Below are 72,089 nucleotides of genomic sequence, written 5' to 3' on the forward strand. Positions count from 1 at the left end.
CGGCAAAGACGACGACGTGCACAATCTGTCACATGAAGCCGGCCGACACGGTGTTTACTACGCGCTGGAACATTGCAGCTGTTGAGTAAAGCACGAACTTCATGGCCTTGCACGCACAGAAGTCGTCTCTCGATATTTCTTGTGTAATTTACTTTGCCAATAACGAGACTTGTGATCCATCGACGAAAATTACTCTACATTGCAGAGTCTGTTTATTGCGTCGTCTACCCATAGTACGAGGCATACTTCGTTTTTACGGAGTTTGGGCGACGCTGATGAACGCACAAACGCAAAGTTTCATCCTTCTTCATTAAGACCACAGGAGACGACCAAGGGCTTTTAGACAGTTGGTGTAATTTTGTCGCGCATAATTTCGCACACGTCTTCCTTCATGGTTTCTATTTCTTGTCTTAAAATACAGTACGCACTCTTGCGGAATGGTCGAGCGCATCCTTTGGCTATTATGCGATGCATCGCAACTGGTGTTTCCTGAATGTTTGAGGACGACGAAAATCAGTACTTGCATTGTTGGAGCAGACTTGGCGCTGTTCCTCTTCCTTCGTGGCATAAGTCGGAATAATATCGAAAGCTGGTTGAGGGACATGGCACAGTCGTTGAATCTTCCGTAGAATCCGATAAGGTAAAGGCCTTGCTGACTGCTGGAACTTCTTGCATGTATGCGATATCCGGGCACTTGTTGAGCTGTTGGTACTCCCGGCTATTGTTTCGCACCATTACTACTTCAGCTATTCCGCGAAGCTGAATGATTCCTATTGCGACGCTGATTTTACGGTCAAGCAGCATGTGTATACTGCTCTCGATGATGAGCTCCATGTCTCCGGCTGATAGGAAAACCATTATGCTGGGTCGGACAGGATGCACACGTGACCGACAAGAAAATTCAAGGCATGGTTACTGCGAATATTATCCAGTGGTGCAGCATGGTCTACAGACAGCGTTATTGTCTCGAACCTTTAAATCAATAATTGCACATTGTTTATCGAAGACGTGCCCACGTAGGATTAGTCCTATGAGCAATACTTTAGAATTGCAACAACCGAAGGCTAAGTCTTACTATGTACCCTGACTCTTGCTGTGCAGATTCCAGTCGGCGTTATTTGGTGCCCTCCAGCTATGCGTATTTCAGGCCTGCTTCATGCAGCCTTACCACTCTTCAACTTGTTGGCGAAGGATACACAGTGCAGTCGGCTTCTGTGGCTACCACAGCGCTGACTTTTTAATCATCGAAGACGTACGTCGAGGTCGTTCATTCTAAGATTTACATTTCAGTTATGTCATTGCGCAGCAGGACGGCTGCGCCTCTTTGTAACGGCTTCTTTAGGCAGTTTTTCCTCATTTCGATGCTTCGTGTCGAGTGATGGCGTGTCTTCGTTATGGTGCAGATGCGTTTCTTGCAGTGCCATCTTTGGCTGGGCAAAACTTTTGGAATATCCAAAGCGTTCAATTTGACGCCTTCAATTTTAGAGATATGGGTAAAAGGACCGGCCACGTGTAGCGTCTCCGCATTGTCGACTCGGCGGCGAGAGGTAGCGGCCTGGTGACTCGAACGTGTAGGTTCTCAATTAGAAGCTGTGATGTAGTTGTCAATGTCACAGAGACGCGTATTCGGGACGCGAGGCATTCGCCGTGAAGCCTCGTAGCTCCATTTCGTGTTATAGGCAGCGGTGGTATACATGGCCCGCTTCTCTACAGTGACAGCAAGGTGGGCGGTGGTCTAGTTTGCGCCATATGTCCTTTATATTTTTAGGAAATTACGTGAGGGAACTGGTGGACACGGTGGCCAGGGCGGCTGACGACGGGACTGCCGCGCTTTCGGACCCTAGCGCAGGCGCGGCAGTGCAAGATGAGGGAGGGTGACGGCGGTGTTGGTTATCGTTTCCGGCTGGGACTGTGGCGGTTGGGAGTGCCCTTCAGGAACTCCCTGTGACTGCTGAAGATCATCTCTAACGATGCCAGTGATCGAGGCTGTGTCAGGCTGCGACCTTGCGTACAATCTCTGTAAGTCCTCACGCACGATTGCTCTGATCGTGTCGCGCGAATCGCCAGCGCCTAGAGCCTGGATTTAGACGTAGTTTCTCGTCAGTGTAAGGCGGTTGTGTTGCTTGGTACCTATGCCAAGCGTCTTGTCGATCATTGTGGCCTCCAAAACAAACCTGGCGAAGGTCGTTTGCGGGTTTTGTATCAAACCGGCCAGCAGCTATAGCTTCACAGAGGACATACAAAACACACACGCTTTTCCTGTATCATCTAGGTGTAATAGGGGCCAAAGAGACGCTCGATTGCTTCTCTAAAGAGAGGGATGTTCTCATTTTGAAGCGGCACATGGGCTTCTTGGCGAGCCCTTGTACACGACGCTCGCAAAGCTCTCCAGAGAGGTGTTTTGAAACAGGTCCCAATTGGTAAAGGGTGGAGACACGATTTACCAACTGTCTATAGGCGGCGTATATTCAAGAAATGTAGACATGCAGTAGCTTCTCATAGCACTTGCAAATGTTGATCGCAATGAGTCTTTCATATGTTGTCTGCCAGTAGTCTGGGTCTTCGCGCGACGATTCATGGAAGTCCGGTGGCTGCGTGGTGTGCTGAAGCGCAATCACTGCAGCTGACACTTGGGCTGTCACTGGGGCTGTTAACTTGGTCACAATTTTCGGTGTCTCTGGTAGAAGTCGGAAAACTCTAGCGGTGTTCTTTGTAGCTTGCGTCTATCTAGCTGGTACGTGGCGACGCCGACGACATCCTCACCGTTTGTGGTTTTCTCAATGCATGCAGGGCGTTTTCGATAAACAACAAAGCAACGTCCCCAGATGTGTTCTTGTCGTGACAGTAAATAATGAGACACTGCCGAGGACGTTGTCTAAAAAAAAGGCAAATTTTTATTGGGAGTACTTGTGCCCAGAAATACACGTAATGCTTGAAGGACAACGAAGCGGCGGAAATTATTGTTGTTCGTCGAAATCTGCTTTGCGGATCAAGCGCGTCAGTCAGTTAAACACGATAGGTACCTACGTCACGTAGTGGTTTTCACGTGTAACGGTGTCGCTGTATCAAAGCCCGGCCACGGCGGCTGAATTTAGATGGGGTGAAATGCAAAAAGACCTTTGCACCGTTTATTGGCTGCACGTTAAAGATTCTCGGGCATTTAAAATGAATTCGAAGTCACCCCCTACGGCATGCCTCATAATCGTAATTTTCTTTTCGCCCGAAAAACGTCAAAATGAAAGTTTTCATTTTTACGTTACTCGTCGTAGACTCTGGTCGCTGGTACTCGCGTGCGTCCGTGCTTGCACTACGCGAATAATTACGGGCATATAATCTTAATTAAGAAGGTTTTCTACTACATTTCAGAGAGTTCCAACAAATGAGCGCGGGTCTTGCGTGGGCGATAGCGTTGTAACTGCAATTCTCCATTGAAAAAAAAAGTGATCACTGAAAACGATCAATAAATAACAAATGTGTCCATATCCGCGCATTTAGAATTGAACTAGCTCCCACGACTAACTGCTGCTCGGTAGGTGAGGCGTCCATATTTAAAGGCCGCATAAGGTGCCCCCACGCTGGCGATAAAATCACGCATGCCGTGCCCCAGGTGGCCGGGAGCGTGACACAAAATCTGCCAAGTGGCAACGCTTTCTTGCCGCGAAGCTCTTTTTCACGGCATGGCTGCTTGTCGCTGACCGGGGAGACAATGAGGAGCAGCCGAAACCTTCACGTTAGCAAACGCTACAGCAAAGTATGCACTCTCCCTCTGAATCACTGATCCAAGCCGCAGTCGATCCAAATGTTAACGAATCACTCGTTCGCCGCGGCGTCAAAGAGCTTCGCAAGTGTTGTCATGCCAATGGTGTAGTGTTCTGCGCCTTGTGCCATTCCGCGTGCGTTTTTGCTGCTAATGTCGACGTTCCTGTGCAATGCTTCTTAAACTTTGTCTATCAAACACAGCATGACTTAGCATATTTTTTTACTTACGTGCACATCGATAAGCGCATAATTGGATACTTCTGAAATTATTGCCATTTCCGCCACATCCGCCGTAGGTAAAATATTTACACGCACCCACTTTATCGTCGTAATAAAGGCGGGATTCGTTTTTATGCGTGCACTTGCCATATTCTGGTCCAAAATAACAGGCCGTTGGTCTGCTGTAACCTACAAACGAGAACAGCAGATCTGATGCCCCGAATATCTCACCAGTAAGTCTTTTGAAATACTTACCTATTTGTTAAAATGATGGCGAGCGATTGAAGGCACTCATAGTCGAATAACAAATTCGTACGAGGTCGATGGAATTGTTACTTACGCCATGAAATAAATCTCTAAATATATTGCTAGCACAACAAAAGTTAGCGTTGTAGTAGAAGTGACAAGAAATCCTTTACATTAAAGCGACAGTCTCGTTAAGTTAAACGCTCTTTCACGAGTGCGTGAGTGCTGATTTCTTGAAAGTCATATTCCGGAGTTAGTTATATAAGAGTTCTAGAGTGAAGACGATGTCCTCAAAGTGCAGTAGCAGTGACGTCATCTCGCCACCATAAGGTACAAACACAAACGTATAGAAGTATTTTTTTCTTATATTCAGCTACTTCAGGATCATTAATTTCACCGTAAAGCTTTTACTCGACGTGTATCCTTTTCTCGCTGGTTTTAGAAGTCCACCAGAACGTCTTAGCAAATGTTCCGGAGATGATGATATGAATTCGCAGATCACTGTAATATTTTAGCAATAAATTATATGCTGATCCAAATACATGTTGGAATCTATGAAGCGATGCTTTAGTAAAATCAGTAATTAAATGTGTGATTAACGGCGATACGCATACACTTTATTTTGCGCAACTTATGATGTAACGATATGATTATCTCTATCAACAACGGTCACTTTATTACTGCATTGCAAAGTTATGGTCTCGTTATTTAGATGATTGAGCATTCAAATGCGATTATGTAGATTTTTAAATAAATCCAACCTATTTTTTGATGAAACGTGAATAAAGATGTGATAGCATAGCCTAATATGTGTCATATAAATATCTTCTCCGTAGGGTGATAATATAATGTGATTTGCAATTTTTCGTGTTTATTTTTATGCAACACACCTTAATACATACACACATGTCGGCCTCGCGTAGGAGCTTTGTTAGAAATGTACCACACTATCTTTGCTCACGGAATATTTATCAAAAATATATGATCAAGAAACAGTCCGTATAAAGACTTTTAAGGAACGAAATTTAACGAGTAAAGATGAAAAGTAGCGATAAAGAGTGCATCAAGGAGGAAACACAAGACTGGAAGTCTACTCACTGCATGCTAAGCAGTATTCAAGCTATTGGACTGGGAAGGATAACGAGTAGCGTTGAATGATGAATACCTAAGGAATCTGAGGTTTGCAGATGACGTTGTCCTGTTCAGCAAATGAATGTGGACTTGCAACAAATGAATGTGGACTTGCAACAAATGAATGTGGACGTTCGTTGCTTGATGTTTGCCGGCTTCCATCTCGGCCAGTGCTTCCTACCGCTTGTAAATGTGCCGTGTAAATAATTTACCTAATGCCCTTCCCTGTAACAATATACTCGGTCTAATGGTAAGTAGTTTACTTCTTCAGATATAGCTTGAAGTCTTGATTTTAAAGTTTAAGGCAGCAATAGTCGCCGAAGTGACATAACAAGCAGAGCTTTGCACAGATGAAATGTCATATAGTATATGATAGCCCCAATACATATAGGATGGATACAAAGGTTCAGAGAGGACCATGAGCGAAATTACTCTGAAAAATAAAATAACATTGTAAATACGCAATAACATAACGCAAAAAATAAACTTTCTGCAAGAAAGGGACCTCCACTGTAAAATAAGATATAAACGCATAGCAAAACTCGCAGTTTATTACGAATAAAGGCTTGTTTTCTTTCACTACGATACCAGCATTTGTCGAGGTACTGAATAATCTGCTTTATTATAGCCATTTAGTTAGCGTTAAAGAATAGTTGAGCGAGAAGAAAACAAATTGTGGCAAAGGCAATTAAACTTACCAAGGGTGCAATGCAGGCAGCAAAGAAAAAACAGGGCAGCAAGTTGCTTGGCTATCGCCTTCATGTGTTTCACACTTGGAAGTTCTGGGGAGTTCTGCGAACAAGCTCTTAAATCGGGGCTAGGGCTTATAATGAATACGTTTCTATTCCATGCATTGTTTGTATTCGATAACAATGGCTCCTATTTTATACGTTCGTTTCTTTATTAAAGAGCTACATATTAAACAAACTGCATAACTTAAAGATTTCTCAACAGATGCACATGCTATCACTTTTGAGCGTCTTCGGCATTGAGGAGGTCGTCGAGTAGGTATTATCTACGCACGTCGTTCCTCAAGTTTTCCGTGCCTGAGCACGTTCATATTTGTGGAATATAGATTATTGATAACTCGTTTGTTTTTGCAGCTGAAGATTTGGTAGTGGATGAAAGTTATTCGATGTAACGACGGTGCGTAGTAAACGTTCACCATATTTCGTACCAATAATAATAATGTCACCCCTCTTCATTCCGTGGCAGGCTAACTTTTGTTTATGTTTACGTTCATTTATTTTACCGATTTACAAAAATCTTCGCTCCTTTGTTATTTCTCAGGAAGAATTTCCTCTAACTGCATTGTGCATTACAAGAGGGACACGACTGAAGCAACAAAGCATATTCAGGCATCCGCACTGATGCTCTGCTTTTTCATCGGTTCTTGCAGTTTTGTGCAGACTCCAGCTAGCATAAAATAAATGCGTAACGTTTTTATAGCACCTAACTGAGACGTCAAAAACGTTGCACTTGTCGTATTGGCTTGTCGTATCTAATTGGCTGCCAAGAGGCGAAGAGCACGCTCAAGTGGAGAGGTATTCGATGGGACGGAGCCAGTGCGCGGAATATTGATAACCGGATGAAGAGGGTGGTGCCGGCCTCTGTGATTGGTCCGCTTTCTTTTACTTGGCTTGTGGTGGCTGGTCGAAAATCGCGGCTGCCTGCAACGGAATGTTAAGGATGCCGTTAAAACGGATTCTTATACAAAGAAGAGTTGGCAGAATGAGGTCATAAACGTGCCGAAAGTGCTCGATAACGTTACACGGCCACGCAAAAAGCTTTATTGTATGCAAATAAACCGATGCTCTCCGGCAGGTGCGCGTAGCCAGTACCTGAGCGATATGGGGGCAGCCATGTTTTGTTACTTTCGAAACGGAGCAGCGTGGAGCTATTCGGAAGAAAATTCAGCTTTGTTCGGCGTATTAATTCATCTTCAACGCGTACACGTCACTTTGACGTGGCGAGTTTTCGTGGTTTTATGACGTCGCACCACAGGCAGGTGAAGTGCGTGTCGCCGGAAATCTTTTGACCGATATCCGAAGGCTAATGACAAAAAGGCGTCGAATAAAAATAAATTCTTCTGTTCTTTCCAAGCATGCATATTCTGTATGTACACGGGGAGATGGCGCGGTTTTCGTGACGTCGCATCACAGACAGGCGAAGTGAGGGTGGTACAAAAAGTATTTGACCAAGCGCGTAGGGCTGATTGAAGAATTGGAATATGAATGTTTGGAATTGCTTTGACATCCTTTGACAACAGCGCCCGCGAAAAACTAGCGCGGCGTTCATTCTGCCAGCTGCTACAACTCATCTTGCGGCCGCCGCTTCGTGCGAGTAAGCGCGAGTATGCAGCCTGCATTGGGAGCATCAAAGCAACAAAGAATGTCAAGCAGAAAGTCGGAGAGGCTGGGATAATCGCATTTTTGCACGAGCGCTCTTATCAAATGATGCTCCAGGGTAAGCGACATGCTTCCCTGGCCTTCTTTATCCTCGGCGCCAGCGAGCGGCGGCGCGCGCCGACGGTGGCAGCGCCGCGATAACGGAGCGCAGCCGCTCCCGAGCAGTTCTTAGCAGTCCTAAGTTTTTTTGATCAAGGTTGTACCTACACTTGGTGACCGCAATTGTTTCTTCGTTCGGCGCACGTACCATCGACCTAAATAAAGTTAACGGACCACGGCTGAGGGGGCCAGAGTGGCTGCAGGGACACGCCACAGCTTTGCCATAGGCGCTGCTGTGTCGCTCCGCACGCTCATGGCGAGAATGATCCCAGTGACGCCAGACATCACCCTCACTCTGACGTGGGGCCTTGTCACACTTGACAAATTTCTAGTGCATTGTTCATAAACTCTGCTGCTGATGGTCGTGACGAAGGGGACCACCCTGGGACCCAGGTATGCGGGAATACGATTAGATAAATAGATAAGTTAATATATAAAAGGATACATAGACCCCGAAAAGTGCGTGAAGTACCCTAAGGGTGCTAATGTAATAAAAACGATTTAAGGAATCCGCGAGTACGTAGCATTCGTTCGTACAACAGACCTATGACGTTGCATATTCTCCTGATTTATTATATATTTGAGAGAAACAAGTACAGGCCTACCAAAGCTTTTCGAAAAGCTGTCTACGAGGAAAAATTTCGGCAGAACGAATCTCCCCATGAGTCGTAACAGAAATAAATTCGAATTGAATCAATAAAGAGACACAGCGTATTGTTACCACCGAAACGAGGTATGTATGAGGCGTGTACTGTAGCGGAACACTGCTTTCGCGCTTTCCTAGGAGCACTCGTGGCCATCATGCACCGCCTTCGCCCTGAAGCCTGCACCTGGCATCTGAAATACATGGGACGCGAGTGCGTGCGAACGCTGTGAAATGCGTCCTGCGGCAACCGGACTCTTGGCTCCTGCTTCTTCCTGCACCTGCTGCACCGTCTAGTGGTTCAGCCACCAAGAATTCCACGCGTGGCCTTCGAGAAGGAAAGCGGCGGGAGCCACTTCTTGCGCACGTTGAAAATTGTTCCCTTGCTTGCGGCACACTCAGTGGCACATACCGAGTGATGCAAGTTGGCGAGACGCTCACCATTTGGCAGTGGACTAGCCAGTGTACCAGGTAGGCGGCAATACGTTTAGGTACAGACTTACATATATGCACGTATATATACAAACAGAAAAGATCCAGCTTCTTCTTGCTCCCTCTCGTGGGTACTCGTTTTATATTTCCACTTGGGCGTCCTAGATGCACCACCAGAGACGGCCTACGCAAGTGAGGACTACTGCCGCTAAGCGAAGTGGTGATAGGTTCGCTGTAGGCTTCGGAGGATGGAAGCAGATACAGATGAAGCTTGAAGACACTTTGTATATGCATAATTTTACGAGAAAAGCACATAGGAATACAATGTATAGTTTGAACATTTGGGGTGACGCTATATTGGCAAAGCGATGGTGCATAGCACAGCAAGTTTGACTCCAGAACGCTCGGTCGGGGCGAATCGGCAGCGTTTTCTATTCCTCGGTGCCGCCTCCCTCCCACCCGCATTTAGAGATTTTTATCACTAAATGCGGTTTTATCAAGCTAAACGTATTATTCATGCGGAAACCACGCGTCCTGAAAGCTCTAAAGTTTTTTTACTGCAATGCTGTTGCCGTGAGTGACCGAAGTCCTCACAAAATTTGCAATGCGAAATTATGTTCCTAAAGATGGACCTTGCACAAGCCACCAGCGAATTTTAGCAAATATTCGTTTAATTAGTATTTATTAACGACAGTGCGACGCACGCATGAACAAGGGCGAAATAGGTGGACATATTTCAATACATAGCCGATTGGGGCCACAGTGCCGTGCCATCTTGTGAACGGAGCCATACTACGAGCCCGAAATCAGGAGTGCTTTCGTCTGCCTGTCCCACAATGTCCATCTTGTCTGGCACGCCGTGAAAGTAGCAGCAAGGTGTGAACTGACTTATCGTGTCGAGCTGCAGAAGTAGAAGCAAAGCGCCATAGAGGTGAGAGCGCCGCAGACGAGAGACAATGCGCACAAAGGTGTAGTGTTAGATGCCCCCATCGTGTTGTTTGACCCACCGAGGCAGAAAGGAGGTGCTAGACTCGGTAAACAAATGCAACCACAGCCATCACACCATACTAACGCCACCGTATAGTAATCGTCATAAGTGGTCGCCATTCCATCATCGTCGTATACTACTCCTCATGCCATCGCAGTCATGTCAGCATCTCCATTGCACCGTCCTCATAGAGTCCTCAACAAGTATACGTTGCCATACCATCGTCCTGATGCGGTCCTGGTAGCGAGATCAGGATGCCTTAGGACATGCACTTATAAACTGAGATACAACAAGGAAGAATAAGCATCTGCTTGTTGCGGCAAAGCTAGGAAAACGATGGAACATGTTTTATTAGAATGTTAACACATCTGCCCAGCGGTCGATTTAGGCTCTTCTGGCTCTTCTGGCAGCGCGAGCAAGGGGAAACGAAACATACTCCACTTTGGGAGCCCACGGAAAAATTACAAATGAGGCAGCGCAAGGACATATGGGCTCGGCCTTGTTTGGGGGTGACTTGAAGATTAATGGATGTAGCGAAACGGAAAACAACGGAGGCATACAAGAACAAAGTTCCTAATAGGCGTTCAGAAACTTTGGTGACAGAAATTCTTGGTGATTTTTACTGGTCTTTTTTCTTTTACTTCTTTAGCATAGGTAGGACACTGGGAAATGTAATAACAAGAGCTTGGTGGCGCAACGCACCACCCCGTTTCAAAGGAGACGCTCATAGCATTCGTCCATCCATCCTTATTGCTGGCCGTGTGGTCAATGTGTACAACAGAAGGTCCTCGCACTCACGTATGCGGAAGACATAGTGCTACTAGCGGACAATGCAAGAAATTTACAGACACTGGCTAATATGTGTGGCAACGCAACGACAAATCTAGGCCTTGAATTTAGCTCAGAGAAACCGGGAATTGCGATCTTTAATGAAGAGACGAGTACCTACCTGGTGTCGATTCAACAGCAAGTCGTACCCACGCTCAAGCAGCTTAATTACCTCGCCGTGTACATAAACGACGGAAAAACTTGCTCAAGCGCCTACCGAGATAATCTGAAAATTGAAGGGAAGCGGAATGCAGCAATATTGTGGCTCTTTGGGGCAACAATAGCTATGAGGGGATGCACTGCATCTGGAAAGGCTTCACGATACCAGCGCTGACGTGCACAAATGCAATTCTCTGCTGAAAATTGGATATAGTCGTGCTGTCGGGGTTTTAACCAAGGATCGGTGGGCCTGTCGGCTTTGGGAGCCAACGGCAACACCGCAAATGAGGCAATGCAAGGGGACATGGGTTGGGTCTCGCTTGAAATTAGAGGAACGCAGAACAAAATTAGTGTTGAAACAAGAATCAGGAGCATAGATCAAAATAAATGGGCGGCTAAAGTGCACATGTATCTGCACCTAAAAACGTGGACCCAGAATGGAGGGAGAGGTCAGGAAAGTTGGCACCCAACAAGTACAGGGTAGTTGGAAGTGTCAATAGACAACCAGGGGTAATCAGAAAGAAATGAATGGAAATAATCGAAACGCAAAATACCGGGGAGGTTTACAAGAATGAGAAAAAAGAAATTAGATGAGAAAATCTGTGCGATAACATGAAGGGAAGGGCCTTGCTATTTGATGCTCGAGCTGGTTGTTGAAGCACAAAAACATACTGGAGCAAATATTCGCAATAAGATGAGGCATGTGCATGCTGCATCGAAAATCCGGAGACCCATCAGCACATGCTAATGGAATCCAAAGGGATTCACCAAGTGAGATTAGTATGTAGCGTACAAGTTCCAGAAGTGCTTGCATTTAATCTGGACGGACGTATCAACCGGTCAGCAGTCGAGATAAGCAGGAGACGTTCACAGTACTTGTGGAAAAAAAGAAGGGAAGAGACTGATACGACCGGATTCATTACACGCATCGGCAGTGGTACAAGGTAGATAGAGAAGATTAAAGATATGTGTAAGAATTCCAGAAGGAAAAGCATTTGTAGCACATAGCTGCGTACTTCAAGCAGGCTAGGTGACGATTTGTACCCCCCCCCCACATTTCAAAGGCTATGCCAATGAATCGTCATAGATCATCAGAACCATTTTCATATTCTGTAGTCTGCTGCGCTTACGTATTTCGCTGCAAAGAGGCCTTATAACGTGCGATGTTTCTTTTTCGTTGGCACTACTAGCTCTTGGCGATTCAGTATTACTTTTTCCCGCGCTGTTTGCGAAGAAAAAATTGCATATGGAGCGAGAAACCACCTACTGATAAAACTCCCTCTTGGATCTTGTCGATTTGCAGCGCGGCCATCCGCCGTCGAAGCTGGGGCTTTTCAGCAAGTTTTCCGCCTTTGTTTGTTTACACATGCTTTGTGACGTTTAAGGGGAAAATTGCTGCACCATAGCTTCGATTGTAATTTGATGTGCAGGTAGTGATAGAGATGTACTGAACGGTCGGCGCCCTGCGCACATTTTTGTATGTGTGTACGAGCTAGAGCACTCGAATTTTCAATTTGTGAGTACAGCGCTTTTCTACCCATTGTTTCGCTCACAAACAATTGTTCTAGTATTATTCTAGATATCGCGTGCGTCATGCAGACATTTATACATTTCCTTTTGAGAAATGTTTGCGCAGTCGTGTATATGTGTTTTGTTTTTTCGGTCGTTTTGGCATCGGGGTGTCATGTTAGCTTTCAATAGACCATGTGGAAAATATTCCGCATAAATAAAGGTCTCCAATAAGGGAACTTGTAAGATACTCTAAATTAGAATAACCAATATTAAAAGTAATTGGACCTGTTAGCAGCAATATGCGTGGTTAGCATGCACGCTAACCGCGCACGTCATGCCATCGTCGTCACTGCGTCGTCATGATATAGTCCTCAGAATGTATTGTCATACCGTCGCCATTATCGTTGGCTTTACTCTCACGCGTTCGTTATATCGTCATTACAACTCCGACCTCCATTTCGTCATTCCAGTGTCGTCACACAATCATCGTCACACATTCGTCGTCCCGCATTGGCGTGCGTTCATTCGTTGTCAGGCCAGTTTCACTAGGACGCCCACCCTGTGCACCTGTGGCTCAATTTTCCTTCGCCCATGGCCGGACCTGTGGCATGAGCAGGACGCAACTCGCCGGAGCCTCCAAACCCTCTGTGCAATCAAAGTGGGTGCCCGTGAGATTGCGAAACGTCACCACCACCGTTCACGCTAGGTAGAACACCTTGTGTAAGAAGTCAGAGTTTCCCCTCACTCAGGCCAGCACGACAACAGTACAGATATCGCGGACGCCCCTTCGCTACGGTGGTGTATGATTACGACAAGCGAATTCCCCTAAAGTTGGTGTACGTGGCATTGTCCAAGGCTACCAGCCTCAGGGTCTATACCTGACAAACGCAAAAGGCGATTTCAGGTTCCGGCAAGAGTCGGCTCCACCAACAGGCAACTCGTCGACGAACTGAACAGACTCGCCAAGCGCCGTCTCTAGACCATCGCTGATCTAGCCGAGGCTTTCGTGCGGTACCACACCGACAAACAACACGTTCCGCTCGCCGCGCTAAACTTGCAGTCCCCGAACGTCCACGCAGGTGAGGTGGAAAAGGGCGCGGTGCTCAACAACATCGGCCAGCTGGCTCTCTCCGAAAACTGGAATGACGATGCCACTGGAATCCAGGGTTTCGAGTCCGTCATCTACAGCAAGCGGCCCGGTACAGGAGCGCCGGAATGGTCATATACAAGAACATGGTCGTGCGCGTTGTCGTGCGTAACTTCACTGATGGGCCACTCCACCTGCGCCTGCTGTCACCCTACGCCAAAGAGACGCCGATAAAAGGCCATGTTGGCGACGTGAGCGTTGCGCATGTAATCCACCACAGGCGCTTTGCAAAACATGCGGAGCCTCGGCCACATTGGTTTGTCAGGGCCCTCGTCGCCGGTATAGCACGCTGAGACTGCTCGATGCCAACGGGTACACTTCCCTGCCTCCACACATCGGCAGTAGCCTTTCAAGACTTGATCAAGGCACTAATTCGGGCTAGTTTCTATGTCATACTTAGAACCTCAATAGCGGAACTGAAGTTCCCAATACTTTCAAAACTGCTACCGTCTATTTGGCCGTGAGAAGTTTTCTCCCGGGGTGCTCGTGGTCGTCGAGGGAGACATGTTTATACTTGCCTGCGCGGGCGTGACACTGTAATGGGAGCATTAACGGTGATTCGATGTTGCACAATTGCATGATATATTTTGCATTAATTGCAAAATTTTCTTCGTCCCCTTGTCAGACTTTACATTTTTTTACGGACTCCCTATTTTTTTTTATTCAAGCTGAGTTTTACCACTCCATTCTTTTTCACGTGCATGTATGTCGAATTCGTCTTCTTTTGCGTCTGCTTTAACTGATGCGCCTTTCTGTATATATGTATTTCTTCCAGTAGGCCATGCGGCCTGATCGTGGAGATAGTGAGGTCTATGGTGCGATGTCGTTCATTTTTGACCATATTGGTGCTAATTACGCTCGTACCATTGGCTCTACCTGCTCTTCTGCTCATTCTAGTTTCTTGTCTCGTTGAGACAGATTTTGATACCCTTTGCGGGTCGCTAAAACGCTCCGGAAGCGCAAAATAGCCGTCTTTTTCGAAAGGCCCCATAGATATTCCGAATCCTACGTACGCCAAATCCGTTTGAAATCACCGAAGAATAACTTGACTTCAATAACGCATGCTTCAGACGGCGAGAGAATGTGGTGCTGCATTCGCACGCATTAGATTAAAGCAGCGCTAACAAGGTTTGTTATCTATAAATTCCTGGCACGTAGTTGAATCCGGTTTGGGCGCTTGATGCGCGTTGCGTCACATTCATGACTTTACTTCCTGACTTTACTTAATAGAGGCAATTCACTTTCTCTATGTGCTTCGCACAATTCCGTAGCCGAGAATTTATTACGTTCTTAACAAGAAAAATAAATGCAACCTAATACTGCTACCGCAGGAAAGCTCTAGCACGGAAGAACAGCAGGACGATTTGAAGAGGTCAGCATTGTTGTTTTTCTTTACACATCGGTTTTGGTGTCTTTATTGACAATCGCGCATGTCTTTCACTACAATGGCTTGTGCCCTGCAAAAGGCGTCGAATATGAAGTCACATTTCCAGTTGCGATTTCCGACCGCACTTTTGCGAACCCAGTACGTGCATTGCGTTTTTTCTGCAACGAAGAAAGAAACTGATTAATGAATGGCGACCCCAATTATGCGCGGTAAAGCTTCAAGAGCAACACACGATGTTTCACCTGCTGAAGATAGCGGTCCACTTCGCTCAGCCACATAGCGAAAACGCGAACGTGTGTGTGCTAGGTGCTTGCGGAATGTGAAGCTACACTCATCTGAGCTGGTAGTTCTGTTAGTTAGTTAGATGGGGTTTACTGGCGCAAAAGCGGCTAAGGCTATGTTGCGCCAAATTTCATGGTTCATGGTTGCGTTCATGGTTAAGGCGAGTTTAAAGAGACCGCCAAAGAATAACATAAAATTAGTTTAAATAAATAAAGGGACTGACAACTGGCCAGAATGTGTTGTGAAACGTTGTCGGAAATAAAGTGAGCCAGATTTGTAGTGATGAAATCCAGCACGCTGTTGGCGACGTAAGTAGGAATTGTAACTTTAAATTGGCAAAGAAGGTCTCAAACGCCAGTAAGTGGCGCGGACTAGTGGTGAAATCTTGGTACTTCGGACGTAGTGCGGGAAATCACTGTACGTAAGTTGGCTGTTATTAAGTAATGCTTACCTATTGCTTAAAATTAAAGGTGGTGTAATAATAAACGCTGGCGCTTTATTTATTTATTTATTTATTTATTCATTTATTTACTTATTTACAGGATGTCTACCTCGACACAAAGGCATCACGTAGGGGTAAAAAAAAACATAACCGGCAAACAGAAAGAAAATTGCACAAATCTACTCACAAAGAGAGCACTGCAATAGCATTTAGAAAAATACGTGCAAATAAGGCGTTACTTCTAGGTTACTTGTACATATGCTTATTACGAAGTAAACAAAGTCCACGCTAACGAGTGGTTCGTGCGTCGCAGAATGCATGGCAGCGCACGCGCTGTTGTACGCGCGCGGGTTTGCGAGTCAGTACCCAGAGTGGCATCGTCTCCGTGTGATGTACGAAAATGCCGTCGACTAGTCGTGCCGTAAACGGGCGCCAGCACCAGAATATTAGCGCACTCGTGCATATAAGACAACACACTGAACTGGGCAACATTTGTGAAAGTGTCGTCTCGCTTTCAAGAACCTAAAAGGCCCCTGAAACGGTTCCGAAAAATTTTGTAGGCGTATGGGGTGCCGCTAATCATTGGCACTACAACTTGTGTGAAACGTCTCATGTTAAGAGAGCTACGGACGATTACAGGCTACCCTCCTCCATAGTCATGGATTTTCTCCTCAACTCGTTCGCCGAGGGATCGGGGCTAAACTCCGCCTTCACTGGCTCTGTCTCATGATGGCACGTCGTGTCGTCGACTTCCGGTTCTCTAGGAGTGAGCGCGCGAAGCCTCTCCAAACTCTACTGCAACTGCCTTGCAGTCGACCTCCAGCGAGAGCTATCGAAGCAGAGTGCGGTGCGAGAATTCTGTCTCAGCTCTGAACGTGTGTGGTATTCTGGTAACCACAGGCGAGCTGGGCGCTTCGACGGGTTGCTGGAGCCACAAACTCAAGCTGATGAAGAACTCGCACGTGAGTGGCCTGATCGGTCTGGACCGTCCAGATAACCTGTTGGCGCAGACCTTAGCCAGCCATACAAAGCGCTAATATTGCCCTAACCAAGTCTAAAACATTTCAAACATTTACAAAAACAACGTGTCACAACGATTACGCTCCTGCGAAATATTTGCACCAGCAGCAAAGAAGAATACATTTCGCTATTCTACTCTGTGAGGCTGAGTTCTGTGCCACCAGGTGGCTGCAGCATGCAGACAATTCACATTTGCACTTCTGCTCATCCCGTGAAACAACATGGTCAAACGGCCAGGATATGTCCCCTTGCACTTGCGTTTTTCGAAACAATATTGTGTTAGCAATCGCCCGATGTAAAGCGAAGGGATCGGATAGCGGCAGTCCGATGGGCTGCAGCCAGTCCGCTCGTCAGCTGCCCTGCAGATGGACACGATGTCGCAGCTTGACATATTGCCAGTCGCTACGCTTGCAGTCCACAACGCAACAAAGTCGAATCATAGTGCTCGCGAAAAGACTGAGACCGACTCTGACCGCAGAGCTCTCGTCATAATGGAGCGCGTTGTAACACAAGCGGACGACGCTTGCTGTGTGCCAAAAGTGCTTAAGTGTAGTGAGAAATTGTTCTTGTGCATTCTCTTTCTGTTAGTTTCTTTTTTATAGAAAGAAATGAGGTGACATTGCAACTACTACGAACATCAATTGTTCACCATAAAGGTAGAAAAAATATCGATGACGCGCTCTGGGCAGCCAATGGGATTTTTCGCCCCACTGACGTCAATGGGTGATTTAAGTCATATGGGGTAGGGGCGCCTGAAAATTCCGCCTAGCAGTGTGCGACGATCGGCAGCGATGTACATTTTTGAAACCCTATAATAGATTACAGGCTGTACGCTGATGACTTAGATGCGTCAATTCATGATCAGAAGGACCTACCCTCACGATTCGGTACGTGTGTACGAAATCGTCAAAATCGCTTCAGGGTCCTTTTAACTTGGCTTGACGCAAAAGCGGTCTTACGTAGCTATTATTGTAGACATAATTACTGGAGCATCGTCTTGATAAGCAAAATAATACATTCTCACAGTTGCGGCCGCGTTGTCGTCTACCTCCCGCCAATACCAGCGCATAATCCCCATCGCTCTGACTATCACTGTTTTCAGTATGCTTCCGGTGAACGACTGTATGCTCACTGAAGGTAAAAAAAAATAATATAAAACGTTCGACGGAGTTGTCCGCGTTACAACTTTATGATTAGACACTCCGACTTGTATGCTTTTCATTGAGCTGTAAAATTGGGTACTATAAATATTGGTTGTCAGTCCCTTTAAGCATGCTTTCTCACTTCTGTTTACAAAGGTTTCACGAACGTTGATAATCAAACGAAAAAAATGAAGGACAAAGTTTAATTTGTCGAATTATGAGTCGGGCCGTACGCCATTGCGACGCCACAAGTTTGGCAGTTTCTTCGCTATTTTGGCCTTGGTGGCCCACTACAACATCTATAAACCTGCTGAGGTTAGTATTTGGCTTCCTTAGAATACAACGTACTCTATCGTAAGCGGTAAAATATTCACTAGCGCCACGTAGACGATGTCGCTGTCCTACGGTGACCCCGCTGGCTACATCGCACACCTTTCTATAAAACAACCAATCACAAAGCTACTAAGGGCTGCGGTGAGATTTCCGATGTTCCCGGTAAAGATTAGTTGATTGTTCTTCACCTCAATGCAACGTTTCGCATGGGAGCAGTGATCTGCTTTTATTTTACAAATGTTATTTTAGTAAACAATTAGGAAATTAATATCGAACTTTGCTTATTTATAGAGCTGATGACGATTATCGCGCGATTTCTTATGTCCGCAGCTGTACTATAAATATTTACCCTTGGAGAATCACAAACAACTTGTGTACTTTTAAAATGGTTGTACTTGCTAGAATGTACTTTCTCTCGAGAGGTGTTCTGACAAATGATCACTGTGCGAGAAGTGACGCTTGATTTTCCATGGGCTTTAAGATGTCAAAAGTTTTCCTTACTTTTTTTTTCAGAGAACTTTTGTTCATATGAGCCAACCGATACGGCGGGGTTTACTCGACCCCTCCTCTGCAGTGTTTGTACGAACACAGTCGCCAATTTTCCACCAACGACCTTTGTGTGCTGCTAAGTACAGCCCAGAGCAAATGAGCAACATTTGGCTACAGTAGGGCATGCACTTGGCCCATTTGGTTGATGTTGACTACGACAGCAGCGCAATTAAGTGAAACAACAGAGACAAACACAACGACCCAGCTGACGGAGTCACACGCACACCACATATGAGAAGAATTATGAGGAAGAACCACACACGAGAATTTACTTAACGTCCGATGCATGTGTGGTTCCTTCTCTGAACATGGCCCTCCCTTCGGCGCTTACGCCATAATGGTGCTTACGTCCATTTGGTGGCAGCCTCGACAGAATCATGCAGTCTTTGTCGGCATGTAGAACTGGGAAACCGCCAATTCCATACGGCAGTGCGTCGTGTTCTGAAAAAACAACGTGCAATTGTGTGCGTTTATATCTCGTAATACAGCCACACGGTAATTCGTGCCTTATCCATCCACCTAGCATGAGGTTGGGGGTTTGATTCCCAGCCACTGCAGGTTAAAGTAAGTATCGACACGAAAAGTAGCGAACATTGCACGGTAATGATCATGAGATGGTGGAAATTAAGCTGGCGCACTGCAGTGCGGTGCCTGCCAGAGCGCCTGCGCCCCATTTTGCATCGTTAAAGACAATCAATCAGTCACTTTAAGCGTTAGTGGAACTTCGACGATGTAATTTTACTGCAAACATTAGGCGAACTTAGTTGATTCCCTTACGCGCTTAACTATATCCTTCAGTGTAGTTAGAAACAAGGTGTGACATCATTTGTTTATTTTGTAGCTTTCCTTTCCCATTAGTAATCTTATTTTGGTTATTCCAGTTGGCCTACAGGAAGTACATAACGAAACTATACATAGCCGATCTTGTCTGCGAAGACCCCCGGCATGCTCCATGCCAGGGACGGGTTAACCTATGGGCTAAGGGGGTTGCAGCACCTGTCCCCCAACTTCCAGGGAGTCCCATAAAAACGCTTGCTTGACGGGCCCCTTAACAATTTTAATGGGCTCCTCACCAGTACCCCCTCGGACATTTTAGTTCTGTAATAGCAGATGTAAAGCCACTTACAGGGAGCGTTCTACCACACTAATTATTAAAAAGGCTTTAGTAGTGGCCGAAATAGAAGCAAGGAATGTGTGGAGCCAGGAGGCTACCTGCCCTTCGTGAACCGAGGCTCTCTAGATGTGCCGGAGCTCTTTAGTCGCTTTGAAACGTTTTTATTCATAATTTTAAAAGAGAAGTTAACTTGCGTATACCTCGTGCAGTTTTAAAGTAACATATACATGCGCGATTGTTTTAACAAGTAATCTCTAACTTTTGTTCCTTACGTAGCGCTATAACGGCTCCACATTGGAAGTCAGCTAGGAGTTCGCGCGGCTACGGTGATGAGCGCTGTCGATGGCGACGGCGATGAGAGTGGTATGGCCTTGCGCATTCTCAAGTTCAACAAATTGCTACAGAGGGCAAGAAAATCGACCCCCGCACTGCTTAGAAAACGGGCGTATTAGCTCCACTACAGCATACTCCCCGTCAGCAGACTATTCCACGCTAGAGTCGTCTCAATACGCACAGTTTTAAAAAAGGATCTTCCTACACTTATCTGGGTGGTTCTCTTACATGGCAAAGACTAGGAAATTTCTACTCCTAACTATAATAATACTATTGAGTACTCAGTATGTTGTTTAGCGATAGTAAACGCAAAAAATTGGTCAGCATAATAGACCTCGCACGTGGCCTACGCACTCGCAGTTAAAAGTTTGTCGCACCCTCCGTGGTGGCTTAGCGCCAATGGTGTTGGGCTGCTAAGCACGAGGTCGCGGCATCAAACAGAGGCCGCGGGGCCGGCATTTCGATGGGGGTGAAATGCAAAAACGCCCCTGTCCCGTGCAATGGGGGCACGTTATAGGTCCGCTTAGGATCAAAATTAATCCGGAGTTCCCCACTACGGCCTGCCTCATAATCAAATCGTGGTTTTGGCACGTAAAAACCCATAATGCAAGGGCTTGTCGCGCGCCTTCCTGGTTCACGGCTTCTTGGTTCCCTATCTAACGCAAGCCCTTACTTCGCGCTTTTATTTCTCACATTATTTCTGTTATTTGAAGTGTTCAGGAGCGAAGTACAGATGTTCAGCCGTTCGGGACGTGGCCTGCATCGCATGCGGATTCAGATTGCGACTATTTCAACGCAGTGGAAGGGCATACAAGTGAGTCTTTGCTTGACCGTTGATGCTTACGTAGCGGTTAGACGGAATTTAGTGTACGAATAAGCGTTGAAAATAGACGCTGGGCTACTGATACTCGCTGCAAACACGAGGGCCGGAAACGTCTCGCACCTGCAGAGGCAATCGTGGCCCACTAATTTGTAGAGAAAAAAGAAAACATTGGTACCTGCGTCTCTTGAATCTGACTGTGTTGAAAGCTGACACCTTTCAATGCGTAATCACCTGAAGGACCACTTATCGACAATTCAGCAGTATGAAGAAAAAATAAAGTATTGGTTCCCCGCGAAATGCTTTTGTGTGTGAAGTTGCCAGCCAGTTACCACCGGCCCCTTGATGCTTCAATTCCTATGTCTATTGCAGTACAGCTCAGTGAAGTAAACCGAAACCTACCTGAAACCCTACATTTTCTTGTGTGAAAGCTCGCGTAACTACATTTTCTCTGAGTGCCTGATAACCTAACTTGCTTCTCACTTTCAATTATTTTTCCTCGGAAACGCGGCCACGGGCACTTGCTCTTGCAGTAGAATAGAATATTTGAAGCTTCAGACAAATATTCTTGTGATGTCTGTTGTAGCTACTATGCCTGTCTGTGTTCGCTGCTATTTTCTTTCAGTAATCAATGAGTAGCTTTGCATCCTGGCATTTAGAAAACTGGCAACAAACATCACGTATTGCATACCTTAAGTTTGCCAACAGCAGCAAGAAAGAAAATTCCGGGAAAGGTGCTGTAGCAGGTGCATGAACCCAGGCACGGTCCTTTCATATGCGGGTCGCGCTATAGCTGTCAATATTCTAATGAGTTTACCTATTGTTTTCTTTTATTTTAGCGTTTCTTTCGTCTGCATATGGTCTCTGCATTTCTGATACCTACTCTGCTTCTCCTTCAGGCACTCGCTTCAGGAGGATGTGATCAATGTGAAGCTACAGACCGCAAAGATGAAAAAGAAGCTTGGCTGTCATAACAGGTCACCGCCTGCACTACGGCTGCGACCCGAAGACTAGAACGTTTGCTTTCAATTTAAATATGCTTGGCATACACCCAGAGGGTGCGCAACCTCTCATGTCTGCCATGTGTTAAAAGTTATAAGTACTTATTTTCTGTGTACTGTTGCAAATATTCAGTTCAAAATAAATGGGAAAGCTTGCCTAACTTCTTTTTAACTCATCTTAAACGGAAAAGTTGTCCAATTTCGTGCGCAACGTAGTGCACACCAGGAAAACAAGGTCGCCAGTTACGCCGTCTTAAGCTTATCTTACGGGAGCCATGTGCGTTAAGGTTAGCATAGTGTTGGCAAATGAAGGATGAAAATCATACTTGTGTTTGCTGTTGTCACAAAGTATTCATGCTGCGGACAAAATGAAGTGAAATTGCTGGTTATTTAGCTTTCAAGGCTAGTGTGGGGACAATCATTTTACCATCTTTAAGTGTCCTGTATAGCTTATCAAGTGTTAGTACCCATTATTGTGACTAACTCGTTGCTTCTTCAGCCTGGTAGCCTCCGAATGTCTAGTTACATAGACACTTTAATGGCTGGTGTATAGTATGCTTTCATATTGTATGTTATAGCGATGACCTACCGTGTTCCTTGTGCATTTTAAGCAAGGAAATAAAAAAATGGTCAGGACTTTCGACACCATAGACTTTGAGAAGAGGTGGTAGGGATGATGTACATTAGCAAGAAGTGCAGAAGCATACAGCAGAAACTACGGATGTAGGCAATGCTGTCTTCCAACTGATCTTGCTTTGCGTCACATATGCACACAAAAATGTCTAACATGCATAAACTAGATGAAATCCGAAAACCAAATTTTAAGTTGCCATATTCCTAAACGAGCCTTTACATTTAACTAGACTTCTGTGATATGAAGATGTTACGGCATTCATACATTCATGATGACGATGGTTGCGAAATGAGGACTGGAAAATTATTTTGCATTCTCACAACTTTTTCAAACACCACAGTTCCTTTCTTTATTTTAACAGCAAAGTGTCGTGAATAGAAGAAACAGTACTGCAACACAAGGCTCTATAAGCAATATTGCAGAATGTAGGGTAGCAAGAAAATGCGTCCGCAGGTGCATGAACAGTCAAGTGTAGAAGTGTAGAACAAGCCAGTGGAATGGTTAGTGAGGCGATAAAAATGCCCACAGGGCAATTTCTATTGAACTTCAGAAACGCTAAACCAATTCCAAGTCCGAAAATCCGAAATACCAAATATACAGGTTGATGGCAAAGCCCTAATAATAAGAGGTGTTGGGACTTCAAATATGAAATTTCATGGACTGTTTCCCTGTTGTGAAGACTGCATCTCAGCATGGCATATTCACGATTTGTATCTGGGAGCCGCTGGTCAAGTAGGATGTGCCTCTATAGAAATGTATTGAAGTACTACACCAGGAGGTTTAAAGAAAGAGAGGCAGGGAGGGTGAAACATGGTGATGTTAAACCACTTAAGAAGACGAAGAACGAAGGACACGGAAGAAAAAGAGCAAAAGGCGGCTCGAAGAGAAGAATAAACTGGCGGAATACATTTGCACATCTATTGAGCTATGCGTTACCTGTAGTGTGGGTTCTTAGCAACTCTTTTTCATGGGGTTTTATATGCCACAGCCACTTTCTGATTATGAGGCACGCCTCAGTGGAGGACTCCGGAAATTTTGACCACCTGGGGTTCTTTAGCATGCACTTAAATCTAAGTACACGAGTGTTTTCGCACTTCGCTCCCCTTGATATGCGGCCGCCGTGGCCGGGATTGAATCCTCCGACCTCGAGCTCAGCAGCCCAACACCATAGCCACAGAGAAACCACGATGGGTTTTAGGAACGCTACAATTTATGTATAGCAAACACAATCACGGCCAAATTCACATATTAGAAAATTGAAGTTTAAATGTCTTTATGTCCCCACCTACGTGATGCCTTCTGGTGCTTAAGCAGAAATAAATGAAAGATATATAGAGAGAATTGGAGTAGTTACAATAAAACACAAAATTCCCTTATGCCATGTTAGCTAAATGCCTCATATATCGGCCATTATTTTGGATGGTAAAAATTTGCGCAGGAAGATTGCTGCACTCATTCGCTGTGCGTCTAAAGAAGGGCTGTAAGAAAGTATTAGTTCCAGTTGTGGAATGAGAATTTGGAACAATGATATAGCCGTTTTGAAAAGTTATCGAAGATCTTATGGCTGGATGACAAGGGTATTAAGTTTAAGCTGGATTTCGTTGCACTTATGCTTGCAAAGGGTTCATTTGTGCCGCTTCAAGTGGGTCAATTTCACTTGATCTTGACGGTCGCGTAGCGATGCTGCATCTTTGAGTTTGGAACGAATTAGTTTCGCATAATAATAAATTAATAGAACAGCGTGATTTTAAATGCTTATTTCAAATGTAGCCGTGTAGGTTAGTATTAATCGTTACGTGTGTTATGTGAGTGATTCAAGCTAGATCAGCTGTTATCTGTATACGAAGATATTTGTGAGATGCCACAGTCTCTAATGGGACCTCATTCAGGTGGTGAGATGACAAAGCAGATGCGGCTTTTCAGCCAGATCAGTAACTTGAATCTGGTAATAGCTTGGTAATTTGGCGTCCGGTTTAATTCAAATGCCGTTAAAATAATCCAGGAGTCACTCAATTTAATCTGAGCCCCAACAATGTTAGTCCGAGTGCCAATAATTTAACACTGGGGTCACCACATTTCATTCCACCGTCATCTGGTTAATGCACGCACCAACTGATTTAATATTTGCGCCATCCACTTTAATCCAAGTGTCATACTTTTCAATTCCAGTGGCCATTAATTTAATCCTTTTGGAAATTGTTGAGCAACGAATAAATATTGCAAGACGACGTCGTAACAGGCGTCATGAACTTTGTAATGACGTAATCACTATATTGGTGTCCACGGTATATGAGCAGTCTCCACTCGACTAGTGTCGTCATGGCCGTTTCATAAGCACTTTCGTCGGGGATATCACTCATTTGCTTCTTTTCGAGCCAGGTTTCCGAGTGACAAGAGTGACTCGCATTAGTGAGTCAGAAATGTGATGCACACTACGTGAGTTGGGTTGCGTCATGATATGCGATTTCTTTTCCTACCATTATGCGTATCCATCAAAATGACTTTCAAGGGTAAAAACTTGCTCACAATTACACAGTCACGTGACATAATCACTAAGTGAATTGCGGTAGGTCACTAGGCGTGTATCTTAGCACGCACTCGTATGCTGCCAAAGTTTATATCAAGCGAAAGGGTCTGAAAGCGTAGCTGCGTGCTCAATATCATTGAGTCCCAACATTAAGTCATTAGCGACTCCCTCGACATTCCCACCGTAGTATACAAGCTGTGCTTTCCTACGAACATGCATGTCGCATGAAATTTCTTTAAAGGGGCGAGAACTTGTTCCCTATCGGTTTATCAAATGACGAGATCACAAGTGACTCACTCAACATTACGACGGTCGTACCCAAGCATGCACTCTCCTAACCTTCCCACATGCATCTCAAACGAAATGGCTTTCGAAGCGTTATCTGCACACTATAACACCCACTCACATGACGCGATCACTAATCACTCAGCGACGTCACTACAGTCGTAACCAAGCATGCACTCTCAGCGACGTCACTACAGTCGTAACCAAGCATGCACTCTCCTAAGCCGCCTACATGCGTATAAAACGAAATGGTCCATAAAGGGCAGGTTATCGCTATCACTAAGTGACATAACGTGATCATTAGTGACTTCCTGATTTCTGAGCCGCAATGATTTGCAGCTCCCGCTGACACAATAGCCAGAGTTCCAATAAGTAATTTTTGAAGGAAACTCTATGCTATCAACTACACCGTAAAATGATGGCTGACGGGCCCAGTGTTGGCAGATGACTATGCATTGTTCCGACCATACCGACCCACTGGCTGGTGCGTAGATAGCACGAGGAGACCGACCCGGCAGCAGCTGTCAGGATTTAAATATCGATGATATCGTGCCAAGGATCATGTGCGGCCAAGGTATGCAGGTCGGTGTATGCTGTCTTTTGTGAGATGGGCGATTGATCGGAGCCTTGGTTTTGAGGAGCCGGCCGCTCGAGCACTCTATAAAAAGCAGTGAACTAACTGGTCCTTACAAGTGACAAGCATGATAGTAAGAGCTCTTCGGCTTATCTTATAGTCTCCCAAAGTTGTCAAGCATTTTATATATGAATAATTCATTACCCCCTGCCGATTCTGACATTGGAAAACCCTCGATTATGGAAGGACATGCACCAAATGACGCCCCTTTATGGAATGAATTATGTTTGTCATTTCAATTCTTGCGCTTTACTTTGTTTAATATGTGTAGAAGCTCTTGTAAGTATTCGTACCAGGCATTTCACAGTGCCGATAGCTTTGGCACGTTCAGGAACCTGTGAAGTGTGGTGAAAACTCGCTGCAATCTCACCTTCTTCGGCAAGGAGTTTTTCTCCATGGTATTCTGTGTAGAACCTTAGATCGAACATCCTGCAAGAATCATCGTAAGAATAAAGATACAATAATTTGCAAAAGTTTGCATCCCTACATTGCGCAATAAGTCTCCGAGTACGAAAAAAATATCAGTGGCACTGCTGCAGTTTAGGCCTCGCTGCGACGCGCCCTCCATTCAGACCAGGTGGAAATGAAGTTATATGAACATAAAAAAGCTTTATTTATTAAAAAATCAAATAACAAAACAGATAATGAGCGCTACGCCTTCGCTCACTATCTTGGCAACTGGCCGCCATCACCGGCCACCATCGACAATAAGGTTCGCCCCGGTGGCGAGCAGGCCGCTATTATATATATATATATATATATATATATATATATATGTATATACATATATATATATATATATATATATATATATATATATATGCATACATATATATATATATATATATATATATATATATAGCCAAGAATTTAAAAATGAAAGGCACGCGGAAGCGAATTCGACTGGACGCATACTATTCGCAATAGCCTGTAGTAACTAAGGCAATTGTTTGTTTTCCCCATTACTCACTAATGAAGTTTCATTACCCAACTTTTTATTTATTGGCTGAGGATCCCAAATATGATAAGGAGGTTTTAGAGCACCTTCAGATACCTCCGATCGACTTGTTTCCTGTACGAGACGTCTGACGTAGTCCTTTTTTCCCGGTTGCAAAGAAGGCCCGCGAAATACGAAAAAAAAAAAGCGACGTGACGGAGGTTAAGTGCAGTGGTATTGTGCTGCTCTCAAGCGTGCATTCCATCAACAAGTTTGGCTGCAACGGAAATGGCGGCGAGGAAGCGACAGGGCGTTCTTAATATCATCGGCAGCGCTCGGCCAGCAGCACGTATGTTCGCCGTCATCCGACGGGAGGGTAATTGAACGGCGGCTCATACGCAGTGCACTCGTGGTGCAGTTTACATTATGCAAAAAAAAAGTCGTGAGGCATGCAGACAGGACACGAGAGTAGAGAAGTGGACAACACGAAGGCCGACTACCAACCGAAGGGAGCGTGCAAGATATGAAGGAAGGAAATGCAACCGAAGGAAGCTAGGTAAGATATGCGCTGCCGTACAGAGGAAAAAGGAGCAGGTAAAAGGCAAAAAAGAGCGGATATTTGTCCAGTGAAGCACAATAAGAACAACAGTTTTACTGACTGTCGTATAGCTGTGGTTTATAAAATTCCCCTTAGCTGTGGCCAGTTCTACGTAGGGCTAACGGGACGGTGTATCAATCGGAGACTAATGGAACATATAAGGTCGTTAACCTGTGGATCGCCTTCTAATCTTGCCCTACATTGCCAAGATCGTAACTGCATGCCAGAGTTAGATGAATGCGCGATATTGTACAGGCATAAGAATGAAGATACACGTCTTATGGTAGAGGGATGGCATATATATAATGGTGGAATTGAGTGCGTGAGTCAGCATCCGATTGCTTTACACAAGGAAGAGATTAAGTGCCTTAACAGTTATCTCTCACGTAGACCGGCACATCTACCCGGCTGACTCTTGGTGCTACCATTCCGGAGCTTGCGCAGAAGAGTTTTGTGTCTTCTTTCTTTTTTAGCCTCAGTGCTCCCTTCAGTTGATAGTCGACGTTCGTGTTGTCCACTTCTCTGCTCTAGTGTCCTGTCTGCACGCCTCACGTCTTTTTTTTTGCATAATGAATTCTTTCTAACTAGCTCAGATTTCTTTCGTTCTAAGTGCAGTTTACTATAGCGCTGGCCTGAGAGACGTTCATTGAAAAGAGGCACCTACCCATACATTTCTAGTGCAGCCTGCTAATGCGTCCTATTGCTGTCACTGAGGAACCCGTGTTACGAGGCTTTGATTCCGCTCAGCATCGGAGGAATATCAGAGATTCGTCATTGTTCCACGGTACATTCTCAGTGACACATATCTGTTACCCAAGGAGACATCAAAGATGTTCATTGAAGAGCGGCACTTACTGGCATATAGCGAGTTCTCAGAGTCAGCGTTAAAGAGTTTCTTCGAACAGCGCTACTACCCAGTCCAACCTTTACAGCGAACCACGTTGGCGTGAAAAAATTGGTTGAAGAGCGTCATGTATGAACAACTCTGCCACATACTTAGTGACGCAAGTTTGTCCCATGGTTGATCTCGAATCCTGCAACTTCGGCTCAGCAGCCCGATGCGCTAACCATTCGACCACGGACTACAAAGTGGCCCAGATAGCGAGAAAACGCTTATATACAAACATAAATTCATACGTAGCCCCCGGAAATGGCGTGAAATACCCTAAGAATGGCTGAGAGGCAGTATTCCATTGCTTTGCTAAGGCACGACAGTTCGAACGCTCGCAGGCTACTGCGACTTCATTTCTGAATTAAAGTGTGGCAAAACTCTTTGGGATTCCATCGATACGCACCAGCGACACGGGATTCGCATGTATGCATGCACTACCTACATACGTGCGCCATGTGCATGTGTCCATGAAGTTTCATTTGGCGAGAATATATTTTGCGTGATTCTTCTAATTGTGTCTAAAAAGAAAAAAAAAAGCCTTCGATTTCGAATTTGCAACTCCGTTGTTGTCTTCTGTAGAGGCGCCCGTGTAGCAGTGACAGACTCAGAGTATGAAAAAAAATAGACATACTTGTGCTCCCACTTGCCCTGAAAGATAGAAAGCAGAATTTGTTAATGCTTGCCGATTCTGGTGCCTCTTTCTGAAGTTAACAGGGCACAATGATTCAAGCGAGAATCACTCGGGCTTTTTCGTGAAAATTAACATAGTCGTTATCTCCGGATGGAAATATTTTTTAAGACACCACAATCTACATATAATTTGTGACCATCGACAGAGGACGCTTTGTGCATCTTGCTTAGGCATATTACTATGACTTGATGCATTCCAAAAACATTTTTTACTATTTCACACGGTGGTTTCGGGTCTACCGAACGCGCAGTTTCTTTTTTCAACCTGGCAGTAAGAAAGAGCCACTTTCGCTGTTGAATATAATGAAACACGACAAGAATTTTTAGAGGGCTCGGTGATTACACGTAACTGAGCTAGATGTTTAACGCTAACTAGGCTTCGAGGGAGTTTATTATCTCGCAAGATGCAGCTTGATGAAGTTCACTGAAGCTATTTCTTGTAATTTTTTTCATGCGGGCTTCGTGCCATCATCAATACCAAGCAACAATTTTTCACTTTTTAAAAGGCGACGTCTCATGGATGACGCACTCTTTCTTCACGTTTTCTGAAGCAACATTTATATGAGGAGCTTGATAATTTGACCGAGATAAAAGAGCAGTAAGCATGTAAAAGCGCTACTTTAGGGGGCGGGCCACTAGGCTGCCAAACACACTCTGAATCGCTTCCTCCACTCCAGTTTACTCACCGCAGACTATATTCGCTTAGGAGTTCCCTGCAGCACTGGGGAAGTTGCACTACATTTGATCCGATTGGAAGGTTGAATGCCACTTCAAAATGTGTTTATCCGCGCTGCATCGTCTGCACAGCGTCTGCTCTGCCATCCTCCCTGGCTGGTGGATTGACGCAGCAAATGTTTTGTCGTTGTAACCATAAGCTGCGTTTGCTTGATTGTGGCAGTGGGGTTATATTTTATCTATGCGCTTTCTCAGCAGTTCATCGCATCCTCCTTAGCAAGTAGTACTGGCGAACGCCCGTATAAATGCTCACTCGCAACTCGTATGCACGGCGTCTATTTGGCGCTTGCTCGCCACTTACCATACTAGAGCTGAGTAATAAATTAGCGATTCAGCAAACAATTAGGCCTTTATAGCACTCTGCATTGTCAGCGCATCACCAGCGCTAATACTGTGGTGCTACCTGCTAACTGAATATGAAACCACATTTACGGCTCCGCACCTCTCCGTAGTTCTAGCAGTGTCAAAAGACACACTTCATGTCAATAACACAGCAAAACATACCTGATGCTTTGCACTCGGCGTGCGATTACACTAAGCGATGACTGACATTTTCATTAATTTCTTGCTGTCAAGGCACACAGGCCATAACAAATGCAAATTCAGATGGAAGCGGGATGTCTAAGGTGTACGGACGCTTCCGTTTTGTTACGTAGCCGTGGTTAGGGTGGCTATGATGCTTTTTGGCGGTAAACGGCACAGTTATTTTGCCGTATAGAACGTGCATCACCAAAGCGGTGAACATGGGAGCGACACCGAAAGCCTATTCCAAACTGAAATTATTCCAAAGTCCGGACGCCAAATTGACGTGGCCCTTTTTGCGAATGGGGGCGGGAACCCGCGACGTTTTTTCAAACTGCGCAATCAGCAGCATTAATCTTTGCCGGAAGCATGTTTTGCTTGTTTTTTGCTCCTAAAGGGTCCGTATAGCAACCTATTTTTTATATAAACGCTGAAATGATCCTTCTATGCAACTGTAGCGGACGTGTTTTATAATATTTTGACACAAAGTCGGTTAGGAAAAATAAAATAAATGCAACTAGTTTGCAGATTTCTAGCCATAGCCGCACATGGTCGGCCGAAATCCGAATCCCCCCGAAGGACAGGCTTCTTTATCTAAATCAAAGCTTTCTTTGCCTGCCATCTCATGTTTTCGCCTGGGTCTGTCGGTCTTTTCGTCGGTCGCTAATGAGAATTCTCACCGTCTAGATTCCTCCTTCCGCTAAAGAATGCGATAAGCGCGTCTGGCAGAGGGACTAAAACCCATTGACCTGTACTCCCTAAAGAAGGGATGAGTGGTATCGTGTTATCGGCCCCCCAGCGCAGCATCCCAATGCTCTAACAATTAGATCACAATCGCACATTTACTTCTCGTGCGAAAAGACGAACCAGTTCTTTCAGATAAATGCATGTTCGCCATGTGTTGATTAGAGGGATGCTTTCCGTGCTGCGGTAGATACTCACAACGGCAGAACCACCATGAAGCGTGTCAGCCTTTTCATTATGATGCTGACTTCCAGACTATGGGACATACCCGCGACGGGAGATTGGCTAAGCAGGCGGCGCACTGTGCCACCAACGAGATCCTGCAGATGATCGTCGCGTGTTGACAATTATGACTTACATACTACATGGCCCTTACCAACAGCGAGGGATCGGCTAGGAAGCGGCCGGTACATTTAAAAGTGTTTGCCCCCCAAACCATCACTGACTGAGGGTGACAAACTCTTGAGGCAAACCTTTCACTGGTTTTGGCTTCTTTTGATGCTTCCTGTCAACACAATATAGCTTGGCGGTTTATTTGTTGAAGACATGTTTTTGTTCGCATCAAATGTTTGACAGAGTTTTGACCCCGTAGAGCCTTATCGTTCGGTGGTTCTAACGTTCTCACGACCCCTTTCCGAAGCACTCCCAGAAATAAACCATATCACTAGCTGTGGCTCGCCGCATTTCTCTTCGCGTGCTTCCGAGCTCGAATTCCTCAGCGATGAAGGGTGCGCTCCTTCAAGTTTCCAAAAGCGCGAAGCAACTCACATTGACCAATCTTTGATACTTCACGTAGCGGTGGTAGTTGTAATAAACTGGTTCGACCAGCGAGGACACAAAGCATCTGAGGATCTTCTGGTCGAATATTGTAGTCGTTGTGCCCACCATGACGAGGTCTTCATCGATTCTGAGCAACTGCAAAAAAAAAAAATGATTCGAGATACACAAATGCAGTCTTTTTATTAGTGAAGACTGGTAACGATTGAGAGAGAATTTTCGCTTGTATTTTCTTTTGTGACCGACACTGCGAAGACGCTCCCCGTTAAAGATAACTGGAAAATAATTACTGGTGCGAAGTCTCCATTACTTTGCGTTCGCTGTGGATATCTTTTTGTTGAGCAATTTAATGACATGCAGGCACATTAGGTTTAAAATACGAGGACAATTTCCAGCAATTGGGAAACAAGCTCCACTGTTGTCGCAAGTTACAGAAATAGCGTGCTCTTGGACGATATTTCAGAGAGCGCCCGCTCACGACGCTTCAAGAAATCGTCCCAAGAAAATGACTTCTACGTACTAAGGCGAGCGTTACAAACCTACTGGCGCTCTTTCTCATTGTCAAATTCACATGTCCAACAGCAACACAACAGCTCCACAACAGCAAGTGAAGCTAGAAATATGAGAGCGCTTATGAAAATGGCCAACATCTTAAAGCGCGATTCTGCACAAGAGCATGGTTTCGAAAGAAACCACTATTGCCATGTTTCAGTATATCAGGTTCCGGTGCTTAGTTCAGAGCTCGTCTCAAGATAGGGTCGAAGAAAAATCTATGCCTACTAACCAGCAGTTTCGATGGTAGATATTAGCATAGAGTTGTAGTAGCAGACCCTGGCAACCTTTAACACAACCGAACTCTGTCGAGTGAGGCTAGCTTAGCAGGACTTTTTGAGGAACTATCAGACACTGTTTGCGATATCATTGGCCTTAGTGAGATTAGAAGAGCTCGTGAAGCTTACACAGTACTGACTAAAGGCCATTTGTGGCAGACCTCTGCTACAGAGGTCTCCCAGATAAGAAGCAATACGGGGTAGGATTCCTAATCCATAAGGTCAAAGCAGGCAATATTGATGATTCTGCAGCATAAATGACAGGGTAGAAATTGTCGTAATCAACCTTAATAAGAGGTATAGATTAAAATAAGGACAAGCCTACGCTCCAACGTACAGTCATCATGATGATAAAATACGTCAGTTTTATGAAGATGTTGAAGTAGCGATGAGTAAAGTGTAAACTCAGTATACTGTAGTAATGGGGGACTCGAATGCAAAATAGTGGAAAAAGCTTTCTGGTCAACAATCAATTGTAACTACGGCGTCGATTACAGTAGATCTAGAGGAGAGATGCTGATGGAATTGGCGGAAAGGAATAAGCTGCGAGTAATGAACACCTTCTTCAGGAAGCGTAGCAACAGAAAGTGTACATGGAAAAGACCTAATGGGGAAACAGGAAATGAAATTGATTTCGTACTTTCTGTTGATCCCACCATGGTGCAGGATGTAGAAGTGATAGGTGGGGTAAAGTGCAGTGATCATAGCTTAGTGAGGGCTAGGATTCACCTCAATTTGAAGAGGGAAAGAGCAAAATTTGTCAAGAAGAAACAGGTCAACCTAGAGACAGTAAGGGAAAAGCAGACCAATTGAGGCTGCTACTAGCAAACAAATATGCAACCTTAGAACAGAGCGATGAAGGTGGCATTGAGGTAATGAATGAAACCGTAACTAGTCAGGCTTCTGAAGCAGCAAGTGTAGTGGGAGGTAAAGCACCAAGTCAACAAGTAGGCAAGCTCTACCAAGTAACAAAGTACCTAATAAAGGAATGAAAAAGAATGAAAGTGTCAACCTCAAGAGGTAAGGTAGAATTTGTGGAACTGTCAAAACTGGTCAACAAATAGAAAGTAAGGGATATTCGTAATTATAACGCGAGAAAGACTGTGGAAGCCATAAAAAATGTACGCAGCATGAAATCGGTGACAAGGAAACCTGGCATTGGACAAACCAAGATGTACCCACTGAAAGCTAAGCAGAGTAATATCATGAGGAATCTCAAAGATATAGTAAAAGCAGCGGAAGAATTCTACACTTACCTGTACAGCACCCAAAGCAGTCACGATAGCTCCATTCGAAGCAGTAATGAACAGGTTGCAGAGACTCTTTCTATAACTAGCGATGAGGCTAAAAGTGTTCCCCTTATTCTATTTTCAATAGAATAAGGGCACAGGCTGGTTTCAGGAAGGGACGCTCTACAATGGATGACATCCACGCCATTAATCGGGTAATTGAGAAATCCGCAGAGTACAAGGACCTTGCAAGGCAATAAACGAAAAAAAAGCGGCTGGAGAAAATGGAATAACAGTCGATTCAATCGAGTATGGAAGATACATCATGTTAAAAAAATGGCGGCTGTCTATATGAAGTGTCTATCGACTTCAAGGTTCCCAGAAAAATGGAAGAATGTAAACATCATACTAATCCAGAAAAAGGGAGACGTTCAAGAATTGAAAAAAAGTATAGGCCCATTACCTTCCTCCCAGTATTATATTAAATATTCAGCAAGATTATTTCCAGTAGAATAAAGGTAACACTGAACTTTAGTCAACCAAGGGAACAGGCTGGCTTCAGCAAGAAATAGTCTACTATGGATCACATCCACGTCATTAATCAGGTAATTGAGAGATCCGCAGAGTACAAGGACCTTGCAAGGCAATAAACCAAAAAAGGCGGCTGGAGAAAATGGAATAACAGTAAATTTAATCGAGTATGGAAGATACATCATGTTAAAAAAAATGCCGGCTCTCTATATGAAGTGTCTATCCACTTCAAGGGTCCCAGAAAAATGGAAGAATGTAAACATCATACTAATCCAGAAAAAGGGAGACGTTCAAGAATTTAAAAACATTATAGGCCCTTTACCTTCCTCCCAGTATTATATTAAATATTCACCAAGATTATTTCCATGAGAATAACGGTAACACTGAACTTTAGTCAACCAAGGGAACAGATTGGCTTCAGCAAGAAATAGTCTACTATGGATCACATCCACGTCATTAATCAGGTAAATAAGAAATCGGCTGAGTAGAATAAAGCTCCCTATATAATTTTCGTAGATTGCGAAAAGGCTTTTTATTCAGTAAAAATACCAGCAGTCACAGAGGCATTACGTAATCATGGAGTACAGACCGCTTAGGAAATATCTTGGGAAACACCTACAGAGATTCCACACCTACCTTAATTCTCCACAAGTAGGACGAGAGATATGAAGAAAGGGGTCAGGGAATGAGACATAATCTCTCCGAAGCTATTCACTGCGTGTTTGGAAGTAGTATAGCAGCTATTAAACTGGGAAGGCTTAGCAGTAAGGATCAACAGCGAATATCTCAGCAACCTTCGGTTTGCAGATGACATTGTCAGGTTGAGCAACTCTAGAGACGAGTTAGAACCAATGATTGAGGACTTTAAAAATAAAGGGTAAGGATGGGGGTGAAGGTTATTATGCAGAAGACAAAGACAATGATGCATAGCCGGGCAAGAGAACAAGAGTTCAGGATCGTCAGTCGGCCACTAGAGTCCGTGAAGGTGTACGTTTACCTAGGTCAATTACTCAGAGCGAGCACTGATTGTGAGAAGGAAAATTACAGAAGAATAAAAATGGGTTGGAGAGCATACGGTAGACATTCTCAGCTCCTGACCGAAAGCTTACCTTTATCATTGAAAAGGAAGATATAACATCAGTGCATTTTACCGGTGCTCACATATGGGGCAGAAACTTTGAGACTGACAAAGAAGCTTGAGAACAAGATAACGACCGCGCAAAGAGCAATGGAACGAAGAATGCTAGGCATAACGTTAAGAGAAAGAAAAAGAGCGCTTTTTATGAGAGAGAAAACGGGCATAGCCGATATTCTAACTGACATTAAGAGAAAAACATTTAGCTAGGCAGGTCGCGTAATGCGCAGGTTAGACAACTGGTGGACCATTGGGGTTACAGAATAGATGCTAAGAGAAAGGAAGCTCAGTCGAGGATGTCAGGAGACTAGGTGGGGCGATGAAATTAGGCAATTCCCGGGTGCCAGTTGGAATCGGTTGCACAGGACAGGGGTAATTGCAGATCGCAAGGAAAGGTCTTCGTCCAGCATAGGACCTATATTAGGCTGATGATTCCGAAAAAAATATTGAGCAGAAGATCGTTTGTAAGTTTTCTCGAAATAAAAAGTAATCACTCTGAAATGTTCATTGAGAAATGTATAAACAACGGACGACGCGCATAATTGGCCCGCGGGATTAGGTTTGACGACGGAGGACTGCCCACCGCCAACCATGTGGTTCGAGTGTTGCTTGTATTTCTTCGCAAAAGTTTGTGCTATGAGGTGAAGGATGCACAAGTCGCCCTTTTGGCAGTATTTTGTTCCTCACCGTCACTGCAATGCGACATTGTTAACAAGCTTTCCTTGAGCGACCACAGGGTTATCCTTTTTACGCGATATGCGCACAGTTTCGCAAAGCAGCTTGCATACGTAGGATCGGTTCAGTGAAAAAAACTAAGGGGGGACCGAAATTGTGAGTGACGTGATATGAAAAGAGCTGGTCTGGCAATTTTTTTTCTTGTGAGACTACTTTGTGAATCCGGCCTCAGAATTATTTGATCTTTATGATCGCCCAGTATTCCAGTGTTGTTGTTCAGTATCCCAGTCGTTGCAGACCGTTCGGCCTAGCTATATGGTGTGACAACGCACCTTGTAAGAACTAGAAGTTGTAGATGATGATGAGTGTAAGTTTCTTTTTGCGAAATGACGAGCGATGGCGAAAGAGCGCGAATTGGAAAGTTCACGAAGTGAATAAGCGACTACAGTGGAACGCCTGTACAGCGAGATGCCCTACACTACCAAGGATTTCTTATGTCCTGGCTGAATTCCTGGCCGTCGCGCGTATAAATTGTTATCTCGTAAATATTACTTACCTCTTCTGGCTTGTGGGTCCGGAAGACTTTGTTTGCATTAGATATTCAAGGTTTATGAAAAAGAGAGAAAAACCAGCAAAGATAGAGAAACATATCATCGTTCTGGCACTAGCAGCTGCTATACAAAACTGTGTGCTAGTGGTTATTGGACTAGCCATGCGTAGAAAGAAGGTTAGAAGATGTGTGGGGAGCTCAGTGAACAAAAGAGAAGACATATAAGAAAAAGAAAGAAAAAAAGTCACGTTTCTTCCCGTTGTTGACGCGAATAAAAAACGCTGGCAATAACAAAATTAAGTGTTATGGTACATTATGGTCCCCACTATGTCGAAGCTTTTGAAAACATTGGCAGTGGGTATGCTAAGCAATAATCCCAGTGCTCCTTGTCGGCATTTCTCGCAGCTAAATTCGCCTGAAGTGTCTATATAATTGACATCGCAATAAAAGCACAGAAGTCTGCATGAGGCAACAGTGCTTCAGACTGTTAAACAACTCAGAGCGAAGATAAGATAGAGAAAAAAAAAGGCGGGGGGGGGGCATGTATATAGTTAAGTCGTCGCAGCTGCATGAATGGTGTTCTAGGTGAAATCAAGCACGCGCTAAATAAGCGTATCTCTACATCTCGGCTACTCTGTCTCCCCTTGTTCATAAAACTGCGTATGAATGTAGTGCGTGCCTCCTCCATATAAAGTAAGTGGGATCATATTTTTGCGAGACTAATGTGACTTTTATCGCCTTATCTTTAGGAAGAATGTGTGTTCTAGGGTGCGATTCCTCAATGAGGCCTATTGCTGCCTGATATGGCACTCCTAGACAAGCAGCGCACTACGATATGTTGAAAGTGATGAGTATTTTTTTCGGTGTCACCAGTAAATCGAAGCCGAACACGTGGTCGTTGCCTGTTGCACATATCGGTGCATAGCCTTCCTGCTTAGCCGATTTCCTTGGCCTGTTCGTCTGCCGGCATGTCTGCTTACCTGCTTTACCTGCAATGATGCGAATGTTGGTGGGCATGGAGGTGGGTTCAAGCGCGTTTGTACAGGCGCTCAATTGTTTCTTCGTTCATAAGCCCCTTATTTTTACCGCCGACGGGTGCCGCGGGTGGCTTTTACCACAGACCGGTTTGCGGCGGTGTAGCTCACATTGCCGCCTGCGCTGAGTGCGAGATGCGAGGAAGACCTTTCTGGGACAGCGATAGGGCACGTCCACTTTTTTGCTCTCGTCCGCCTGCCCCCTTGTTTGGGCATCATCGCATCTGAGCTCGTTTGCGGCACCTTTCACGTACGGCGAGCGCGTACCTTGTGTTGCTCCTTTTGCGAACGCTAGGCCGAAGAGCGGTTTTGCCTAGTGCTCGCGCGTGGTCGTACTGCGCCGAGTCGTAATCATTGGAGGCCTAGCTTGACCTAGCTCTCGCGAGTCGGCTCATTGTTCGTCGCGAGAGTGCGCCGCATAAACGCAGGAACTTGTTTCCCTCGCGCCGTGTCGCGGGGAGCTATCCTCCTGTACCGATGGGCTAGGGGCGCCCTATTCGGTATTTTTCGCCCCTGGAGGCATCTTTACAATTGCTAGTAGGTACAGGGAGTAGGGGAGTTTTTCGCAGCGCTCGACTTTTTTCCGCAGGCGCGAGCATGAGCGGGTGCGAGAGAGAAAATCTGGGGGCCTTTGCTCCTTGAATATGTGACTTTGCCTAGGCACTACGGAGGAGGTTTCTTTGCGCGTGCTACATCTGTTTGTCGCCAAGACATGCCGGCATTACAGAGTGCGTTCGAGTTTGTTTCGCCTCCGCCGCTGGCTGCCAGCGCGGTGAGGCAGTGGGCATGGACGCCCCATTTGGTGATAGCTGTGCCTGAAGTGGCAAGGTTCTGACTTGAGTTGTATATGTCGCGGGTCGCCTTTTTCGTCGCGACGATAGATTGTATTTTTACAAGCACTGCTCCAGGAGGGTGCGTGTAACCGGCAAACGGACGCCTCAGGAGAGCACCTGAGATTATAATAAGGCAGGCAGCGCAGGATCTCCGGGGCACCCAGCGGGTAGCGGGGGGATCAAAGCTGGAAGCAGGGCGGCCAGTGTGTTGGGGCTGGAGAAGCCGAAGCGTGCCAGGGGGCGTTCGCATAAAAAGTTGGTAGTCCACAACAGCGGACAGGCGATCTTATACACCCCTGGCCTGCGTGTGTGAGCCCCAACCCACAGACCAGTCCAGGTTCTAGCTTTGGTGTCCCCGTTGCCGCTTTGGACGCCCCCTGGAGCCCCTTTAATTCCCGAGCCACCCTTGCACAGGGTTTTTGGCAGTGCAGGATGGCGCAGGAGGCGAATAAACAGTTTCCGCTAAATTAGGGCAATACCATGCTTCTTGCCGCGCAGCATTCGGCACCCTTTTGCAGTCTCAGTATGCGTGAACGCAACGGCGCGCAAGATAACGTTAGGGGTGACGACTAACTTGGCCTTGCGGCTCGCTTAGCTCGAACACGCAGTGGTCGCTACTCCTGTGAGATTCAAGGCACCCGCGCTGCACGGAGCGTACCTTGATCCCCTCAAAATGAGGGACACGATCGCGTTTTTAATTGGTTCGTGTCCGCCGTAGCCACTCCAGTAGCCAGCGTTTGCCTATAGGTACTTACCGCAGTCTCTGTACGGCACGCAGTAGGCGTCCCACCTCTGGTATGTTTCCGGCACACATGCACACCTTTTTCTAGTTCCGCTGCACGGCCATCTCTCCACTCCTGGGCACAAGTTTCCGGGGACGCCTTGATGATGATAGCATTGCACTTTGTGCTCGTTGTGTTTGCAGGCTGAAGTGATGAGAAAGGAACAAATCTCAACATGGCGGCGTGTTTCGTTGTTTGACAAATGATGTGAGCCTCGCTAAATGTGCCATATCTCCAATAAACATAAGTAGTAAAATAAAGCCATGCGACTAAGAAATGTGAAACATTAAGAACCACAAATATGGTAAAGCGTAGTGAAGCGTGAAGGCAAGCCGTAGCATAATAATAATAATAATAATAATAATAATAATAATAATAATAATAATAATAATAATAATAATAATAATAATAATAATAATAATAATAATAATAATAATAATAATCCCAATCGTCGTCATCATCATCAGCATGTTTCATGTCCACTGCAGGACGAAGGCCTCTCCCTGCGATCTCCAATTACCCTTGTCCTACGCCAGCCAATCCAACAAGCGCCCGCGAATTTCCAAATTTCATCGCTCCACCTAGTCTTCCATTGTCCTCAATTGCGTTTGCCTTCTCTTGGTACCCATTCTGTAAGGCTAATGGTCCAACGGTTAACTAACCTGCGCATTACATTTCCTTTCCAGCTCCATTTCTTTCTCTTGATGTCAATTAGAACATCATTTATACCCATTTGTCCTCTGACCGAAACCGCTCTTTCTGTTTCTTAACGTTTTGCCTAGCAATCTTCGTTCCATCGCTCTTTGCGCGGTCCTTAACTTGTTCTCAAGCTTATTTTTCCGTCTCCAAGTCTCTGCCCTATATGTCAGCACTGGCAAAATGCACTAATTGTACCCCTTCCTTTTCAATGATAATGGTAAGCTTCCAGTCAGGAGCTGGCAATGTCTGCCGTATGCGATCCAACCCATTTTTATTCTTCTGTGAATTTCCTTTTCATGATCGATGTATCCTGTGATTAATTGACCTAGGACAACGTACTCCTTCACAGACACTAGAGGCCGACTGGCGATCCTGAACTCATGTTCCTTTGCCCGGCTATTTATCATTATCTTTGTATTCTGCATATGAAGCTTCAACCCTACTCCCAGTTTAAGCTTTCCCAGTTTATTAGCTTGTATACTTCTTCAAAGCATGTAGTGAATAGCATTGGAGAGATTGTGCCTCCCTGTCTGGCCGCTTTCTTTATAGGCATCTTCCTGCTTTTCTTGTGCAGAATTTAGGTAGCTGTAGAACTTCTGTAGATGTTTTTCAAGGTATTTACGTAAGCGTTCTGTACTCATTGATTACGTAATGGCGCTATGACTGTTGGTATCTCTACTGAATCAAATGCCTTTTCGTAATCTATGAAAGCCACACAGTGAGGCTTATTATACTCTGGGGATTTCTCGATAACCTGATTAATGACATGGATGTAATCCATTGCAGAGTATCCCTTCCTGAAGCCAGCCTGTTCCCTTGGTTGACAAAAGTCCAGTGTTGCCCTGATTCAATTGGAGATTATTTTGGTAAATATTTTATATAATACAGGGAGTAAGCTAATGGGCCGATAATTTTTTATTTCTTTAGCGTCTCCCTTCTTTGGGCTAGTATATTGTTTGCATTCTTTCAGTTTTCTGGGACCTCTTCCTATAAAGAGCCCCCACTTTTCCAAGCATTATGTCTCTTCCATGTTTGATTAAATTGACTGTTATTCCATCTTCTCCGGCCGCTATTGCCGGTTTAATGAGCGAGAAAAATAAGGACTAAGAGTAATAATAAGAACAAGGATCTCGATATTTTGCTACTCACAATCGTTCATTTTCTTTTATATTATTATTTCTGCAATTCCAAATAAACGTAACTTTTTCTGTGTTTGTTGTCTCTTTCCAAGTTTAAAGCGGGCGCACCGAACTCGTGCAAACTAAGAGCGCTCGATATAGCTGCCGTGTTGAACATGCAATAATACCTTTGCTGAAATTAAAAGCATCCGTATAATAATAATAATATTTGGGGTTTTACGTGCCAAAACCACTTTCTGATTATGAGGCACGCCGTAGTGGAGGACTCCGGAAATTTTGACCACCTGGGGTTCTTTAACGTGCACCTAAATCTAAGCACACGGGTGTTTTCGCATTTCGCCCCCATCGAAATGCGGCCGCCGTGGCCGGGATTCGATCCCGCGACCTCGTGCTCAGCAGCCCAACACCATAGCCACTGAGCAACCACGGCGGGTAAAGCATCCGTATGGGCTACGAAGTTATGTCTGCGCACAAGTATGGAGGACGGTGCAGAAGAAAAGCTTTTTGCAACAATTATTATACCAGAAGTTGGGAAAATAAACAAAACTCTGCCTGACTCGCTCACACAATATGTAGGGTGTCCCACGTAACTTGAGCCAAACCTAAAGACATGTGAATGTAACGTCGCTTGGAGATATTCAGATTAGCTGTTTGCTTCGACCTAATTACATAGTGACCATCCTCGTCATACAGTCGTCGTGATGCCGTCGTGGTCGTTCTATCGTCGTCATCCGATGCTCGTCATACCATTGACGTAACACCGTCCTCGTCACATCATCAGCCTCATACACTCGTCCTCATCCTATCGTCCACAAGAAGTCGTTGTCGCAATGTCGTCCTTATGTTATCCTCACCATTTGAATTTCCTCATCGCAGTGTCGTAACATTGTCCTATTCATAAAGCTGTTTGAGGTGGCGCGAATACGTAGCCGCCGCAGCCACGGCTCATTTAGGCCGACCAGCCATGGTGCCACGGGTTCTCTGAAGCCGCCGAAACTCGCCGCTCAGGATGAGCATTCGAGTGCGCCAGCATGATCTACTCCCGCACTACATGCACGTTAGCCCTCTTTTTGACAGGTTCTGGACGCGATAGTCGCACCGCTACTCTCCCCCCTTGCTTTCGCACTACGAAAGCAGGGGGGGGGGGAGAGTAGCGCATATAGAACAAGCAAACAGACTGCAAGCCTATATATATGAGTAGCAATTCGTAGCGTCCGTTACGAAGTCCAGCTGACGTCGGTGTTGCGACGAAGGGCACAAATAGCTCTCTCGGGGAAGTGGCTGAGAGGGTCTGACCACAGGGCACATTGTCTTGCCCGTTGAGGGCGTCGTCTTGCGTTGTCGACGTCCGCGTGCCCAGCGCGGTCCGACTCGGAAAGCAGAGTTGAGGCGTACAGGCCCGTATCCTGCCGCGTGCCGAGAGTTCAGGTCGTTGAGGGGAACAACGCATAAGATGGTGTTGTCGAACGGTGTGCAAGAGTTGCAGTAGCGAAGAATTGCGACTATCGCGACTGTGTCTTGTTGTGCTTGCGCATTCATGCTGCGTCACGAGTTCAGGTGCGCGTACGGTCTTGCAGGGTGGCATATTGTGACGACCAGCAAGACCTTCGTGTCGAGATGGCGTGGTAGGTCTGGCCGCTGCTCGTTTGTTGCGTAATTTGCGAGAGCTTTCGTCAGAGGGGCAACGGAAAACAGGTGCTGTCGTCCTTGGTAGTGTCAGGTTTACGCGAATCCGAGACAGCTGTACTAGGCAGCACTGGCAGCGTAGTTTGTGAGTGAGGCGGAGCCACATTGATGCCGTAGGGGCAAATCACTAGTTAAATTAGCCCCTAGTGGAGCTGGTGGGAGAACCTACGAATCGTGGATGAGTGGGGTGCCTCCGAAAGCAAAGGGGTTATCCTGCGGGAACGTCTGAAGACGGAGAGCTGTGCGCCATAGAGTAACCGAAGCGCTTGCGTTTGGCCAAGTGAATTCCTTGGAAAGAGTCGCCGCGTAGCTGTCTTTGAGATGGGGTGGAGGCTTATGGACCGAGTAGAGGTTCGATGCTGGGGCCGGCGCGTGCTGACGATTTGAACTGGTGGACGCAGGTGATGTGAGACGACAAGACGTGGAATCGCGCGACGGTTCAAATGGCGAGAGCTGAGTGACTGAGCGCTCGAGAGGGCGTAGTGAGCAAGCACGGTTGCCCGCAAGTCCTGGTAGAAGCGGGGCCGGGAATCGCAGCCGGAGCCTTGGAGGCAGCCGGAGCCTGCAACCTCGTTGATACGGAAGCCGCTGTGTAGCTGCATGAGCCAGATGATGTCCGACATATAGATGTAGAGTTCCCGGACACCCTACAACCACAGGACGTCTGCCAGACCGTGTGAGGCCACGTCACTATCGCCTTGGTAGAGTCGGTGCGTTGACACTGGTATGGCTGGGCTTGGTCGTCCGGGCCACCAATTTGTGGGAGACGGCGCGATGAGGTAGCCGTCATGTCCTCGGTTTATTTAGGCTGGCCAGCCATGCTACCGCGGGACCTCCGGAGCGGCGGATACTGCGGCCGCTCAGGTCGAGCTCGCCCGCGTGTTCTATTCTCGCGCTACATGCAGGCGAGCCTTCTTCTTCACCGACCATTGAGGCGATAGTCGTGTCGCTGCAAAGCGTTTGGTTGCACCAGCGTATGGTTAGAAAACCGGTGAGCACTGGAACTATAAAACATCCTTTACACTACAATGTCATCGAAGAAGCAGCACCTTCAGACCCACAGGCCATTCAGCGAGTTCGAGATTGGGAGCGAAAACACATAAGCCAAACCAAAGCTAACATTTAAACATTCGCGTTAGATACCCGTAACCATCTTATGAGATATTGGTTTCGTACAGACATAAAAAAAAGTCGAGTGTTTTACATGTCATAATAATCGCATTAGGAGGCACGTCGTATGTAGTGGGGTTTGGAGAATAATTTTGATCTCTGGGGGCTCTTTAGCGCGCACTCAATCCACCGTACACAAGCGTTCTTGCTTTTCTTCGTCATCAAAATGCATTCGCCTCGGCCAAGAAAAATACAGGCGCCCTCTTACTTAGAAGCGAAACCAAGCCACCCGGTACATATGTAAAGGCACGGCCGCTCGATGAAATCGCGCTTTCATCGAGCGTCTATGGTAAATTCCCCGAAAGACTGCAACGACCTTTCCGTCAACGCCATGCGCCCCTCCATCCAGCCTCTTTTCAAGGCAGCCGCTGGAGACACCATACACAAAGTATATCAACTCGACAATTATCTGATACATAATCTACTGCCGGTTGCATTGAAGTGTAATAGATAACTATATGAATAAATAAGCGTTTATTTAGAGGTTCCGGGGATAACTCCCTAAATACGTCGGAGAAGCCTGCCGAAAGTAAATGTGTTACAGAATGTGTGATTTCGGGAGCAGTCAAACGCTGATGGGAAACGTTTGCCAAGTCAGCACGTACACCTATGCTTTTTTCAATCGACGCTGGTGAAAGCGCGCTAATCAAAAGGCAAACGTCGCTCAAAAGTCATACGTTTTCAAAAGGAAAGCGTTGTAGAGAGCAAAGATTCTGCTTCCGGCAGTCTTGAATGGAAGCTTTCGAAGTGCATGGAAAGAGACGGATTGCTTTTTTGCAAACGTTCTCTTTCAGCGCACGAAGCACAACACTCTGCACCACGGCCAACAAGAGTGACATATGTCGCATTAAATTGCAGTTAAATTGACTGTGCCTGTAACGAGAACGCGAAGCCACAAGGTCGCGGAGTGTCTGCACTGTCCCATATTTTATGGCTCCAATATACTCTGAAAGGAAGTGTCTATGCGGAGCACGGAATTTCTTGCGCGAAATTTGATTCCTCTATATTGATTGCACTGATCAGCTCTTGCCTGAGCGACAACGTCCGCATTGCGGAACAGTCCAGTAGCCTGTCCTGTGTTATTCTGTCGTTTTTGTCCGTTCGCGATTTTCCGAAAAATGAGTCTTGCAGCTTTCGGCTCAGTCGTCAGTTGGCCACTCCATATTTCGGAGTGCATCAGCTCGCCGCTCTCTCTCGCTGTTTATTCGTAAGTTATTGAGGGTAACAGCTTTGTCTTATCAGTACTCACCTACGGGGCAGAAACCTGGAGGCTTACGAAAAGGGTTCTACTCAAATTGGGGACGACGCAACGAGCTATGGAAAGAAGAATGATAGGTGTAACGTTAAGGGATAAGAAAAGAGCAGATTGGGTGAGAGAACAAACGAGAGTTAATGACATCTTAGTTAAAATCAAGAAAAAGAAATGGGCATGGGTAATGTAATGAGCATGTAATCAGGAGGGAAGATAACCGATGGTCATTAAGGGTTACGGACTGGATCCCAAGGGAAGGGAAGCGTTGCAGGGGGCGGGAAAAAGTTAGGTGGGCGGATGAGATAAAGAAGTTTGCAGGGACGGCATGGCCACAATTAGTACATGACCGGGGTTGTTGGAGAAGCATGGGAGAGGCCTTTGCCCGGCAGTGGGCGCAACCAGGCTGATGATGATGATGATGATTGAGGGTATATAGAAAGGCCCGTGCACGTGTCCGAGACTCGTTATGTGTGCTGCGATATGCGAGGGCGGCTGGAAGTCTGAGCCTTCCTTCACGCAGTGTCAGAGGCGAGGAGAACTTTCTCGGCGAAGAATGCTTTATATAATTTTTCACAAGGTATGGAGAGGGAGAGGGAGTAAACTTTATAGACAAGAGCACACGAGCATAGGTAGCTCTTCTGCTGAGCAGTGTGAAGTCAGCCCAGGAGTTCAGAGGCCTTAACTGCCCTTCTTGCTCGGTTTCTTGATCCAGTCGGAGCTGGACCGTGCTGGATCTCATCGCCGTGTGGCGGGGGCGTTATGGGTGTGAGCTGTGGGTGTGCTTGTAAGAGCCCATACCATGTGGTAAAGCGTTGCGCATTGATCGCACTATGGGAATTTATAGGAATACAGCGCAGGGTGTATGGCATGGTAGAGACTCAAGAGTGGATTTGTGTTTGTTTGGAGTTTTCAGCATATAACATCTTCCTCTCACGTCAGAGCGTTGTGAGGTGGCGGTAGTTTTCTTCGTGGAAGGCGATACTGTTGTTGGATGTGCGTGTTGTTTAATGGTATGGACTACGGGTGGAACTGCTCGGCGGGACTGTCTCGCTGCATCCGGTGTGTATGGGCTCGGGCGTAGGCGTGTGCCTGCTGATTGCCACGTAAGGACTCATGCCCTGGATTCCGCATAATTTGCACACAGATTCAACTTAATTCAATTCAATTCAGTTTGTATATGTGGTGGTAAGTGGTGCGCTCCAATCAAAATGCGATGTGGAGGCCCGGAAATTTTGGCCTTAGGAATATTCCTACATGTCGTCTGAGAGCCCGTTAGAAGTATGACACACTCCCAGTGTGGTCTCATCGTGATGGCTAACGCTATGACTAGTTCCTCTGCGTCTGCAGCGCTCACTGTGAAAACCGACGCGTTCACCTAGGTCCCGTGATTGTCGACTACGCTGGTGACAAATGCGGTGCTTCTTGCGGTGCTGGCCGCACCACGCACAAGACATTACGGTGGTTCTAATACTTCCACGCGAGTGTCTGCGCTCGTTCACGTCGCCATTAGACGTGGAAGTTCGGGTGCACGTATCTGGGAATTAGTGAGACATGCATAGTTTCAAGTATTCGTGTTCGGATTTTTGTCAGTGCACTGGTCTTCCGTAAGGAATATCCAAGACGTTTCAAGACATAGTGTCCCTCTGTTGTGCGTTGTAGCCTTTTCTCCTTGTATACCAGGTGGGCCTCTGTAATTTCCCGTGCCTTGTAGTAAATCCCTGTTTCCTCCAGTCCAAAAGTAGTCGTTCTGGGTGGGAGTCTGAGCACTTGCTTATACTCCTTGCGTATTAGCCGGTCGAGTACCTCCACTCCCACATTGCTGTATGGTGTGGAGGTTTATATGCGATATATAATAGCAAGGCAGCGGATGGAAGCTGCTCAAGTAACATTTTTCCTTGTCCTGATTTTCAGACTGTGCGTAAGTGTCCCTATGCACGAAGCAGGGATAAGCGAGGGTCAGGGCAGTCCCCAACGGCACTTTTGGTTTTCAACACTTCTTGGAGCCACGCTGCGGCGTCGGGCTGATCCCGGGGTCGGTGAGAGTGGCGCGCAGGACATTGTTTACGGTCCGGAAGAGGTGACGCATAGGCTTGAAACACAACATTCCTTTGGCGCAGCGGCGTCGCACATTGGTTCGGGTGCTGCCGTCGGCACGGGGAGGGGCTGAGCGGCGACTTGTGAGGCAGCGACTTTCTTAATTTTTGCGGACGCGAGGCTGCCGCGAAGAAACTTGAGCGGTGCCCGCAGTCACCGCCTAACGCTAAAGCTCGAAGTAGGTTACACTAGGAAATCAATGCGCGGCTGACAATCGCCCAACCCGAACGCTCGCTTGTTGTAAAACAAACTAGGACACAAACGTGACATACTGTTTTCTTGACACTCTGCGCCAATGAATGTGATCGCGGGCCTAAGAAATAGAATTGACGCCCTTGCCTGATGTGACCACCTCCGCAGCCTACGACCAGGTCTGAAGACGTACCGGGACCCAGGTTGGCGAGTTTCTGTCTGATTCTGCCGCGATTTTTTACGATACCCCTTCACAAGGCACGATGGTTGCTCCAACAAAATCCCGTCTGTATTGGTGTAGGACAAAGCTCGCACGTGAGGGTTCCCCGAATTGTTGGCGACACGGAATTCGGCATCCAACTGCACCATTTTCACGATGTGTTATGCTGAAGTAAATGTGTAGTGGCTGTCAGTTGAAATCTAAAACAAAGTACTCACTGAGTCAGGCAATGTGCACGTCGAGCATTCACGTCTCTCATTGTCGTACTAGCCCGGGCCGCTTAGTGGCTTCGACAGCTGCGGTAGCCAGCAGGTTGCTGGTCGATTTTGAAGCTATTTACATTGCCCCTCTCTCTGTCGTAAGTTTTATGTGCCCTTTTAATGGTCGTAATGACAGATTGCTGAATAAACCACGACGTGACCGAGAAATATGCCACTAAAATCGACGAAAAATACTCCTAATAAACAAATATCTGGCACTGGTAGAAAAGAAAGCGCTCACCTTGAACAATGCACCATTCCCAACACATTAAAAGGAAGAGGATGCCTGCTTGAATAAATGTGGCCATACTTGTTAAGTTGTTATCGCAGCTGTTATCGTTAGGGAAGAACGTCGAAACGTTTAGAAGAGCGAGGTTACCTTATAGAACATCTGTAAGAAACCTGCAAGAAATTTGGGATTACTAGCGGTTAGGAAAACCCAGGCGGGACTCATCACAACAAAAGGCTGTGAAAGCATTACTGCGCTCCTTGCGATCCACTGGCGTGTGTGTACACCTATGATGAAAACGCGCTAACTGATTACGTTAGGGCGCCTATATTATGCGCAAGCTCCTGCGTTTAGCGTCGGCGTTCCTCGGCGTAACTGAGCGAACGAGCACAGCGAAGGATGAAAGAGCGAATACGCAGCCCAGCGGGGGATGAAAGCCACGCCACCTATAGGAAATTCTTTCCAGGCCCGAGTACTTCTTGGCCACGTGATCATATGTCATCGGTTTGGGGCTATCGGCGCGGCCTCGGTTGCAGTAGAGGTGTTTGTTGTAGGAACATGTTTGGACGCGCTTCCGGGTTGCCGTAAAGCGCACGTGGTAGCTGAAAAATTTCTTTGTTTGATTGAACCTTTATTTATATTCTTGAATCGGCAACGGCGACCGGCATCGGTGTTTATCGCGTGGTATGTGTGTCGAACTGGGTTGTGCAGAATTAGAATCAAGTGCGTAATGCATGGGAAGTGTTGTGTGCCGCAGTAAACGTGCCTCAACGTCCACGTTTTCTCGATGCCTAAAGCCGACGAAGCAAAAAAAAAAGAAAACGTGGATATGTGGCTTTCCACACGAAAAGCGTTCTGAAATGGGGAATGGTTAATTATTTCCCTAGTGGGTTGCTTCTACTGTTGGGTAGCAAGCCTTACTTACAACTCCTTCGTGGGATGTAAAGGCTAAATGCGTCAACCACCGCCCGCGATGTCAGGTAGCAACAATTATGCCAATATATATATATATATATATTGTCAAGTGTGCGAGCGTCACTTTAAATGCGAAAACTTCGTTTGAGAGACAAGATACATTGACCAAGCCACCGGCCGCACAGTGACCGCCTCGCTCTAAAGTTTGTGGTTTCGACCTGAGGCCGTGCTGACGGTATTCCCTAATTGCCCAAGCTACCTGTCTAGAGAAGGGACTAGACAACAGGTTCCAGAGAGGAAACGAATGCGCTTAGACGCCCCTGTCATTCAGACAGTGCTCGCGGAGTCAATTCTAACCGCGTAATATCCGAAGCAAGTAGACAAGCTTTGCGATTTCAAAGATTTGGCAAACTTCGTTCGAGGTCAGCAGCTGACATTTTGGTACGTCATAGAAGGCAATGAATAGTTCATTTTTTTACTTACATACCTACGGCGCCGAATGTTGGGCGCTGCATTCTACGTTGTTACGCGCCATGATATAGAGAAGAAGCAAGCAAGGCTAGAAGAGGTTTAGTACCGGGACTTCTCCACCCTAGCACCTTGCCCATGGGGCCCCGGCTAAGCTGCGAGGTAATCCACAATTTAGAAGTTGAAACTTACAAATGATAATTTTAATACAGGGAAAAGTAAAGTGTATCAAGAACAATAAAAAAAACAGGATGAATTATAAGAAAAAGTGTGTGTATAGGAGGGGAGGGGGATCATTCTACCGTGGCAATCGATTAGATCAATGAGGTTTTTCTCGACTGCCAAGCAAAAATTTCTGTTAACGAAACTAATGACAGAGGATCCGAAAGACTAGATTATAGGCACAAAGAAATCTAGGCCAATATAGCGAAGCGGAGTTCGCAGCGAAGCAGAGTTCGAGCTGCAAACTTCATCCCACTGCTGTTTGGCTAGCCTCTAACAATGCTCTTCTATAGTTCTATTCTGCTCTGCAATATTTTTACGGAGTTTGCGATTGAACCTGTATCCTTTCCACCTGTCGAGAAGGAGCGACTTTTCGGCATTCGGAAGCGGAGCCAGACGACTGTCCATCCTGTAGGCTTCTTGGTCGACCTGGATTGACTTGTTGGCCGCCCTGGCATTTTCTTTGAGCTGGTTTGACCATTGGTCCAGGATAGGGGTCGGGTCCTAGGATTGCTTACGTTCTTCCCTGATTTTTCAAAACAGGCTCCAATCTGTGATGCTAAAATTTCCGAGTCGTTTCTTCTCCACGTTAATGCTAATGGTGAAGATGTTGTGAGCGCTACCCAGGTCCGTTAACTTAGCCCAGTTCGTTGAATCCGCGTTCTTGACGAAAGTGAGATCTGGTGTAGAATCTCTGGCGGAGGAATTAGTGAGCCTAGTTGGGAATGCCGGGTCAGTAATTAAAGTTAGGGTGCGATTAGCTACATTCTGCACCTTTAGAGGTATTATAATGGTACCCCCACGCTCGATGCGGAGGATTGAAGTCCCCGGCTACGATTAAGGAGGTATTCATTGCTTTCTTGGCCGTTTTCGCAAGAACGGTCGCAAACGTAGTTTGCAAACATAGTTTGGCATCTTGAATTCGTCAGTTCGACTAAGAGGACTATGACCTTGCTTATGCTTTTAATTTTTCTCACCTCTATAGAAGTTGAATTCTTCGACTGGATAATAAGCTTTGTGAGCTCGTCTTGGGCGATTGCAGGATCGATATTCCTGATCACCCCTTTGCACATATTGCTTGGAGCAGCTACATAGACACTGACTTTATAGCTTGCTATACCGATGACGATAGATTCCACCCTAGCCTAAGCCCTGGAATTTCTTTCCGAAGGCGCAATTCCCACCATGATGTTTTGGACCATATTCGTGCAAATGATATCCTTTTCGACAGTCCCGGGCTTTAGCCCTGACGCCACAGTAAGGGCCTAGACTATCTTGAATCGACCCGTCTTCTCGATATCCTGGCTAACCCGAGTTCGAACGATGACTCTATGTTCCCTTGAAAGCGGAGGGATCCTTGACGCTGCAGTGAACCGCCACTTTACGCTGCGTAAAGATGCACCCTTGTTTCCGCCACGTAGACAATTGGGGGGCTCATTACCCTCTCCGGACTGGCTCTGCTGGTGCCGATTTCCACTTTGAAAGCGCCGTAGTCAATCCCGTGCTTTAGCTAATCTCTTCCGGAACGAAATCGTTCCCTTCAACAGTGACTCGCATCGCTCGCCGTAGTCATCTTCGATCAGCTGTTAAGAGCCTTACAGGTACCCTCGCCGAGTCCCCTACGAGTAGGTACGTCTAACTGTCGTTAGGCCTAGCGCCATGGCAGCATGGTCGGACAAAAGAGACCTCGTAAATTTGGGAAGAGTCCACACACCGTCGAAAATTTGGTGTCGATGGATTCCACTTGATGTTAGGCGTCGAATGTGCCTCTTCTCTCAGCGATTAGGAGTGATTTCGCGGCCGAACACATTTGAGAAAGTGGGAGCCGATGTTCCCGCATCTGCACAGCTCGGCACTTGTTCCATGTGTAAAATGCAAATAATAATGTAAATAACTCAATTATAATTTGAAGCTTTTTGTTATATAATGAAAACACCATGATAATTGTGAAAGAAAGTTCGTTGGGTAAAATTGCCCATATTATGGCGCCTTTAGCGGCAGATAATGCGCTCACGAGAGAATATTATGAAGTGTAAGTAGTTCTGCATGTTTTCCTAGCAGCGCCGTGGCCGACTTTCACACCTTCTTAACTCTAGTGTGTGCAGGGCCTGGCCGCCTTTCTCAGTGGGGGCTCCAAGTGTGGTGGCTCTCTGGAACGAACTGGCCCATAAGGTTTACGGATAGTTCAAGAATCCGCTTGATTTGTGTTAACATTTTATAATGATTTTTCTGGGTGACAGCCCCCTGTTCAATTTGTCATCTTTCACTCTTTCGTCCCATCGGTCCGAACAGATATTTGTATTTGCTTTAGATTTGAGTCATGATCCTTCGACACAAATGTATTAGAGATAAGCGGGCACTGTATTCGAGATGCATGTTCGGTCTCTTGGCCGTTTAGGATTAACAAAAGCGGTTATATCAGCTAGGCGTGGCCTCCGAGAAGTTACCGCGTCCGTGGCAAGCCAGGTGTACTGCCAAATCTTTGAGGCCATAATTAAGGAATGTTTGCTTGCGCGATATACGGCGTCAAAATTATTCGCGTTGAATGGTAGGCGACTAGAAAACATCGCTTGCCTAACCCATGGCGAGGACCTACTTGTCAATATTTTGTGTGACTCGGTTTCAATATTGTCAAGTGACGCTCCGTTACAATTTTTTTCTTCCTCCACGTGCGGCCCGCACATGCGTTGTGTACGGCCCGAAGGCACGACAACGCCGACGGGGCAAATGCGTCTAGAACCTCCGTATATATATATATATATATATATATATATATATATATATATATATATATATATATATATATATATATATATATATATATATATATATATATATAGACGTCGTGCATGTTTATTAATCGCCGTTTGGTTCTATAACAGTCTAATGAGGTAACAGTTCTGGAGCAGCATTTTTATCTTTTCAAGATGCGCTGTTTAGATGAGCTGAATGTGCAGTATTCGTAATTTGTAAAACACGAGGAATATTCTATAGACACAGTGGCTTATTGTTTTTTTTTCACAATGTAAAAATATCTCGAAGCGTTTACGGTGTGCAGCACTTCCAGGTTTCGAACTTTCCACGCAAAGTGGAACAGGCTTTCTCGCCGCGACAAAGAATATCGGCCATATTAGATGTGGGGCCTGTGTGTCGGGAGAGCCTTATTTTCTTCGGTGATATTTTGTGTTACAGTCTCCAGCACTTAGAAGTTACTTTGTAAAAATGTCACTTTCGCGTAAACTCCACGCCTGTTTCCAGCATGTGCTCGTTAAGGGCACTATGTGATCATGTGCCTAAGTGCTCCTTATGCGCACGTGTTCGGTTACAGAGTTGCTGCCTGACGTTCATTCTTTAAAAAAAATTCATAACGCTCTTCTGAGCATCACGGTGTGATAATTTTCTGAGAACAATCAGGAAGTGGACTTCGAAACGGCTTTATGCGTCCTTAGACCGACTCACGTTTGAATTTTGCATTAACATTAAAGATTGTCTATATTTCTACTGTGAAAAAAATTGCATTTTCAGTTCTGCTTTGACAATAAAATAAAACAACATTATAGTGCTTGTAATAATACTACAGCTCTTTCGGCAGCGACTCGTGTTGCTCTCAGTAAGCACATCCTTAAGTGACAAGCACAGTCGACAAGAGCCAGTACGGAACCTACAGAACCAACAGAACCTGCAGCACAGAGCATACAGAACCAAGAATTGGTGATCTTCTTGCGTCGCCTTCATTACTGTCATCATTACTGTGTTCTTGTATTTAGCAAACCGAATGTTAGAAATTCGAGTGGAAAACAGGGTAACCGTACCCGAGCAATGATGTGTTGGGAAAATTATTAATTCAGATTGTAAGAGCCAATGACAATGCTAATGACAAGAAAAGCACAAGCCCACATAACAGAACATGCAGTTCTCTTCCGCTCCCATCATTATACTGCTGTTATCTTGTTTTTGTTAAATTCATTGTTAGAAATTCAAGGGTAAATTGGAGCGCAGCCCAGTCAGAGTGAAGGTATGTTGAGTCAATGTATAACTTATATTGTAAGGGCCAAGAACCCGAACCAATCTATACACGCTTGCAGAAATTTCAGAGTTTAGCCGAGGCAAACTGAATTTAAGTATTTATGAAGTATAGATATAAGACACAGTCCCACCTACTTTGTCGCCGACAATAGCGAACATCTCAATGCAGTCTGCACGGATATCTTTGGTAAATGACTCAGAAAGCTGAGATCTCAATTTGAGCAAAATTGCAACTCACCCTGAGTGCAACCGCCGCATACACAAAGAAACGAAATCCTCTATTATTGGGCCAAAACAATCTGCTCGGTTCGTCTCCTGATGGCTGGGCAGTACCGCGAATCAGGCGTTAAATGAAGTCGGGGCATTGGTATAAGAATCTACCGTTACGAAATCGGTGACTCCTGTTCTTATATCGCAGCTCGTTTAGCACACACCGTAAAACAAAAATGAATTAAACTTCGTTGTCAACTCGGCGCCCTATCTGACAGCTTCAAATATCATGTTTTAAGCCCCTACGCTTGTCTGTCGCCGTCCATTCTTCGTGCACTTTTCATGGCGTAGGTACAGCACGCCAACTCGCTCCTCTTTTTTAAAGAATATTCTTTCAAACTTGACTTGACACGGAGAAATTTGACAAACAGAAGCCTACAGAAAAATTTATTTAAATCATGATGATTATCACGGGGAGGCAGGCAAAAAATATTCCCCAGGCTGAAGAAATTCTACGCTTCCTAAAAAAAATGGTTGATAGGAACATGCCTAAGGTTGCAATTTGCGCAGCAACAACAAAAACAATTTTTGAAGAAAACTCAAAAAGAAAAGTATCTCACAACTTGCTCTCTCGTAAGCATTGTGCAGACAAAAGCAAATGAAAATCACTCCCTTAATGATAGAAGCGTTCCATGATATTATAAGAAGCATAGTGAATAAAACATCATCTGTAGACCACAATTCATAGGTATTTCAGCTATAAACCAATTTCCTGCTGCTCGGGAATCGTATATGCACGCTTTACGGTTCAACTTCGTCAGCCAAACGAAAAAGGTACTTTGCATATTGCTAAATTGATAGCTTTTAGGGAACACATCATTCTAAATCCTGTTATGAGTATTAGGTTAAGCGGCTCAAGGATAGGTTTGTATGGTGAATCGAACGCAGCATTGGCGATTTTGCGTGCAACATATTTTTGGATTGTAAATACTTTTCTAGTGCCGGAAAAAGGAGTAGTGCCTTAAACCCGAAAACAATAGCTTCTAGTCAACAATAGGTGACACGCTCTTCAGACAGTGTGTTTGGCAAATCACGCATGTAACACATTTTGTGATGACTCAGCGTTAACCAGACTCTGCGTTAAATTAGGTAGGGATACGGGTTTAAGAGTCTACCATTATAAAACCTGCGACCTATGCGACATCTCTAAATATTGCAGGTGGCATCGCATACGCTGTAAGGAAGTAAAACTTGTTAGGGTAGAGGCTTGGACGAGTTGGTCGTGGTTTATAACGGCGGTGTTTGCGTAGCGCACTAAAGTAGGAAAGCATGGACAGAGGCTAGTAAAGAGCGCTAACTTCCAACTGATCTTTCTTAGCGGACGAGCCCAAATATATGTGCGGCAAACAGGAAAACACATAGACGAAAGGGGGGATACGCCGAACCAGCACATCAAGTAAAATCACTTCAGGTCGCAGCTAATCCGAGAAATCATAGAAGCTGAGTACATTCACAATCAATAGGTGTCCTCTGCGTAAGCACCCCTTCCAGTGTTCGGTCATGAGCTGAGCGAGATTACGTGGCCGAGAGCGTGGCAATGGTGGACACGTGAATGGATTTGACTTGACACGCATGGTTCTGCGCATCCTGACTTTCTGTATGTTTTCCTGTTTGCCGTGCACATATATTATGCTCGTCCGCAAATAAAGATCAGTTGGAAGTTAGCGCTCTTTGCTCGTCTCTGTCCTTCCTTTCTTATTTTCATGCGCTACGCAGACAGCACCGTTATGAATAAAAACTTCTTTGCCAACTCGGTCTCCGATGTGACAGTTCTAAATATCATGCTTGAAGATCCTGCGCCTGTCTGTTTCTATCTGTATTTTGTTCGTGCACTTTGCGCAGGGCTGCTACAGCAAACAAACCCACTAGACTTTTTTCACAAAACATTCTAACAAAATAGACTCACCATGGGTGAACTTGACACGTTCTTTTATCAGTGTTAACGGCTTTTCACAAATATAATGCCTGCTGTCTTTATTACACCAATTATGTTAAAGTCAATTTGACAATGGTTCTCGATCGGCGGTGGTGAAAGCCGACTGCCACTTGTGTGGCACGGGCGGTATCAAATGTTAGTCAAATAACAGGCTGCAACGAAGCCTGCGTCGAAGCACCGCATTTGTATGACCAAGCCATTGGTGTTGTCGGCAGAAATCCAAGTCTCTCCATGAGTAAACAAGAATAGCTCGATAGGCTTGTCCGACAGATACAAGGACTGCTTTTCGACGTCATCGACGATTCAACACCAGTTGGAAAGCATCGCATAACCGAAGAATGCGCTCGACCACTCCGCCAGAGCCCTTACCGAGTTTCCACGCGAGCACGTGAAGTGATAAGGCAACAAGTAGACAAAATGCTGCATGATATGATGCAACCGTCGAAAGTCCATGAGATTCTCCTGTAGTCTTTCTTGGTCGGCGTTGGTCAGTAACAAATGTACACGTATCTTAGACACTGTCTTAGATAATCATTGGGTAGCTTGTAGCTGTATCATGATACGTCTGGAAAGACGTGCATCAGTATCTGCAGTTCCGATGCATGAAAGAATGTATCGCCTATCTTCAGATACAAGATACTGGCTATCGCAGCATCACCGTGCGCAATTATAACCGTTGGCTGAACTCCACTTAGCAAGCTGATACTGTTGCTAATAAGCCACCTGAATAGAAACTAAACGCAGCGATATTCTTTTATCTCTCAGCCAGAGCCCTCCAGCGAGGGCCCCTTGACCCGTCTCCCGTCTCGACAAAGAAAAGGGCTCAAACGTCAGCGCGCAGCCTTAATTTTTCCTCTTTGTTTTTTTGTACACAGTTGGGTTGGTGCAATGACTTGCTTGAATCCACTTGCTCGTAGCCACTGTACTGTGCTGCGGGCGTCAATGCGTGCGGTGTCTTTCGCGGCAATTCTGGTGCCGCTATATTGCCGTTATCGAAGTTTTTCTTGCGTGGTGCTTTGTTACGAAGTTCGAATAATGCAAGAACGGGGTTGCCTTGCATGTAGCGACTTTGATACATCAGCGGTTTGATGTATCTCGCGGATGGTAGGTTTTACTGTTGCGAACGAAAGCGTCAATTGCGCAGCCTCCGGGAGACTTCTGCATAAGTTGCTATTTTGTGCACGTTATTGTCATTCGGAAGCGCCAACATCATTTTCGGTCTGCGATACATGCGTAAACGGTAATACGTCTACGGACAAGGTGAGACGCCACATAGGTACTTGCGTCATCGTGCAGACGCTTCTTATTGACGTTTTTGTTAATTAGATGGCTAGCCGCCAGCTGGTCGGTAAGCAGAGCAGCGACTCCCGTTAATTACAAAAGCGAGAAGCAAAAACTGCTGAAACCGGAGTGCATGAAAAATTTTCAAATTGAGCTGCTAAATAAACCCCAATAAATTGTGTCCGAATGCAAATATTATACTTTGGCCATGAATGACGCAGGTTTTGTGATACTTACAGACATTCTATTCAAATGAAACAAGTTTGATCCGAATTAAAAATTTGCAAGCAAACATTCTTAGGCCCACGAGCTTGCTGTTTTAATATACAGGGTGATCATTTTTAAGCTTTATGTAATTTTTTAGCCGCCTGTGGCAGACGTCATAATTTTTGTTCTTGAGCTGGATTATTTGTAGAGGCAGACATTATAGCACGAGAAATGGAAACACATATGTAAATAATTAACACAAATACACTGGTTAAATTCTTAATTAGTGACTTCACAGCACATATTGAAATCTACAAATTGTGCCCGGTGAGCTTGCAAGACGTATCCACTTGGAATGAATTTCCAGGATGACACGAGTTTCAAGACATTTTTCTCAAGATGTGGAACGAAATACGTGGGCGTTTTAGTTACTTTTGCGACAGAATGCATTACCTGAAGTTTCGTTAAAATAAAGTGTGTGGAAGAACAGTGCATTTTTACGGGATGTTCGATGGCGCGTGTCTCCAAACTTCCGTCATTCAGGAAATTCTTTCTAAGTGGATACCCCTTGCAAACTCACCGGCTACAATTTGTAAATTGCATTATGTGCCGTAAAGGAATTAATTCAAAATATAATAAGTGGCTTTTTGTTGATTAGTTGAATATGTCCTTAGACTTTTCGAGCAAGTAATGTCTATCTCTCTGGATAATCCAGCTCAAGGACTACAGTCATGTTAACAGCAACAGGCTGTTTTTAAAAATACCATAAAGCTTAAAAATGATCACATTGTTTAGATCTATAATAAGAAATTTGCGAATGTATCGAAGTATCTTAAGATATAAATGGAAAGTATCGTGTCGGATACAATTACTGCAGTATGGTAGTGTATCCGAACCTTCGCTACAGCCGCTCGCCCTCACCTCGACGCCACCAGTCTCGTTCGCCCCAACCCCGCCGCTTCTCTTCGCCGCCTATCGCCTCCCGGACCCAGCAGGAAAACTAGGCACTGCAGCTTCTGGAGGGGAAGCTGCGTTGTCGACCCTGCCCTCAATCCTCTGCTCACGTTACCCACGAACCGAAACCTTCTTGACGTTGACGGCTATCCTGTCACGGCACTCATCGATACAGGAGCACATTTTTCTATTATGACTGCTGCCTTACGACGCCTGAACAAGCTCCTGACCCCAGCATCGGCACGCGTCGTCCGCATTGCGGATGGCGGGACTGTACCTATCATCGGCATGTGTACGGCACGTGTCAGCATCGCCGGCCGCCACAATCCTGTCCCCTTCACCGTAATTGCTCATTGCCCCCCCCCCTCCCCGACCTCATTCTCGGCCTCGATTTTCTCTCCGCCCATTCTGCCCTTATTCACTGCTCTTCCAGTACCCTTCGCCTTGAGTTGCCAATGCTCACAGAACCTTCTGACGCACCCCACTGCCGCTTGCGCTCCACCGGCTTTCTTCGCCTGCCGCCAAAGTCCATAGCCTACACTGAACTGCTGTCTTTCCCACCAGTTACTGATGGCGAGTACCTCATCACTCCTCTGCCCGACATCCCAATACAGTATGACGTCACCGTGCCTCACAGTATACTTACAATTACGGCGAACCACACTCGCATGCCTGTCTGTAACTTTAGATTGGCAAAGCAAATTCTACCGCAAGGTATTTGCCTTGCCACCATTGATTGTCTCAGCGACCAATACGTGGCAGCGTTATAGCCCGATGGTTCTCGCGAGCTTAGCATGCCGCTCGCGCCAGCCTCGGGCGTTGACCCCAACATAAAGAAAATGGTTGCGACGGACGTGTCCTCTATGCTGGCTGAAGACCTTTGCGAAATATTATCGTCCTACCGCTATATTTTCAACTTCGACCATCGCCCTTTAGGCCAGACGCTCGTGGTCAAGCATCGGATTCTTACTGGCGATGCTGCGCCTATTCACCGACGACCGTATCGAGTTTCTGCGTCGGAACGCCAAGTAATTCAAGATGAAGTGAACAAAATGCTAAATAAAAACATCATTGAGCCTTCATCGAGTCCCTGGGCGTCACCTGTGGTGTTCGTTAAGAACAAGGACGGCACGTGGCGCTTCTGTGTAGACTACCGTCATCTGAACATCATTACAAAGAAGGACGTCTACCGGCTCCCACGTATGGACGACGGCCTTGACTGCCTGCACGGTTCCAACTTTTTCTCGTCTATTGATCTTCTTTCGGGATATTGGCAGATTGCTGTTGACTATATGGACAGAGAAAAAACCGCGTTCATCACACCTGATGGCCTATAACAATTTAAGGTAATGCGTTTGGAATATGCCACGCCCCTTCCACCTTTTAGCGTATGATAGACTCCTTGCTCCAAAGTTTCAAATGGTCCCAATGCCTCTGCTACCTCGACGACGTCATCGTCTTCTCGCCAAGGTTCGACACTCACCTTGAGCGTCTCAGACTATACTTGATGTATTTCGAAATGCGAAGCTGCTACTTAACTCGTCGAAATGTCGTTTTGGCCACCGACAAATTACTCTTCTGGGCCATCTCGTTGACGCTTCCGGAGTGCAGCCTGATCCCGACAAAATTCGCGCCGTCCGAGAGTTTCCGGTTCCGAAGACAGCTGCAGACGTTGGAAGTTTTGTAGGGCTGTGCTCTTACTTTCGTCGTTTTGTTCGAGATTTTGCGACAATTGCTAGGCCCCTAACTAATCTTTTGAAGAAAGGAGTACAATTCTCGAGGGGTACTGCAAAAGCCGCCCCCTTCTCTCGTCTAGTCGCTCTTCTAACCTCACCACCCATTCTCGGCCACTTCGACCCTGATGCCCCTACAGAATTACGTACAGATGCCGCGGTCATGGCGTAGGTGCCGTCTTAGCCCAGCATCAGCGTGGCAGGGATCGCGTTATTGCTTATGCGAGCCGCCTCCTAGCACCATCGGAGCGCAACTATTCCATTACGGAATGCGAATGCCTTGCTGTTGTCTGGGCGGTTGCGAAGTTCCGCCCTTACCTTTACGGTCACCCTTTTTCCGTAGTCACTGACCATCATGCTCTCTGCTGGCTCTCATCGCCAAAAGATCCTACAGGCTGGCTTGGTCGATGGGCTTTGAGGCTACAGGAATTTTCATATTCCGTGGTGTACAAGTCTGGCCGCCTGCACCAAGACGCTGACAGTTTGTCGTGTTACCCGGTTGACGACTCTGAGTCCTCCAATACTGCCAGTGCTTCTTGCGTATTCTCTGTATCCCAGCTGCTTCATTTCGCCGACGAGCAACGCCGTGACGCCTACATCTGAGCACTCATCGACCGTTTTGAACACTCTCCGGCCGATGCTGCTCTACGCCTCTTCGTCCTCCGCGACGGTACTCTGTACCGTCGTAACCTTCATCCGGGCGGGTCTGAGTTCCTGCTTGTAATACCTAAACACCTCCGCTCCCCCGTTCTAGAATAGCTTCACGACGCACCAACGGCAGGACACCTCGGCGTATCTCGAACCTATGACCGTGTACGTCGCCGTTTTTTCTGACCGGGCCTTGCCCGTTCTGTACGACGTTACGTCGCCGCTTGTGAACTTTGCCAACGACGCAAGACCCCTTCCCAGCTCCCCGCTGGTTACCTGCAGGCGCTCGACATCCCTGCCGAGCCCTTCAATCGTGTTTGCTTGGACCTTCTTGGCCCATTTCCGGAATCCACATCAGGAAACAAGTGGGTTGCAGTCGCGGCGGACTACGCGACCCGCTACGCCGTAACCTATTGAACCGAAAACGGATAAGAAAAAGCGGTCAGATCTCTCGCCGTGTGGGAATCCATGCTATCCGAGGCAGTGTGCAGGGAGCCTACCAAGTTAACGAAACGACCATGACAGCACTACGGCGTAGGAGGCGTTTCATGACATACATGACACGCATTTCATGACATTCATGTCATGACCTTATTAGCTAAGTTCCTCATACACTCGTGTTATACCATAGCAAATTTAGTGCACACCAAGTTAACAAAACGACCATAAGAACAATAAGACGTAGGCGGCTGTTTCATGACCTACATGACACGCACGTCATTACATTGAGGTTCATCTCATGACCAATCATTTATGTTCGTCATACACTCTTGTCATACTAACCCATATATCTTGCATGCCAACTTAACCAAACGACCATAAAAGCTCCAAGGCTTAGGCGATTAGACAGAGAATTTGAAAGTGGCAAATGCTCGTCAAGAAATACTTCGCATTTAAAATAACCATTCGGTTGCGTTTTCGTTCCGGTCAAAACTATCATTTTGTTTCGTTTATACTTTGCCTTTTCGTTTTGTTGCAACACACTGGCTTGATCTGTCATAAAATTCTCAGCGGTCAGAGCTGTTACGTTCAAATGTTGCGAGGCTAACAAACATTTTAAAGTTATGTTCTCAAGCACATTAAACCTGGCTACCAGTCACCGATAAAATATGCTCTGAAACTGAAACCATAACATACCGTTTATCGTGTAGCAGCGTAACAAATGGACACGGACAACAGGGTACGACACATGCGCTTTATTGTAGACACGGGACAATTACATATACAAATCGGAACTTGTCAATAAAACAAAACTAGCAAGTAAATGCGAACAAAACTAGCTATCGAAGAACCTTACAACGTTCACGTGAAATATTGGCAGTATTATTCCGTAAAAACATTATTCAGGTATGCACATTCTTCTTGTGGTAATGAAAGGTAGTACTGACTCCAACTTACCTGCGCGGCTTTACGAATATGATATTTTTGGCTATCGCTCGGGTACGCTGACCTTGGTATCTCGTGACGATCGATAGCAATGTGTGCAAGATCTTGTACGTTACCTAGTGAATGCAGTGCACCTTGACGAAGGTACCTGGATTCCAAGCCATGCGGCGTACTCTCAGAATAATCCTAACAATATGGCTGCTAGCCGGCAGGCACGCATCCCTGCCGTTCACTACATTCCGTCACTTCGCATCCCGCCTCAACCTCTCACTTTGATTCGCTCGCGTGAAAGTTGCCCGGGAAACACACGCTCTTATTCCACCGTGCGTCTGCTCCCTCCCTCGTATCTTGTTAGTGGAGGTGAAGGTTGCTTAGAACGCTTCGAGCCAGGGTGTGATCCTTACACCAGCTGTCACATCAACCTGGAAGCGGCCGCACTTTTCACTGCATGCAATTCGTTCATGCAGACCCCTTCGAGTAATATAATATATATATATATATATATATATATATATATATATATATATATATAAGCAGATGTACGGCTTAAAACCGCGTCGTTCCCATGTTTTACTTACATGCTGACCTATGCTTACAGTGCAACTACCAGCTATCACCACTTCGCACACAATAGTTGCCACAGAACACGGCTTCAAGTTATACACAACACCAATCTTAAAGCCCACATATAATACACGCCATGCACTATGCGTTCATGGAAGTCTTGATTAGAACGACAGTAATATATCGCTACTTCAACGCAATAGCTGAACAAATGAGAAATAAGCGTGCATTTTAAGGAGTTGTGGTGCTTTGTCGGGCGGGCGTTGATGCAACACAACTTGCCACAAATAAGCGGCAATTTGTAATTATGATAAACACCACACGAGACAAAGCCTGAGGTGTGTTTTACTGAACTGTCACTAAGCTAAGGAACTGCTCTGCGTTGAGCCGTTGTTTGATTTGTCGAAGAAATGTTGCAAAGTTTGATTTTTGACGAAAAGAGAATGTGAATACCTCATTTCCTGGCAATCCTCGTTAGACGCTGTGACACTGTATGCATGGAACTACAGAATTATTGCGCATTTGTGCTCATTAAGGACTCCGGCGAGGGGTTTCCTAGGGCAATTTGGTCCAGTGAATTTCATGCGTTCAAACAAACGCTGGGAAGCGCATTTTAAAAAGCAGAAACATAGCCAGCGGAGCAAGGTCGTTGCACCTTTGCGAGGAAACTAGCTTGCATAGTGCTGACAGACTAGTGTTAGAATTCAGGTGCTACGTTATGACAACGTTTCTGACAATCTTGGAATGGCATGATGCGACAATCAAAAGGAGATTAGCTGATCTTGGTGCACACGACTAGCACGCATGCTTCTTCGTTAAAAGTTAAAGGTAGACGAAGAAACTGCAACCTATTAAAATTAGCGGCCACCCAAAAAGAAAGCGCAAGCAACGGCCACTTTGCTTAAACAGCTTGAGAAAGTTAACCATTGTAGTGATGTAGTTGATCTCCTACAAAAACCAAGTTATCGTTATAACAACTGAACGCGCGTGTAACCAAGCTTGTAGGCTCTGATCTCCCCGGTCAGACGGGCAAATTCAGTGACACTTAGAGCGATCGCAGTTCGCCTTTATTGTCACTCGCAGGCTGTCAGACGGAAATGTCTACCGACACTCGCGAGCAAGCGTGTTCGACGAACTCGCTTCGCTGTGCTGAAGTGCGTACGCTTGATAGCAGTGCATCAAAAATATATAAGTAAATGCTGACAGCAGAATCACCGCAAATTCTAATACATCTGTTTCGTCATTTCAGGTGTTTTTAGCGTCATTATGACACCAGTGAAGCGAAAATGAGCTGTAAGCGTCCATTTCCAGCGTCATCCGCCATTTTGGCTCTTGAGATTTGAGATCCGTCTTGTGCCTGTATTGACTCAAAGCAAATAGATATGTTTACGATATTGTGATAATTTAAATTTTTAGTGCAATGTTCCTTGGAAATAAGCATTTATTTTTGTAATAAAGGAGCAAACGTTATAAAACTCGGAATGCTTAGAATCATATCAAGCTCCACAATTCTCAAATCATCGTAGTCATCAATCCTTAATGACACTCCGGTTTGCCATCTAGCACCATGGCACCGAAATGACGCTCAGCAAGGCACAGTGCTCTCGCTCGATGTGTCCCTAAACTTGTCCGTCAGACTTGGGTATAACTAATAGTTACGGTAACAGGTTTTACAGGAAGTCCGCTGTCACATTCGACCACGAAGGTTAACCGAGTCAAGACCAATAATTATTCTGTCATGAGCAAGCCTCTCATAAGCACCTTTTACGTTCACAAACGTAACGACAGATAACTGTTTATATATCTCGTGAGGCCGAGCCTAACTGATTCGATTGATGACATTATCAATGGAGTAACGGAGACGCTGAAAACCGGGCACAGCGTTTGAATAAGCTCTGTAGGGTTTTAGGTAGCCCACCGTTCGGCGGTGGGCTACCTAAAACCAGTTCGGCGAGAATCATTCATTCCACAAATTTTCGTACGCAACTTTCCAGCTCATTTGGCAAGTTTGCCAGGCTTGATGAGTGGTTGCAGGCATATGTAAGCATGTGTAATTGGCTGTTAGCCTCTAGAATTCGTGCAATGTTAGGTTAATGTAGGCCATATATCAAAGCAGATTGTGATAATGAGAGGGAAATTCAGAGAAAAATGAAAATGGTTTGTAACTTATATGGCTTGCATTACGAAATTATGCCAAACAGCTTACTGCCATCCTTAAAATTAAAAAGTAAAATTCCAAAAGAAACAATCTGAGGATGCTTTTCGACGTTTATGCGATCGTTAACACTAAATCAGTGTAGTGGCACGCAGTATTGCCACCAGCAAAATGCGACATGCATGACGCGTATACTTGAGCAGGGATCCGCTCTCTCAATTCCGTCTGGACACGATACGCAGTCTAGCCCTACCAACGCGAAGTATCATGGCGCTTATCTAAATACCTTCCGGTCATCATCAATTTATGCGGAAAAAATAATTTTTGGTTATTATGCCAATTATTACCGGCGGGGAACAACATGCCGTTGAGACTTATTAAAGTTGAACTTAACGTGCAGAGACGTACAGAGTCACCGTTGGTAAAGCTATACTATTATCTGGTTGAGCCAAGAGTGGAAACTGCACACGCATATGGAGCACTCATGAAAAAAAAACGTTTGGACTTTGGAATTTTTAACTTGAACTTGTACCTATGGCTTGCGACAGCCGAACCACTGTGTAGACTTTCTAAGGGATAGATAATATCTTATGGCATGAATTATTTCACGCGTTATGATAAGCTTTTTTTATTTTCCAATGTTTATCGTGTTCTGGAACAGAAGAGTCGATACATTCTGGAACCTATTACGAAAAAATGAAGAAAAATGATAATGAATTCGTTCAATGGAGCGAGCTCGACGACATTACGATGACGGTATGACAAATGCATGATGACGACTGTGTGAGGACCGAGTGACAACGGTGACATAACAACGATATCAGTACAATCGCATGACAATGAGTGTATAACGACAATGACGTAACGACGACTGCATCCCGAAGCCTGTATGACGACAATGATGTAACGATGTAAGAGGGACAACGATGGTTTGACGAGAGCGATTGACAAAGCTGGAATGACCAAATGGAAATGCGACTACGGCATCACGACGAACGCATGCCTAGTGACCAAAGCTATTAGACACGCCGCCCACTAGGTCGGTGAAGAAGGCGGAACGATGAATTGATGTCGAGAGCCAGGTGACAAAGCAAAATGATGACGATCGAACGAATGAACATGGTGGCATCGCAACCACGCGCGCATACCGAGAGGCCAAAGCTGGTAGACAACTTGCGCATATTGGTCGGCGTAAGAGGCTGTGGTTATATATATATATATATATATATATATATATATATATATATATATATATATATATATATATATATATATAGACAGGCGCAACACGGCTGAAGCAACAAAGAATGCCAACAATCGCATTAAAACTGAACGACGCAGGCAACGTATATTTCGCAGTAAACGAGTGAATGTGTGTGAGAGCGGTCGGGCGACCTTCAATTGTTCAATTGGAATCAGTGGTGTTTTCATTCTCTGATACACCACCGTATTACAAGACAAATATGTCTATTTTTTACATCGCCACGGAAAGCAGGTAACATTATTGCAATGAAAGAAATCGACTGCTATTGCAGGAGAGGCTAACAGTAAAGCCGAAAGTTTTACTGAATGGAAAAGTTTGATTTTATCTCTATTCACTCAGAGGCTTACTGTTTTAGTTTTTTTTATGCCTGCATCAATGGAGTAATGTAACGTCTACATTTATTTATTTTTATTTATTTATTTTACCCTCAGGGCCGAAGCATTACAGAGGGGAGTGGGTATAGAATAAACACAGTACATACTAACATAATAACAAAATAATAATGAACATAATAAACATAATATCACAAAGCATTCCAAGGTAGGGTAAATCCTAATTATACAATGTTAGCTAAGGCATGTTTAAATCGGGTATTATCATTAATGGAAACAATGTCGGAAGAAAGGTGATTCCAATCTTGTGAGGTTCGAGGTAAAAAAGAGTAAAGAAAGGTTTTAGTATGACATGGCTCGATACCAACCTTAAAGCGATGGTCAAGACGGTTAGATATATAATGTGGCTGAAGAATGAATTCGTCACGGAGGGTAGGGTGATAGTAAAGCCGATGGAAAAAGTTCAAGCGAAAATTTTTTCGGCGGGATGCTAGGGATCGAAGAGATATATCAGATTTCATAGAAGTTATACTAGCAGTGCGGTTATAACAGGAACAGATGAAGCGAGTAGAGCGATTCTGCACCATTTCTAGTGAGGCAACCAAATTGTTAATGCTTGGATCCCAGACTGGAGTGGCGTATTCTAATTTAGATCGAATGAGTGTTCTATATAATAAGAGCTTTAAAGACGAAGGGGCTGCAGAAAAGTTACGGCGTAAGTAACCTAACATGCGGTTAGCGTTGTTAATTATCTTCTCAATATGCAGAGACCAACTTAGATTAGAAGTGATATGAACGCCTAAATACTTATAGGAGGAAACCGCGGCTAAAGGAGAGTTGTTCAGGTTATATGGACCAGGACTGCTGGATGCGCGAGAGATACGCATCACTTTACATTTATTAATATTTAATTCCATTAGCCAAGTATTGCACCAGTGAGATATAGAATTTAAATCTGACTGGAGAATGTTAGCATCGTTATCAGTAACTATTTCACGGAAAATAACGCAGTCGTCAGCGAAAAGATGAATATTAGAAGAAACTAAAGAAGGAAGGTCGTTAATGAAAAAGAGAAAAAGAAGGGGGCCTAATACTGATCCTTGTGGGACTCCAGATTCAACAAGACATTGGTTAGAAGAAAGTTCGTTGGCTACAACAAATTGGGAACGGTTTGAAAGGAAATCGTTGATCCACAAATAAAGACTATTATCGATATTAAGTTGACTAAGTTTACGAAAAAGAAGTATGTGGGAGACCTTGTCGAATGCTTTAGAAAAATCTAAGTAAATACAGTCAGCTAACGAAGAACGATCAAGAATACGGTGCAGTTTATGAGTAAATGATATGAGCTGCGTTTCACACGAAAATGATTTCCGGAAGCCATGTTGAGCTGGTGAGAAAAAGGAGTTAGATTCGAGAAAGGCGACAAGGTTCGGGTATATAATATGTTCTAAGAGTTTGCAGCATGTGCTAGTAATGGAAATGGGTCGATAATTACATGGTGAACTTTTGTTGTCCGATTTGAATATTGGAATCACCTTCCCAATTTTCCATTGGGTTGGAAGAGTTGATGTGTCAAGTGATTGCTGAAATATTTTTGTTAGTATGATTGAGCTGTAGACACAAGTATTTTTAAGAAATTTGCAATCAATAGAATCATAACCAGGGGAGGAATTGTGCTCTAAGTTATTGATGAGTTTCGTAATTCCAGCCGTGTCAACAATAATGGGAGGCATGAATGGGTAACTGTAACGAAAAGTGTCTGGAAGATTAGTATTTGTAGCTACGGAGAAATTTTTGGAGAAGGTGTCATTAAGGATAGTAGCACATTGGTTAGGTGGGACGGGGTTGCCGGCTGTGTCTACCAAGGCAATGGAGTTATCAAGACAGGCGTTAATCATACGCCAAAACTTTCGAACATTAGAATTGAGAAGTTGGGGTAAGGTATTCGACATGAAGTTATCTTTAGCTTCCTTTAATGCTGCAATGTAAGTATCAGATGCAGTTTTATAGGCCGTCCAGCGTGAGTTTGAGGATGATAATTTGGCCAAGCGATACAGAAGTTTCTTTCGATTAGAAAGCCGTTTGATATGGCAGTTATACCATGGTGTTCGAGGATTAGATGTGATAATACGAACAGGGATGTATTTTTCAATTAATTTGTTTACTTTAGTTGAAAACATGTCCCGGTTATGTTGAATAGAACGTTCATCAAAGTTCGTCAAAAATGTGTTAGTGAAATCTGCTAATTCTTTGTTGATTGCCTCAAAATTAGCTCTAGCATAGTCACGAATTGTCTTGCGTATTTTGCTGTTTTTTGGAACGTGTGCATCAATAGAAAAGGAAGGTAACGAGTGTTCGCTTATGCCTGGTAAATAAGAAATACTAGAAACAAGGTCAGGCCTAGTTGTAAGGATTAGATCAAGGGTGTTGGCTGAGACAGGCGTGATTCTAGTAGCTTGAGTGTTTAACTGCTATAATGAAAACGTAGAGCATAGTTCTAAAAAATCGTGGGCTTGAGAGGAAAATGGTGACACAGCAGCTGGTTCTGTGTTCCACATTATGTTAGGAAAGTTAAAGTTGCCGAATAAAAATATGGGAGATAAAGGAAAACGTGAGAAAATGTCATTAATACTGTCATGAAGTTCATCATCAGTATGAACATCAGTATGAACATCAGTATGAACTAAACTTAAGAGAACTGCGGCTATCCCGAAAAGCAGTACGAACACCATTCCTCGTTACCTTCCAAAATGACATGACATGCGCACTTGAATGGTAAAATATTCAGCCTAATAGAAAATAATTACAATTTGAATGCTAATTTTTGCAATGACAAAGCTAACTGGACATGCAACATGTTTGTCTTCCTTATAGATATATTGTTGTAAGAATTTCGGAAAGTTAGCACAAGTTAGCGCAGCTGAATCGGCTTAGGCCCCCGCACAGATGCAGCTTACTTTACAATCTACACCTTTGTGGCTATTGAAATAATAAAGCCCAAGTCATGAAATCCATCCAATGAGGCTACAATGTGAAAGTATCACTGGGTGGTAAAAATTCACCAAATCTAGCCGATAGATATTTCTTGGGCCTAAACAATTTAACAGCAAACAGGAAGTTCACAAAATGCAAGATGTAATAGTGTGCATAGTTTAACCGCATATTTATGCACATAAGGCGCACCCTTGGTTGCACAAGCATGAGCAACGTAAGAAGTGTCAGTAATGAGCTCAGAATATTAAAATCATTTGAGTTTTTCCTATAGCGTGAGAAACGTTTACTCACTACGGGATAATTTGAGCCTGTGTACAACATTTATCCTCTAACATGCTCAATCAGAGCGTCCAAAGTGGGCTCAGAACCACGTGTTCCTACAGTAAGTCCGTGTTCAGGCACAATTACAATGTGGCTTAAAATAAAGGTTTGGTTCCCATTCAGCTGAAAATAATGGCTCGACTTCGGTTTTCGGGTTCAATTCTTGTTCGGTTCAGGACATGGCCCGAAACTGGACTGAGTTGAGATGAAAATACTGTACAGGCATTTCGTCGTCACAAGTGGACACGTTTGATCGTAAAAGCTCGCTTTCATTTTTGATATTGTGATGAGAAGAAAAGGAACAATTCCATTCTCCTGCAGTGGTGACGGCAGCTCTTTTCGTCGTGCAATGTCAAACGTGAAAAACTTTTCCCTCAGATCATACGAAATCACAGTTCACTAGACCTCGCAAGCCTCTAACAATCACGCTGCATGACCTGACCTTTTCCCCAACTTTTTCTATCCGTGCGTCATGAATGCCTTGAATGAGAAATACGTATGCCATATAGAACCTTCATTTTAGAACCTGCGTCAATGAAGTTGCAAGACCTAAGAAAGCTACAGTAAATCTACGCGTATCTCTCGTCTATCCGGGCAGCGTTTTCATATATATATTTTTGAAAACACTTGCGTGTAAAATCCCCTAATAAGTTTAAATTTAGCACTTGATACAATATAATTTAAAGCCATCGATCCGCGTGTTTCAGTAAAGGTTGTATATATATGAAGAAAGCGAGAAAGGTAGAGGAAAAGAAAGATAATTATTCTGCGTGTTTTAATAATCGATGTACAGATAAAGAAGGGAAAGGAAGAAAGAGAATATATATATATAGTGATATCATAAGAAGCCAAAAAACACTGACACCAAGGACAACATAGGGCAAATTACTTCTGCTTAACAAATGAAATAAAGAAACAATAAATTAATGTAAATTTAAGTAGGTGAAGAAACAACTTGCCGCAGGTGGAAACCGAAGACACAACCTTCGCATTTCGCGTGCGATGCTTTACCAATTGAGCTACCATGGCGGCGTTTTCCCATCCACTTTCTTGGGTATTTAGGTGGCCTAGTAGAACCCTGGGAGTGTCAGCCCCAAGGTTTTTTTTTGTTGTTTTTTCATCCACTTTAATTTCCATTAAGTTATCGTTTCTTTATTTCATTTGTCAAGCACAAGTAATTTCCCCTACGTTGTCATTGGTGGCAGTGTTTGTTGGCTTCTTATGATATGACTAATAAAAATCGGGCATCTCGGTTAACCCCCTTTCTTCTCGTTTATTACATAACGAGGGTCTCGAATCCGGCAACAATGATGCCTTCAGGTAGAATATGTGGGTTTATTGACCGGTTGCCTTCACCCAAAAAGATCACGTTCTTGTGACGCCTGCGTCAAAAAAAGAGGTTCCACTACCGCCGCGAAGGTCTGTGAGTGGTGGCGCTGATTAACACTCCCAGGGTTCTACTAGGAAACATAAATACCCAAGAAAGTGGATGAAGAAACAGCGCCGTGGTAGCTCAATTGGTAGAGCATTGCACGCCAAATGCGAAGGTTGTTGGATCGTTCCCAACCTGCGGCAAGTTGTTTTTTCATCCACATTAATTTCCATTAATTTATCGTTTCTTTAATTCATTTGTTAAGCAGAAGTAATTTCCCCTATGTTGTCCTTGGTGTCAGTGTTTGTTGGCTTCTTATGATATGACTAATAAAAATCGGGCCCCTCGGTTAACCCCCTTTCTTCCCGTTTACATATATATATATATATATATATATATATATATAGGCTCGAAACAGTTGAAGTAGGGAAAGAATGCAATTCACCTTAAGAAATTCATCAGGCCTTCCTCTCTGTGGCGGGCGAGCAGCGAAGCTGTGCATACTGCAGTCGACAGATTTACGCATATA

At 45.1% G+C, this 72,089-nt stretch overlaps 1 protein-coding gene, 1 long non-coding RNA gene and 1 other non-coding gene across 5 annotated transcripts in view; 1 reads left to right on the forward strand and 2 right to left on the reverse strand.

Annotated features, from left to right (window-relative positions):
* LOC142586937 (uncharacterized) overlaps nucleotides 1–4,161 on the reverse strand; it is a 17,818-nt gene extending 13,657 nt beyond the window's left edge. Inside the window, exon 1 of the long non-coding RNA XR_012829304.1 lies at nucleotides 3,988–4,161. This is a non-coding gene — a long non-coding RNA (uncharacterized LOC142586937). The remainder of the gene's footprint in view (nucleotides 1–3,987) is intronic.
* A 10,789-nt stretch (nucleotides 4,162–14,950) lies between these two features.
* LOC142587636 (uncharacterized) lies at nucleotides 14,951–54,533 on the reverse strand. 3 transcript variants are annotated; one of them, XM_075698797.1, is made up of 9 exons: nucleotides 54,379–54,533; nucleotides 48,522–48,682; nucleotides 39,542–39,712; nucleotides 36,926–36,951; nucleotides 31,961–32,107; nucleotides 29,133–29,149; nucleotides 26,445–26,503; nucleotides 19,075–19,167; nucleotides 14,951–15,116 (listed from the first exon to the last, which is right to left on the reverse strand). In XM_075698797.1, exons 2-9 carry the CDS (start codon nucleotides 48,586–48,588, stop codon nucleotides 14,986–14,988), a joined length of 711 nt encoding a protein of 236 aa, XP_075554912.1. In that variant the 5' UTR covers nucleotides 48,589–48,682; nucleotides 54,379–54,533; the 3' UTR covers nucleotides 14,951–14,985. The 3 variants fall into 3 exon arrangements, with proteins under 3 accessions (XP_075554912.1, XP_075554914.1, XP_075554913.1); XM_075698799.1 differs by lacking the exon at nucleotides 29,133–29,149; XM_075698798.1 differs by lacking the exon at nucleotides 14,951–15,116 and having other exon boundaries at nucleotides 26,368–26,503.
* A 17,157-nt stretch (nucleotides 54,534–71,690) lies between these two features.
* On the forward strand, nucleotides 71,691–71,763 carry TRNAW-CCA (transfer RNA tryptophan (anticodon CCA)). Its single transcript has one exon. It is a non-coding gene; the product is annotated as a tRNA-Trp (tRNA).
* The last annotated feature ends 326 nt before the right edge of the window (nucleotides 71,764–72,089 follow it).

Source organism: Dermacentor variabilis, chromosome 7, assembly GCF_050947875.1.
Source record: "Dermacentor variabilis isolate Ectoservices chromosome 7, ASM5094787v1, whole genome shotgun sequence".
Classification (NCBI taxonomy): Eukaryota; Metazoa; Arthropoda; class Arachnida; order Ixodida; family Ixodidae; genus Dermacentor; species Dermacentor variabilis.

Excerpts from the sequence above, each read along its gene's own strand:
- LOC142587636 (XM_075698797.1), bottom strand. The coding sequence starts at position 48,588 with ATGGCCACATTTATTCAAGCAGGCATCCTCTTCCTTTTAATGTGTTGG. Across the intron at positions 19,168-26,444 it reads AAAACTCCTTGCCGAAGAAG|AACACGACGCACTGCCGTAT; the intron begins GTGAGATTGCAG and ends TTGTTTTTTCAG. Across the intron at positions 15,117-19,074 it reads GAGGCTGCCACCAAATGGAC|AAAAAACGCAATGCACGTAC; the intron begins GTAAGCACCATT and ends TCTTCGTTGCAG.